This window comes from Hirundo rustica, chromosome 6 (assembly GCF_015227805.2).
Source record: "Hirundo rustica isolate bHirRus1 chromosome 6, bHirRus1.pri.v3, whole genome shotgun sequence".
Taxonomy (NCBI): Eukaryota; Metazoa; Chordata; class Aves; order Passeriformes; family Hirundinidae; genus Hirundo; species Hirundo rustica.
In genome coordinates this window covers 43,080,346-43,152,434 of record NC_053455.1, presented here as the reverse complement: position 1 = coordinate 43,152,434, position 72,089 = coordinate 43,080,346, and positions in this window count along the sequence as shown.

Here is a 72,089-nt window from a genome sequence, read left to right as displayed (position 1 = left end):
TTGTCTTCTTTAAAAACAGCTTTCATAGAGTTTTCTCATTTAAACAAGCATGCTTTTCATATAGAGAAAATTGCACTTAGTGAAAATTACTCACACTTTCTAAAGTGAGTATGTTGTACTGTTGTGCTTATTTTAAGTATGTTCTCATGCCAAGTTTAAAACTGACATCCTTAAATCAAATCCAATAGCCATCAGACAGTCAGTACAGGACACCCATAACAGCAGGAAAACAATTTGCTACATAGGTTGTGAACCAATATTACTACGTTCAAATATTATCATCTACTATGGCATTAAGGAAAATGGTTATAGAAGGTTCATGGAAAAGATTTGAATCTGATAGCTCCTGATAACAGATTTTTATTAAAAACATCTGTTGAATCTATTTAGTTATAAAAGTAAATCTATTAAACCCTAGTCCTCCATATTTATTTTATGTTGAACCTGCAGTTCTTAGAAAAAAGAAAAAAAAAGGAAAAAAAAAAAAATCACAGCTACTGGATAACAAATAAATGGTCCCTCTGCAGACATTCAATGTATATGCTCTTGAACATAGGATACAAGTTGTGCACACCCTTGTCATTCTCCTTACAAAAGTTTTTAATCAATATGCCAGTGTTGATCTCCATGCCAATAGCAAAAAAATTACAGAAAATTCACAAGAGAAAATTGTAGGTCACAACACTGGTTCTCATCTTATTGTCTCCAACTCATCACATAGCAGGAAATATTAAAGTCGATGGAGTCACAAAAACAGAGGAAGCTAAAAAGCAGACCTGTGATGAATAAAAATGTATTGTTCTGATTTTAAATAGGTCTTTTACTTAACTGTAAAGAAACATAACTTCTGATGGTGATAGTCTACTATGTGAGGGAGTAGATGTTTCCAGTTTTGTTAGCAGTGAGAAAACAGCAGGGATACAAGAGCAGGTTAGAACAGGTGCAGCTGGAGGTTAAATGCATTTTAGTGGATTCTGATAAACAATCCATAAGCTCAGCAGGAAGTAAAATTGGACATAGACACGGGCAATATATGCCCACTTGCAGGAAACTATATTTGCAAAACTAATTTTCCTGTAGAATTCTATTGCAAGAAATATCATACTGAATGTGGACAACATTATTTCAATTCCTGACTCTGATATTTTGTGGAGAAAGATACTCTGCCTGACTGATGAGGTTACAATCACCTTTTATGAGAAAAGAGGCATCACAGCTGAAGCAACTGCTAAAGCTCTGAGCAGATATTCCCTTTGCACATCTAACCAGCATATACAGTGTTAAAATATTAAAATGTACATACAAATTTGAAATATGAAAGAGAACTGAAACTGCTTTTCAGGAAGTTAGTGGGCACTATTCAGTTTGCTGAAGATACAGTGATTTGGTGGATTATAGAAAACAAAGTGAGACACTTGGGTTTAAAGAGAGCCCAGCCGGTGTGATTTTTAGGCTGGAGATCTTGAGGGTTATGCATAATTCAAAGACACAGTTCAAGGAATTCATAGGTTTCTAGAACTGTCCACAGTATCACCGAATATATGTTATTAAGTAATGTGTTATAGAATGTTTTTAAAGTATTTGTTACATTAAAAATAAACATCCTTAACAATGAAGACAGAAGAGTGGAACTCTGAATTAACATCAGCTTTTGCTTTACCAATAAAATAGCTTTAAGATTTTACTATCATTTTTGCTTCATCTAAGGGATTTTATTTCTATTGAAATTCAAACAAAATTACAGATCTGTATATATATATATTTCTGTAAAAAACAAACCAAACCAATTTGACTCCATTTGCAGTGTGACAAGTTATCAGGAAAAAGAAAAAGCCGAAAAGGAGAGAAAAAGGTTGCAGTGGATGAAGTGGAGACTGTATTTTGACATCCATAGACATTATTTCTGTTTGAAGTCCATCCTGCAATTCTCCCAACACAGAACACAACCTTGTGTTCAAACAAAACTTTGAGATGCCATGACCACACTGCTTATGAACTGCATTTATACACTGTTGAGTTGTGTGGCAACAGTGCATCATGTCCATGGAGGTTACAACCAGCGGCAGGGAAACAGATGAGACATGTCTTTGCTATAAGCATGAGAATCCATTTATTCCCCCCTATCCCGGGCCGGGGAGGAGGTAAGAGCAAAGAGAGTTGAAGACAAAGAGAGTGAGCAGGGCCAGGGTTGTGGGTTTTATTGGGTATTTTAGGGGAGGAGTTTTTTGGTTTAGGTCAAAGTGGGAAGATCAGATTTCAGCCTCCTCAAAACAGGACTCCATAACTCCTCACTTTATAAATTGGTTAAAAGATGTGTTGAATAACTTATAATAAGGGGATTCTTGGGAATATAACTTATTGGTTTGCAAAATTAAAACGAACATTATTAAGTTAAATTAACGAGTAACAGAAAAGCATTTGAGACTTAATTACAGAGAATAAAGTAACAAAATTGATGATACTGAATTAAATGAACACATTTTAACTTAATGGGTTAATAGTTCAACCTCCTTTGGCTTTTGCTCTTCCTGCCAGAAGGGGTGCAGTTCTTTCATCTCTTCTTTACGAAGGGCAGGGCTCTTACTGTTTGGTCTCGGCTTTGGTACTGGTGTTGTGGCTGTTATTATCATAGGTGATGATGACTGTGAAGCAAGGAACGGTGTGCTGCTGACAGTTCTCACTGTCAGCAGCACACGGCAGCGTCCGGCCTTCTTTTGAGGCTGCGCAGTTCCGCCACGCCGCCTCTGCTGCGCTGGCTGCAGGGCACAGCAGGGCCTGGCACTTTCTGACCAGCCCCGCTTCACCTCCCCTGGTGTGCTGGCCTGGGGCGGGGCAGCTGCAGGGCACAGCAAGGCCTGGCACTTTCTGACCAGCCCTGCTTCACCTCCCCTGGTGTGCAGGCCTGGGGCGGGGCAGCTGCAGGGCACAGCAAGGCCTGGCACTTTCTGACCAGCCCCGCTTCACCTCCCCTGGTGTGCTGGGCTGGGGCGGGGCAGCTGCAGGGCACAGCAAGGCCTGGCACTTTCTGACCAGCCCCGCTTCACCTCCCCTGGTGTGCTGGGCTGGGGCGGGGCAGCTGCAGGGCACAGCAAGGCCTGGCACTTTCTGACCAGCCCCGCTTCACCTCCCCTGTTCCCTGCAGCTCCCGAGGCCGGACAGCTGCAGGGCACAGCAGGGCCTGGCACTTTCTGGCCAACCCCGACTCGCCTCCCCTGGCGTGAGGGCCTGGGGAGGGGCAGCTGCAGCCGCGTGGCAGGAAGGGGGTGGGGGATGACCGGAAAAGAAGGACTTTGGTGGGAAAGAGGGGTTCTCAAAACCACGTGGTAAGCACCATTTTTTAGAAGGAGCACCCGGGACACCATGGCCACTGCCTTCCTGGGCAGGGAATGGGGGAATATGGAAAGACAGGGGTGAAGGAGGACCCAAGATGGTGGGAGGACGGTAGCACATCTGCGTCATTTCTGGATGGCTTCCGACCTTGTCCTGCCTTCAGGGAAAGGGGGAAGGGGTGGAGAGGGTCACAGGGTGACGGAGAGACAGTGGCAACTCTGTGCCATCCTGGCAGTTTTCACTCCTTGACGCACTCTTAGGAACAAAGGGTAAGGAAAGATATGGGCAGCTTCACAGAAACTGAGAAACATGATGAGACATAACTTTGAAGAGTTAAGATTTTAGCTAAGGGTTAGAAGCAATTTATATTGATCAAAATGTAAGTTAGATTAGTAAATGGTAGGTTAATGATTATTAGATGCCCAAGCTAGAGCTAACTGTTATGAGCTTGTTTATAGAAAAAGTGGAGTAAGTGAACTGTCATAAGAACAGATTGAAACCACTAAGAACAATGGCCAGCACCTGGACTTGGTATCAATCAATCACAAAGCAGGGGACCTTGGATCATGCCAGAGGGTCACAGAGACCTGATGAAGACTCTCCTGACTTCATCCTTTGAGACCACTGACCCAATTCGAGACCACCGACCCAATTCAAGAGAAGAACTGCACACGCATGAAGGACTAATAGCCTCATTTTAATAGAGAGCGGGGATGGGACGTGCTGGGGTTATGCATATGTATTGTATGTAAGATCTTGGAAAATAAATAGAGAGCAAAGAGCCTTGTTCGGGGCGGCCACTCCTTTCGGAGATGACTCCCGTGCTGCCTGCCAGTGAATAAACATACCACTTTCTAACTTTAATTAGTTAGAGGGTCTTTGTCCGTGACTATATCGGTTTTCAATGACTCAGTGAAGGTTCACAGGAGTGAGGACTACTGATCTGGGGCACTGACACTCTGCATGCAAATCATCCATAATCGTCCATAGGTAGCCACTAGGGCTTTATCATCCATAAGTTGCAGCAAACATGTCAGGAGAGTTGGTAAGTGTCCCCAGCATGGTCCTTTTTGCAGGCAGACTAGCTTCTTGTGGCTTTTAAAAACTCCTTCCCATGAAGAATGAAAAGATTTGTGATGGTAGATGTTAGTCCATCGCTTGGTCCCAGAGAACCGGTCTCCTTCTTGGGAGTTCCCCTTCCCGTAAGCTTTTTACCCCCATGTTTTTATGGGAGTCCCGCAGAGGTGACTTACGGGGTGCCGGTCCTGTTGTCCTCACTGGCTGCCTGCATTCATCCACCATTTGTTGCGTCATGTGGCAACAGTGCATCGTGTCCAGGGAGGTTACAACCACCGGCAGGGAAACAGACCAGAGAAGTCTTTGTTATAAGCACAAGAATCCATTCATTCCCTCCTACCCCACCCAGGGAGGGGGTGAGAGCGAAGAGGGGTGAAGACAGAGAGCGAGCAGAGGCAGGGTTGTGGGTTTTATCGGGTGTTTTTGGGGAGGAGTCTTAGGTTTAGGTCAAAGGGGGGAGATCAGATTTCAGCCTCCTCAAAACAGGACTCCACAATACACAAGAGGAAAGCTAACATCTGAATAGTTTAGGTTATGTATAGTGAAGCTGGTGCTTCACTATGTAACATGTTTGCTGTCATGAACTGCGTCTTTAGCTGCCCCTTGTCTTACTGTGTGTTATATTTTGTGATGAGTTAAAGAAATGTGTTAGCTTCCACCTGATTTTGTGAAAGACCAGACAAGGAGATAAAAACGCAGGATATTATATTTCACTGAGTCTGGCATCATAATCATCATCAACATCAAAGAAAGAAAAATATCCTGGATTTTTAGTAGGATAGTGACACTGACAGGGTTCTACCTATCACTCAATCTCTTCAATAAACTTGCCAAAAGCACAAAGAGAAGAAAAATACACACTAAGCATGTAAGCAATATTTAAAGTATGAACATACAGTAGCCGTAATGCAGGATCAGAAAGGTAGAGTTCTTGTCATTCGGTTCAAATGCCCAAAAGGTAAGTCAAGTTTCATCCGGATAAAACTGTAAACCAGAGGTGAAGTTTGGTGCACTTTTGATATACCCCTGTGAAAATAAGTTTTCTTTGCATGTTTAGATCTAAGTCCACATTCATCCTTTACTCTGGCTTTATAGCAATATTTTTGACTGTAGTAAATGCTATAAGGGAGACCACTTTGACTTCAGTTTTGGTTGGCACTACTATGGACTACAAATATAGACACAAAAACCTTAGAGTTCTTTCATGAACACGAATCACAATTATTTTCAATATCTGGTTATATTGCAATGACTTAATACTTAATTTAAAAAAAAAAAAATCTTAATCACCACTGTCCCAACTATTTATTGTCACTGGCCAAAACAAAATTTAAACTGATTTAAAACATTATTTTGAAATTTTAAATCTCAAAAACCATTGAGACTTTAAACTACACAAATTTTGTAATAAAGAAATTGTGCCTCTGAAACTGTTTAATATTAGTATGAAGGAGAAATTTGACAAGTTACTCATGCAAAATTCCTACTTGAATAAATATTCAATAATGCTAACAATAATGAGGTGAATCTTAATTTGAAAAATATTCATGTACTTTGCTTTTTTTTCCTTCATGAAATGATGAAATGACGAAAGTATAATTAATTTTTGGGAAGTGTTCTTTTTTTTTCATTTGAGATATTTTCCACACTCTTTGGAAGTTACTGGCACAAATAGTTTTGCTGCTCTCTATAAAAATTATTTCTTCTCACTTCACAAGACAGAACACAGTGCTATTGAGAAAACAGATTTTACAAGATCACAGATTGCTATTTTAGATATTCATATAAAGCTTCAGAAAAACAAGCGACTTGTTAGCAACACTACACCTCCCTTACCTTATTCTCTACTTTTTTTTTAATGAACATAAGAAGATTGCCTTGTGCAGGGAAAATTTAAGAAGAAAATTCCTAATTAAGCTGCTTCACCAAGTAGTAGCATTTTTTTTTTTTTTAATAGCATTGAATCATTAACTTCCATGTTTTTTCACTATTGTGTTAGTTAAATTGGCTAATTTTTTTTTTCCAATTACCTTGGTGGCAGTAAAGAGAAGAACCTGACTGACCTGAATCTAACTAAGGATTGTCATTTTTGGTAAGGTTAATGTAGAGCAGAATTGTCATTTATTTTGAAGAATATATATTGCTATCTGAATTCTCTAGTAATGTTATTTATGAATTGATTTTCATCAGTAAAATTTTATTAACTGATGTTGCCATAAAAGTCCATTATAGGAGATAGGAGGTTTTTCATAAAAATTTGCAACTGTTACTGTATTTTCTTCTCTGCTTTTTCTTTGCCAGCCCAAACCTGCCCCAGTAATGTCAGAGGACATTCAGAATTGTCTAAACTGAGACATGACAGTTGTTTTCACCATCATAAAGTGTTTCCATGATAGAATATACATCTGGCAGATATCTAAAGGGATCAAAATTCTAAAGTAAATGTTAAACAAAAGTAAATGTGAAATGCCAATACCAGTTTCTGACAGCACACTTAGGAAATCCTCTAGAAATTGTAGTGTCAAATTAATTTCAGTGCCTAAGCAAGTCTGGTATTTATATCACTAGAAACATCAGTTTTCTATAGGGTAGATATTGTCTTCTGTAAAACAGACTGGGAAAATAATCAACGTATTTCCTCCATGGAATTTGCAAAAGTGATGTCTTTGTTTCCTAGGTCCAATGTCAGTACATTTCCCATTGGGTTATAGTTTACAGGTTGAATTTCTGTAAACAAGCTTTGGTCAAGGGCTTGCTACAAATACTTACAAATATAAATACTTCAAAAAGTATTTGCTACAGAAGCTGCAATTTTTACCATCACTACCCCTGATCACGATCAGTTGAAAACCTACCACATCCTGTAAACTGAAAGAGGTGGAGCCATGTCTGTACCTGGATAGGAGACTTTGAGCTGCCACCTTCGCGTTACAGCATCTGAATATCACTGACTGAGAATATGACATTCTTTTCTTTGGCTTGTCAGTGAATGTTTGGCTAAAGGCCAAAATATATCTGGAATTGTAGATTTTTGTATGAGACATAAAGGATTTTTTAGAAGATTTTGCTCTGCTTTTCTTTACAGCATAGACATTTAATACTTATTCCTCTGGCTAAGTGCTGAGTAACATGTTTTTTCATCCTTTAGAATCTCTAGCAGAATTGACAGTAGTTAGTAATGTAGTAAAGGTGTTATGTCATTTGTGGTTCCAAACTCTTGACTAATTCCTGACTTCTTGCTGTAATAAAAGCTGCATTCTAAATTGAAATGGCTGATAAATACTAACCATTTGAGTTAGACCTAATATAGATCTTCACACAAAGTGTTTTGGGTAAATATCATAGCTGGTTATTATTCAATTTCATATATATATATATTAATAAATATTAAAAATACATTGTACTTATATTCATTAATATTTGCAATGAAGTACCAATGAAAAGAAGCTAAAGGAACAAGACACTTCAGAGATATAACAATGAGATACAACAAATACTACATAAGAAGGTAATAAGTTGTCATGGGTTAGTACAGTTTTGTTTCTACTTATGGAGAAATGTACAATGTATTTCTGGGTCAGGATGTAGGAATTGCTTTAGAAAGGACAGGCACCTATCAGAAGGTTAGTTAGAATATTGGCATCTAGTTTGACCACTAAAAATGTCAGTTGCGACTTTGGGGGTATCCATATAAAACCTTTGATTTCCTGCAGGTCACCCTCTTTTTCCCTTTGGCCAGTGAGAGAGAGAGGTAACATCGAGTTGGGCCTGCTGCTTCCCCCCTTCCTCTTTTTGGGGGAACTGATCTGAGGCCTGTCCGGATTCTGTTCGTTCCCGGGTTGGGGGGGAGAGGAGAGGTTGTTGCTTTACAACAACTACTTTCCCCAAACTTCCCCAGAGCAGGGAAAGATCTCTGCCGGGCCCCTGATAAGAGGTATGGGCACAATTGAGGCTGAGGCTGCCTTGATTTACACTGAGGGGTGGGCTGAAAAGGCATTTATAATCCTGCCTTTTTTTTTTTTTTTTTTTTTTTTTAAGATTCCGGACTGCCCGTGTCCTCTGATCTCTGATCTTTTGGCGTGAGTTCATCCCCCCCTCACCAGCTCAGCCTTGAAAATCTTAACCCCATGAGCTGCAGCAAGAGAGAAAAGACTCTGGGCAGATTTAACCTTTTCCTGGCAACATGAAGCTTCCAAAGCCTAACCCTTCCCTGAGAAAGAAAAGAAAGGGACAGAGTGAACATAAAGAAGAAACAGCATGAAGTGGAGCGAGAGTGAAAAGACTGTTGGGACAGGGGGTTGAGTAGTTTGTCATTCCATCCTTATTGAGCCATGGACATGAACTTTATATTTAGATTATTCCTTTATATCATGGGAAAGATATGCATTTGGGGAGATGATTGTTTAGAATTGTGCGTGGATTTGAGCAAAGGTGTTTGTGATAGACTAAGTGATATTGATCCCATAAGATGCTTGAACTGAGATAGAGATGAGAAGTCCTCTGTGCCAGTGAAAAAGTGAGAAGATATCTCTGTGCCTTGAGATGAAGAATCCTTTGCCTTTGGAGTTATTCATCTTTAAAAGCTGACACCCCAATATGCAAAAGTCTAAGACCCATGACCCATGAGCAGCTTGGGAAACTGCTAATGGGAAGGGTCACAAAGGCAGGTTTCTCCGTGCGGTTGTTTTTGTGACAGTTAAAAAGCCCACAAGAGAACTGTTCTAGGTTATCAGTGGGATCCGTGACTCTAAGATAGACTCCTCTCGTAAAGATTAATGAAAGACTATTTTTAAATGGTAAAACTGACTGAAAATTACAGGTTTTGTTTCTTTATGTTGTTTTATATTAAACTGAACAGTTTGTAAAGGGAGGGAAGAGTGTTTTTGGAGTTTCATTCCATTTTGTTTTAGTTTTTTTTCCCCCAACTTTCTTTTTCCATTCTTTTAGTGTGTTAATAAAACTGTTAGTTCATTTTTAAGCTTGAGCCTGCTTTGCTTTTCTCCTAATCTCTCCCCCATGGAAAAAGAATAAACACTAAGACCACAACACTAAATTTGGCAACTAGAATTTTGTGAATGTAAAACCACTATATAAGTTTAATTCAATTATATAGTTGCTTTATTTCCAGACTGTTGTTTTGTGACCTGCATGAAATGAAGGTCATGCTGTCATAGTTTGGTGCCAACACCCCCGGAGAATACCAGAATTCACAAACTGGGATCTACTTTCGGCAGGCCCAGATGATAAATTGGCTCTGCTTGTAAATAACTAGCCCATTTTCTGGACATCTATAGTAAATTCCTCAAGAACCAAGAAGGTTTTGTTTGAAACTGCAGTTTGCAGTGTTGAGTTAGTGAATAAATTATTGAATGCCTGAGCAAAATGTTGGACCTTGCATTGGCTCTAAATGTACAAAGGATTTTAAAATTTCACTACTGGATAAATTGGGCTTCATAATCTTTTCTCCTTGAACCTTCATAAGTCATTTAAACAATGACAATTGCAACTAAATACTTGATACCAAAGTTCTATCTGTAATACTGCTCAAAATCTCTGGTGTGATACATTTGACATTTTCCCATGGCTCTCATCAAGTATGAAACTTGTTCCAAACTTAAGCCCTTATGTGTCGTCTTTTTTTTTTTTTTTTTTTTTTTTTTTTTTTTTTTTTTTTTTTTTTTTTTTTTTGTCATTATTCCTCTTCTCAGCCCTTGGTGCCAGTGAGTAATTGGCAGGGTTTATTGGTCTTCTGCGCAAGTAGTTACAGGGTTTGCTTTCCCAAACTGCTTTATTCCTCTCTTGGCACAGGACAATGTGTACCCTTGGCCCTCCAAACAAAAGCATGGAACTGTACCAACAGCAGACGCCAAGGTGGCAGCAGCCCGTTTGGCATCAGCAGAGGCAGCATCAGGAGCCTCAGCAGGAGAAGAGAACACTTTCTGTGTTCTCACTGCATCACAAAGCCAACATGCTCTCGGCTTTCGTGTGCGAAGGAAGTTCTGCTGGTTTGATTAATTCTGTTTCAATTTCTTTCCATGGAAATTCTTATTTAAAGAAGGGAGAGAGAATGAAAGCTATTTTTTAATGTCTTTTTTAAAATGTATTTGAGTCCTGCTATGCAGGTTTCTATTGCAGAAGTACTTTGTAAATGGAACCCACACAGTTCTTTAAATAGATCAACCACAGTAAATGAAATTAATAAAGTAGAACAGTACTAAAACAGAAACTGGAGATGAAAATAACAGTGTAAAATACTTTGTGCTTTATTTTAATGAAAGAAAATATTACAGTGGTTTTTCCAAGCAACTTAAAACTTGCCAAGTGAAACAACTCATTGCACTTCCCTAGTGAGATTGTTATTTAATAGATCTCAGAAAATGCGTATTTGATATTCACTTTATGTTTTCACCCTCAATTTTGCCATAAGCAGTGCTTTTACCAGCTGATAATGTTCCTGTGTGGAGTGAACCATATAAAATTGTAAAGCCTTTGCCTCATTCTTTTTAGAAAAATTATTTCATTACAAGAAAATTCTGATGGAGCACTAGGTTGAATCAAATTCCTACTGTAATAAATTCATACAAGTCAGAAAAATAATGAAGTCTGTGATGACAGCATTGCATCGATTTGTATAAAACAGTCAGAATTTTTAAAAATCAGAAAGTATCATATAGTATGGTTATGCTGTGGATTACTCATGCAGTGATGTCTTTGGTCTTTCACCAAATCTAGATATTTTTACCTTCAGTGTTCTTCAAAACAATTTCCAGCATTTCTACTTCTGTATAATAAGTACAAGTTCATATGAGTTAAACAGTTTGAACCCAAGTGAGAAATTGCTGAAACACCTTCAAGTGTATTGTCTCCCAGTTCAATCTGAAATCAATCCTACCTATAATAATCACAAATCTATGGAAAATGCTGCTGGTCACCATGCAATTCAAACAGATAGAACTGCATGATATAGTAGGAATTAAGAATTTTTGATTGGGTTTCACTATTAATAAAACTAGAAATAAAAGTCTTCCACTGATTTTCTGCATGTGCATGTATTATTCTACAATGCGTCCACTATTAATAAAAAAGACATTCCCTATAATTTCTTTTCTAAGCAGAAAAAAATGGCTATGTAGAATGCCAGCAAATGAGAAAAATATGGAATTACGTACTTTTCACAAAGTAATTTCTCTTATGGGTTTGTTGTATTGTTCCTTCATTCTAGCACTGAAACAGGTTGAGTAATATCGCAGTGTCCCTCGCGCTCGGCAGGCGCTGACCACAGGCTAGCTCAGCCTCGCACTGCGGCTTACGCGAGTAAGGTCGGGGTTGCAGGCTGGGCAAGCAACCTCCTCCCTGTGGGGCCCTGGTTCCCCACGCCGACGACAGGACTAGTTGGAGGCACGACCATGGCGATGGATAAGGGATTGACTCTCTTGTGCAGGGTTAAAGATGGTTTATTGGAGGGGAGACCAGCAGGGAGCTCCGCCTCTGATGACTGCTGCCCAGAGAGAGCCCTGAACAGAGCTGCGCACGATCTTTTAACCGGGGCAGGATCCAGGGGTGGCGACAACGGGTCAGCCAATCAGGGGATATGGGGGTGTAACAACGGGTGTTAGCTCCTGAACATTGAACCGATAACAAGAGGGGGGAGGGGGACTTCCTGGGTACCAGCCTATCACTCAACGCCCTCCCTGGATCATTCCAGAAGCCAGGGAAGGGCCCCGAAGTGACAGACAGGGCGCCCAAGAGGAGAGAGAGGGGATTGACAGGGACAGGTTGGGGAGTGGAATGATGGACAGATAACTGGGGATTATATAACAAACATGTGGGGATGGAACCATTATCGAAACTGGGGGATACATTGGAAAAAACCAATACAAAACTCAGTATAAATTACATAGAACAGATAAAATAAAACATGCACCGCCACAGAGTAAGGTCCCATCTGAGAATTTATAAGAAAAAAGCTATATAAGCCATTTTAACAGAATCAAAGGTTACTGTAAGTGAGAATAAATGAATTCTGTCCCAGCATAAACACCAGCATTTCTGGAACATTACTTATGCTGTGTTAGGCTGTGAGGGAGGTCTCTTCTTCTCCTACAACACAAAAAGTAGTTGGCACCTGTGTCTTGCAATATATCTGTAAATAACAAATTGCAGCAATTATATTAATGTTCTAAAATGAAATGCAGCCATGGGTATGATTTATAGCAGAACACACCGCTTTGGTTTCTACAACTGATAAGCAGAGAAACATCAATTATTAAACTGTGTCGCAGCTTTACGGAGAGGCAAATAATCTGGATTTTTTTGCACAAAACAAGAAAGCAATGGCTAATTTTTTATGATGATATTTACCTAACAAAATTGTACATTTAAAGGTCAGCTTAGTAATGGAAATAAGATTTCAAGGGAAAGGTGTTCCTTTGCCTTTGTTGCACCTGCACACAGACAGTAGAGTATTGAGTTTTGAGTGAAATCTTACCATTACCATTTCTTCAAATATGAGTTTAAAAAAAATAAAAAACAAACCAAACCAAAAGAATTCTTTAACATACATTCTAGAGAAAAAAATAATTAAAAATCAACAATTTTGGGAGGGTGAATTTGCAAAGATTATAAAACCAGTAAAGAATCAGATCATATATAAGTCCTAAGCATCTTTTAATATTGAGTTTGTGAATCATAGTAAATCAAGATTGACTCCTGGTACTTTTTTTTTTTTTTTTTTTTTTTTTTTTTTTTTTTTTTTTTTGTCAGGACAGATGTTTTGTCTTTAGCTCAGTTCCTATGGTTACAAAATTCTTCAGTACCTTCTGAAGAAACCAATATCAACTGTGGAAGTCTCAAAAATAAAGTACTTGACTGAAAAGAAATAGCATAGAAACATGCTTAGGGGCATATCTAGAGCTACAATTTTAGGAGAATAATTTCTCAGTGTTGCCAAAATTAACATGAAACCTCTAGGTACAGTAAGTACCTAGTACTTACTTGGAGAGGGTGGAGTAAATTCTAAGTAAATTCAAAAGGGAATAAAATATAAGGGAGGATAAAAAATAAAGAGGGAATAAAATCAGTGATTCTATATATGCTGCTTCACTTTTGTCCTGTATTTCATTCTATAAGAATGCAGAGTGTTATCTTATGAAAGCAATGAGAGATACTGGATCTAAGATGATATGGGTCAACCAGGAAAATTCTCCATTTTTACAGAGCTGGTAGTAGTCTGGTCTGTTCTTTCATATTGAACCCTGGGAAAGAACTTGTCTTGCCTTACTTCTTGAAGATTTCTTTGCAATTGTTCACTGTCTGTGAGCAATAGGATTTCACACAGTTTTCTCTGGGCTTTTCCCTTCAACATTTTATCTTTGTAAGCACCTCCAGCGCTGATGTCTCTTCTTGGAATTACCCTTGCTGCCGAATTTCCCCTGCTTAGAAAGGTTTTTTTCCTTTCTTTTATCTAATCTCAGCATGTTTTTCTTTAGCATAGGGTCATTTCACCCATTGTATGACATCTTTAGTCAGCCTTTAATAAGAACAGAACTCTTTATTCTATATTACCATCTCTCAAGATTTCCTTCAGTGCTATCATGGCTTTCCCTCATTTCTTTGTTTTCTCTAAGCACAAGATGTTCAGTTCTTTTTGCTTTATGGAGAGCCTGAAGTTCCAAAGGAAGGAGAAAACAAGGAAATTCATATCCGAGACACTCAGAACTATTTCAGCACTTTCACAGAGACTGCAAACAGTCTTGCTACTTAATGATGACAGCCCCAGTTCTCTTTCTGATGGCCCTTTGCTGCTTCCAGAATTTGCATCAAACATTTGCAAATCTTCAAAACAGGTTTAAAATATTTACAAGGCTTTGAGTGTTTTACATTTACTGTCACCTTGTAACATTATTGATCTTGAATGTGGGTGCTTGCCTTGATTTAGCAATGCTTCAAATATTTAATGTCTATGGTTTGCTTTGAGTATAACAAAATGAAAGAAAGCGTCATAAAGGAATAAAGAGTAAATTAACATGTTTCTAAAGGAAAATAACTTAGCTCATAGCATGTAATAAAATCTCACATAGTGCTGACTGAACAAGCCTTTAGAAAGATTTCTTGGGGAGATAAGTTTAGGAACACAGAATGAAGGAGGGTTATGTTAAGAACGCAGAAAATCTCTTCCAATAAGCAATAGACAAGAGATGTAAAATATAAAGGATGCTAAAGGGTCTTGTTGTAGTTGTGTTTTCATTAAATCAGAGTTTTTAAAAATCACAGTGATAGGCTTCCCTTATTGATATTATTACTACTGCTTGTCTATATTTATATAGTAAGGATAAGATTATTGCCCATGAAATATCTACCAGACAGACATACAAGTCAGCTCTGCAATACTCTCTGCACATGAGGCACACCAGGTACTAAATCTGGAACCAGTTTGTGCACTAAGCCCTTTACACCTTGCAGAAGAGGGTAGATAAGCTGTGAAAAACACCTTTATCAAAGTATGCCTCTACTCTAAATCCTAGAGATTAAGGTAACCTGCTGCTTCTAATTTCATTGGGAATATAGGAACAAAACCTTTCATTTTGGCATCTATATGGATTTTAAAATTGAGCATCCCTACTTTATTTGGAACCTGAAGCCATTTTTGCTACACCAGAGCAATTGAGCTTAAATACCTAGACCATTCCTCCTTTCTGCTTTCATGTTGTGTAGAATTGAGGAAAACGTTATCACTGCAAACAAGGAACTACTTAGACCTTGGATACCACCATAATTTAATTTGTGTTACTATAACGTCCATCAGTTGCATGATTTTTCACTCTAGTTTTTATATATGGGACATAGGATGCAGAAATTCAAGTTCCTAGTGCTTGAATCACTGGTTTATTATCCAGGTGTTTAAAGTGATTGCAGCTGTGATGTTTTTATTTTCTTCTAAATTTGGAAGTTTATGTTTGAGTTTATACCCTTCATGACAAACAAAAAATCGTAAATGTCACAAAATTTTTTGTGAGATATCTCTTCCCCAATTTGATTTGTCAATCTATCTTAAGGTGCACTTGATTGTCTTAGAAAAAGAATAGAATATTTTGTATGTGCTAGAAAATTGGCTAAAATTATGCAGACAGGAAATACTATTTTTTTTTTCTGTTAGCTTGTATTGAATCTCATTATTCCTCTCATTCTTCTAGTGTCTATAAATGGAGAGCCATGGAAACTAGAGGTAGAATTTTACAATTTTTATTATAATGCTTTTAGCATATGCTTAAAAGTACAAAACCATAATAAGACTGTTTTAAGAACACAGGCAGATTAAAGCAGTTCTAACTGTCTTTGGAATGTTATAACTTTAGAATGTTATAACTTCCTGATTTGAAAATCAAGCAGAAGGAAAAAAAGAGCATAAATAAATAAGAAAATAAATGGCACTAAGGTTAATACAGCCAGGATCCCCAAAACAGTGTTTTGCTATTCAGTCTATCAATATACAAATCAAGGCTAGCAGAAAGTTGTTGGATTCATATTTTCAAGTGTTCCTAGACAAGCAGTTTTGAACAAGCAGGTTTGATGAAACTTTTCTACAACAGGTTTATTAATTCCTGAGTGATATTATATCAATTCAAACTTATCCATCATCAAAGTAGAGAGAACTGATACTTCTTTTATCCTCTGGAAGGGTGTGCATGAATCAGTAATTACAAAACATTCCTCAGCTCCTCCATTTACTTTCATCTTGTGAAGAGATTTATAGCCATCCTTGAGGCACCACCTGCTTCCCATTTATCAAAGGGATGCCAGGGGCTGGAAGTTCTGCTGGATGACTAAGGGCAAGGCAGGGTTTGATGAGCTAGCAGCACCTTTGGACTCAGGGAGCAGGAGGAGGAGAAACAAGTGCTAGTTTGTACACTGGATCCTCCCAAACATTCCACCTACTCCTTATTTTGACACAGGTTTCTTGTCCTTCTCAGCTTAGCTGGTTGTCCAGACCTAAGGCAAAGAGACTGTGCTGCTTCAAAGAACAGTAGCTAAATTTCGTTCGAGTGTCCTTCCCTTTGTTCACTTGTCACACCTCAATAAACAACAAGTAAATCTTATTGCATGTAGAGGATTGTGAGTCATGGAATTTAAATTTAGAGAACCATTTTGCATTTCATATCTCTATTTTCTGAGACTATATCAAATTCATGCATCTTTCCATTCCATTTCAACTTTAAATGTGACAAACTTCCATGTCTTTGTCTTCTGTTGAATGTCTCCTCAAAGTCAAAAACAAATGTTTAAGTACTTTGGATTTATTTTGAATTTCATTTGTTGTTGATGTTTCTTTCTTGCCATTTCTTCTCAAATATGAGTAAAAGATTGAGCATCTTGGGTAACATATTAAGTGATTAATCTACAGTTATCTGTCATTTATATTTCTCCAGACTATTGAAAAGATTGGTCTTCATTATCTTAATAGCACCTGGATTTAGCTCTGTTCTCGGCTGCAGTGAAGACGGTAACATTGGACCCAATTACTTAAAAATTATGAAAAAAGGATTCATACTTGCAGAACGTTGCAATTGCTAATGGTTTACTTTTGATGCTAATAGTACAGATAAAAGATTTACAAACTGACATTTGTATTTAGATACAAAGAGAATCCCACTTGGCTTAATATACTTGAGATTATGTGAAGGGGTTTTTTTTAATTTATATACAGTAAGTTGCACAAAATAATGTTTTGAATATTTTTTTTCCAAATTTCCCTGTTTGCATTCTTTAGTTACTGTTCAGCTACCAGAGTTGAGCATCCCATAATCCTTCATATATTCCCAAAGAGGAATTTAATGAACTGCTTATTCTGTTGGTTAAAATGTATCTTTTGAAGTTAATCTATGTCACTATTTTATTTCATTAATGGGAAAAAAAAATTGAAATTATAATGTAAACGTTAACTTGATAATACAGTTTACAAAATAGTATTTTCAATTTCTTATAGTAACTTTCACATATGAAATCTGCATTGTGTTATTCCAGTCATGGTATGAAAAGAACTCTTCTCTGCACTGTGGAACTATTATCTGTTACTTCAACTGAAACAGAATAATTTTCAAAACATGATTACTGAATATTTTCTGCAAGTGGCCTACAGTGAAAATTACTGAGAGAAATTATCTGGCAAGATAGAAAAATAGATAGCTTGTTTCATAGATGACAAATAATCATGAGCAGCAGAATAAGTAAAAATAATTACACTTTTACACTTTTAAAGTGTATTTAAACATTTTAAAAGTATTACACTTTTCAATATTAGTCCAGTTCTAAAGGAACTAGCGTTTTTTTTTTTTTTTTCTTTCTTTCTTTTTTCTTTTTTTTTTTTCTTTTTTTCTTCTTTCTTCTTTTTAACACATTGTGAATCATGACATGCAATAGGATCATAAAATAAGCTTCTCCAAAGGTAGTCAATTTGGAATAGTAAAGTTTTGCAAGATTAATTTCTTTGTAAATTATTGTTACTCCATTGAAGCCTGAACTAATATAAAGATTCTTTTCATTCAAAAGGTTTCTTACTGGTTTTCCTCCTTATGAGTAACCATATAATTAACTGTAACACAGGTCTTATTTATGTATTTTAAATGACTCTTAGCTGTGACAGGAAACTTAACAATTGGGAAGATTAATTTTGTTTCCTGTGTTCTGGTCATGCACAATTCATTAAAGGCACGTATCACCCTTCTAGAGCCTTCCTCATGCCAGGAGTTTTCTCTTGTTGTATTGATGACTTCCAACCTGTTTCACATACATTTAGGGTTTGGGTTTTTTATCTGGTATACTTTCTTCTTGGAAATAAAAAGACAAATGAGATAATTATGTATAATTTTCCTTTTATTGTTATCCATATTACATTAAAGTACATCCCTGGGCAATACAAGTACTTAAGTCATGTGGATAATATTGCAATGAACTTTCCTGGGTGAAGCATAGATATAATATAATTTTCATTACGGTTAATGAAAATATTGCAGACTAATGGTTTGGTCAGTGAAATCTGAGACACAGGATTCCCGCTTCGAGTGAAAAACAGTCAAAGCATAAATCTGCAGACAAGTGATTTGGTACACTTAAGTTTTTTGCTTTTCTTGTAATAAGTGGAAAAGACCATTATTTTGTCTCCTGTTGTACCTAACAATTACCAATTTTATATGGAGCTGTTTCTATGAGCTGAATGAAGTAACTGTGGGGAAGTTATATGTGATGATTTTCTTTGGCTGTGTCTTTGGCAACAGTAGTATCAGTAATCTGTTTATTTGGTGTGTACTAATATTTCTTTCCCTTGTTTAACTTAGAGGTTAGTGTTTTCAGTTTAGACACATAAAAAGGTTTTGCCTCTCCTTCTGGAAGTATTAATTATTCAGATGTGCATCCCAAGCAAGAACTGCACATAAAATGAAATGTGACTGAAATCCTGAAATATTGTTTGCTCCTTAATATTTAACACAATAAAATAAAAATATTTAAGGAAAAAAGACCAAAAGAAGAAGTGAAAAGAGATTTGAAGCGTAGATATAGAGTACTATCATATTTTTGTGTAGGTTTTGTTCCAGACTAAATTACCAATTATGCGATCCAGAATCTGAATTTGTGTAAACTCTTGGCTGTAAAGTATTTTGAAGCACTGTGTTCACCATAAAAATAGAATTTTGAAGCAAAGGTGAAACTATTCATAGAGTTAAGCAGAATTTTTCAAATTTCAGCCTAAACAAAAGACATGATAGATGTAAAAGCAAGCTATAAAAAATTAACTTGTTACAAAATTTGTTATTTTCTACCCTTTTGTTTCAGGTCATTTCTCTGAAAAGAGAAATGAATGAGCAATTATATCACAAATTATAAAGACAAGTAGAATGCAGTAATCCTTATTCAGTAGACTTTGAATGATCAATAAAAATGTCTGAAGACTCAAAGAATATTTGATATCCCTAGAGAAGTTTGCAAATAATCCTTCTACAGAGTCGGTATTCTCCAATACAAAAATGTATATAGTGCCTAAAATATTCATTATGTTCCAGAAGTAAGCTAGGAAATGTAATCATATGCAGTGACAAGATGCTCACACTGAATAAATGTGCTTTTGGATCAACCCTCCTCTTTCTCAGCATCAGTGGAATTTGGCTATTCATACTTGTACAGCTGCTCTATTTGCCTTCTTGTGTCAAAGTTGCAACCACACACCATCAGTAGGACACCACAATAATCACAAGTAATAGATGGCTAGGCCAGATCCATACAATGCAGAAATATTTCTCTTTTTAAATGACAAGCTCATTATTACATGTGTATGTGATAACAGTGTATGTCCAGTTTTGGATGAATGTGATCGCTCAGCTGATAGACTTTGTTCATATTTCTATATGTCTAAAGACAACCTGGCCTATGCTGGTATTTTTGGGTAGTTACATAATTCTAAACTAAATCAAATTTTGTGGCCCCTACAAAATATTGCCTTTCACCAATAACGAGGTCCTTTTTCTTCCCAACGCCTGTGAGGGTGCAGATTTCTAAAATAAACCTAAGGACTTCACTAGCCCAGCTGAGCCATGGGTCTGTCCTGGTGTGGGAAGCTGGCCTCAGCTGGATGCCAGGTGCTCCATCACTCCCCCTCCTCAGCTGGACAGGAGAGAGAAAATAAGAAGGAAAACAGCCTGCAGGTTGAGATAAGGCCGTTTTCTATAGCAAAAACAAAAGATTGTGTTAAATGTTAGTTCATTCTTTGTCTTTACTTAGAGCTGAATACTGAGTCTTTTCAGTACACTGTTGCCTAAATATTTCTAGGTATTTTTTATCAAGTCAAATATTATATTCAGTCCAAAACAAAATGTGTAAGTTTTTTATTCATGCAGGAGGAAAACAAGCCAAAATGTGATTAATGTTTTATAATTTAATATTGGTTATGTTTGAGGTTTACAATGAATATCTAGTCACATACGTTTGATTTCATTGGTGCTCTTACTAATTATTTTTTCATAAGGATCCTTCACAAACAGTTTCAATAACTTTGTCACGGGCAAGTACATTTCTACAAATTTCTCTCTGCCAAAGAAAAGAACCTTGGCCCTATAATTTAAAATTAAATTAGTTAAGAGCTAATTAATTTTTTTCATAGATAAGAGCTACTCATTTTTTTTAATAACATTTATAAAGACTAGTTACAAAAAAGGACACATTCTACTGCTATAGAATCTTTCCAGGGAATTTGGGACTGGGGAGTGTTGTAATGCATTAATTTGGTTTATATTGTGTTTCATCGGATTTGTAATGTTCCCGTTTAACTGTATCACGAGGTTTGTCCCTGCTTGGCAGTGCCCATCCTCGCACACTGAAATGCAACCCAACTCTGTTCCACTCCCACTTTATCCCTGATTGGATAGTGGCTTGTCCCTGCCTCTGGGCATGTCCCCCCTGGGAAAAAGCCCCGGCACGGGTGGGGCCTCAGGAGAGCTGGGTCTGGCATGGACGGGAAAGGAGCTAAAACAAGCTCCTGGGCAAATAAAGCAATATATTCCCTCCCGGACAAAGAGCAGGCTCTTTCCTTTTGCCATTGGTAGTCTGGTCTCATAAAGAAACTCAACAGGGGAGTAATAGAACCTGTAAGGAAACATTAGAGATCTTTCTGCACAAGCTACCTGTTAAAATCCTCTCCTAGATTTTCCAGTAGGAGGAAGTTGTTGGTGATCATCCAGGCTTTTGATCACATTAAAAAAATTCTTCTATGGATGGCAAGCTGGAGATGTATACCACAATGCTACATAAATTGTAAGGAGTGTAAAATGAGATTTTTTTCTATATTCCCTTTGAACTATTGATTGTAATTAATGCATTTAAGAGAGTGTAAAACCTGTTTTTGCTACTGCCCATTATTTCAAGGATCGTACACTATTTGGCATAGCAAAGCAGATATTCACCTTCTTCTGACAGAGGCACTTTGTCTTTCTGATTATTCACATATGTCAGACTTCATCTGAAAATACATTATCATATGCATATAAATGAGCCTGAGAAAAGCTTAGGAAAGGAATGCAGAGAATTCTATGATGAAGCAGAGAATTTGGGGAAAAATATTCAGAGACAAAATTAATAGAAATTTACTGGTTTTTGTAAATTTCCCCTCTCTAATGGTTCTTACCATCCTCATGACAATAGCAACATTTTTTTAATTAGGAATTTGTCTGGCTCTAATTTTGCCCTTTCATAGAGAAAAGCTGGTGTGTTTGTATCATTTCAGTTTTGGTGATAAGAACCCCTATTGTGTGGATTTTTTTCCCTTTGTTTTTCATCTTGCTGCCTTCTGGGAAATATATTAATACATGAAGCACTGGGATTAAGGCAGCTGAATTCAGTCTTTTGACTTTCTGCCAGCCTTTAAGTCCTAGAGCCCACAGAACTGCAGGCTGTTGTATGAGAATAAAGCCACTGTTCAGGATGATGAATGTCCCTGCACTGCTGCCCCAAGGAACTGACCTTTGCACGGGTGAAACCCGGTTCAGTGCAAAATGCCTAACTCATCTTTCATTAAAATGACCCCTCATGGCCACAGCATAGACAAGATATTGAATGGTTAAGTGAATCACAAAATGATCCTTTTATGAATAAGTGTAAGCTCTCCATGTTTTTTGCAAATAGGAGCTCTGTAGGAACTGAGGCAGAGGAAATGTGTATGTGTACAAGGAGGAGAACAATTCATAATGTATGGTTATTTTTCCTTTCTCTCTCACCTGTTAAATTGCTCAGCTGTAATATTAGCAATTACATGAATCATGCTGCTTGATTTTAACCTTCTCAGTTGTTATATAACAATAGCTTAGGAGATTTATAAATCACTTTCATTATGGCTTTGAAACTGTTCAATTATTCAATTTTTTAAGAACGAACTATTTTCTAAGTCTTTTTTCTATTTCTTCCAGCGAACTATCCCAGCAAATCTATCTGTCATACTCTGGCACTTCTACATCTTAACAATAATGCAATTAGAGATCTTTATTTTATTTATTTATTTATTTTAAAAATCTTTGGAATGTTTATACCTCATTCCTTAAGCATTCATTCTATGGAGTTCATCATAAGCAAACTCTGCATAAGCAGTGTCTGCATTCACCATTTGCAGAAGTTATTTGTTTCTTCTGTCAATTCTGGGAAAATTTCTATCATCTAAAGTCAATGAGGGGGAGAAAAATATTAACATTTGTATAACAATGAAAAAATAATGGTTAAAGAGTTTGTCTATTTGTATTTAGGAGAATAAGAAATAAATAGCAAAGTCTTTCAAACTGAATTTTTAAACTAGAGTTGGGCTGACTGAAGATTCCAAAAGAATAAATAAACACCTATATCAAAAAGCATAAAATCTTAAGGAACTGAAAAAGCATAGCCTCAGAAGACTGCTGAGAGAGATCATGCTGCTTTTTGGGACTTATATTGAAATTCTGGTAGCTTTTTAATCTTTTTTTTTTTTCTGATAATAATCTGTAAGGTTTGCTCTTTTTTCCTTTCTACAGAAGAGTTAATAACATTTTTTTTCAGTAATTTTCACTGTCATGCCCACTTGTGTTCCAAACTGGAAGTTTTCTTTCTAAGATGGCTGCAACAACTCTGACAGATATGTTTAATCAATTGAAATTAATTTAGATTTAATGGGAACAGTGTACTTGATATAGGGAAGAAGATTCTTGCGGGTTTTTTTTTGTTTGTTTGTTTTTTTCCGGATTGGTTTAGTTTGGTTGGTTGTTTTTTTGGGAGGAAATCCTTGGTATTCCATTCTTTCTCTCCTTTACTGTATCCACAACTATTCCACCTTCTTTTTCCTTTACCAAAAGGCCCACCTCATTCCTTGTTGATCATTAATTAACGCTAGGGTGAGCTCAAGGAAAGAGAGAGACATTGAAGGAAGAAGACAGATAGCTGTGCTGCTTTGTGGCTCAGAATTATGAGTTCAGTGCCTAAACTGCTGCTCTGAACTGTCCCGAGGCTTTGATTAAGTACATGTGCTATTCACTTACTTGATTTTCTGTAATACCTTTTTGAAAAATTCTGCCTTTTTTTCAGAAGAAAAAAAAAAAAAATTCTTCTGACAAAACATTTTTCTTTGTCTTCTTTATATAAAACCACTTGACTGCAGATATGTGTCAGGGTTTGTGCCAGAGAGATCCATCACAGGGCAAGGGCAAAGACAAGGGCAAGGGCAGGCTGAGGGTCTCGTGGGGAAGGAAGGTCTGTGCTGACAGAGGCTCCAGCAGAGCTGCCTTCTCAGGAGCACAAGCTGCACTCTCACAGCTGCATACAGCCCGCTGCCAGACCTTCAGGAGAGCAAGGATACCTGGCAGTCATTGGAATCTTGGAAGGAATTTAGGTCTCTAGATCTCTTCTATCTTAGATATGTTTGAAACTCATTTCCAATAGTTTTAGCTGAATGCCAGGCATGAAGAGAGCCAGAACCTCCTCTGAGCAGGTAAGTTCTAGCTCTGCCATCTTATCATGCCTTCCAGATCTACAAACTACACTTGTTTTGAAACCCTAGTCCTTCACTGCCCCTTTTGTTTTCTCCCAAATTGAAGAATTATTCCCTCTATGATGAAAGAAGCAGCAACAGACAGAAAATTTTGTTTTCAATTTGACATTGGTACTGACACTGTGTCCTCACACTGCAAATAATAGTACTTGATAAACTGCTAAATTAGTCATGAAAAATAAAGGTCTCTCCAGGAACTTCAGTTCCTATCAATTGGTTATAGTCACATTTATTCACACTAGTCTATGTGAAATAGACAGTTACAATCATTATCCAAAACACAGGAAGCATATTGACTTTTAAAATGAGTATTTAATAATTTAGCAGTAGTCTAAAAATGAATTTAACACTCAAGAAAAGTGTTGACAGCCTTAGAAATTGATTTGTGTCTTTATCTACAGAGGCCACATCACTAACTGAAGTACAAGCTTCCATCATAATTCTCTAAAAATAAGGCAGCTGAATTATTTAGTCTGCTCCCTTACTGGTCTTTAATTAGAAAATTATACAGGAATAAAGATTATGCAGCTTAAAACTTCATGAAAAGAGAAAGCAGAGATGGAAGGGAAGAAGGAAAGATAACTGAGAACACTTTCTTATTTATTAGATTCCATAATTGTTTATGATGAATTTTGTGGGTTTATGGATATGCATGAGTTAATGAAATAGCTTAATGAAAGACACAGGATAAAATAATTTAAACAATCCTACTTTTTTATTTTATTTTAATAGAACATTATTCTTGCCCCTTAACATTTTTCCTTACTGATACAGACAGTTGAAGTGGCTCGCTCTCTCCCGGAGCCTCGGCTCCATTTTTTGCCTCAGCTAGCTTGAGAGAGAAACCATGCCCGACAGAATTTTCCCTTCAGGGTACCAAAAGATCCCCGGGGCTACAAACCTTTTTTTTTAGAGATTAATGCACTACAACAGACACTATTCCATCCATATTGTTTACTTGCTTCTCAAGTTATCTATATTATTATATATTTTTCAGAAATATCCAGATCTGGATATTTTGACTCTGGAGACAGCATACCCGTATATGTTTTCCCCTGTGTTGTAGTGCATTAATTTGGTTTATATTGTATTTCATTTTTATATTGGGTTTTGTAATGGATTCTTCTGTACCACCCTGTTCCCTTGGAAAATGTATCATGAGGTTTGTCCCTGCTCCTTCTCCCCGCTCGTCCTCCCATGCTGGAATGTAATCCAACTCTGTTCCACTCCCACCTTATCCCTGATTGGGTAGTGGCTTGTCCCTGCCTCTAGCCCCTTCCCCCTGGATAAAAGCCGCGGAACCCGGTGGAAGTCTCTCTAGCTCTTGGGATGGGGAAAGGGATGGGAACCGGACTGGGCTCCTGACCCTGCGGGGGCAGGAGCAGGAGCAGAGACTGAATAAAGCCTTGATTCCCCCCAGACCAAGAGCAGACTCTTTCCTTTTGCCATCGACAGGGACATGCTCTCTCTAAAGAAAAAGGTTTGTAGCCCCTGGGATCTTTCGGGACCCTGAAAGGAAAATTCCTGCTGGCGTGGATTCTCTCTCAAGCTAGCTGAGGCAGAAACGGAGCACGGGCTCCGAGGGGGAGAGAGAGAGAGAGACACGTCACCCCTGAGTTTCACACTAACAAGTTGTTGGTTTATTTTTCAATATAAACCATAGCATTACATTAATTCATGTAATAGGTAGGAACGCTTTGCTCTTTACTTTTAAAACCAGTGATTTTCAGTGGAACAATACAGTTGGTAGCAATGTAGAATTAAGCAGAAGCCCAGTTCCAGAACTTACATGCCAAAGAATTACCCGATGATTGCGCTGACCATAAAAGGCTGCTGTGATAGGACGAAGTTTAAAATTTGTAAGAATGAATCAGACCTTCAGAGACTTCCCCCCCCCCCCAAAAAAAAATTCAAAAAACTATCAGACAGTAATAGTTTTTATTCACTTCCAATCCAAGAGTATATATTAAAAAAAAAAAAAAAAAAAAAAAAAAAGAGGAAAAAGAAAACACCTATAGTAAATTCACTTAATGGTGAAATATAAATACACACACACACAAAAAAAAAATTATTTAGAGATCTTGCTTCACAATTTGAAATCCTATTAAAATCTACAGTTATCCAAACAGCTATTTAGGTAATTATTTCAACCTATGTAATTATTACATTAAAAAAGGATTTATTCAAAAAATTCCTCAAGCAATTTAATTTTATTAGTGTAACATAATAAAGTAATCAGAGATGATAACAACAGCAGTGAATTTTTCACTTAGAGCAAATAAAATGGACTTTTTAACAGTATATAAAAATACATAGTAAGCACTTATGATTATGAAAAATGAATTATAATTAAGGGTCATATAAGAAGAAACATATGCTTCCAAAACACATTTATGTTACACTTCTCTAAGCCTGTGGTGGTGGTTTGAAAAATCACAGCAGTACTTCTGTGAGATATGTTGCAGAACATGGGAAAGTTAAGATGAGTTCTGGAGTTTTGAAGGATGAGAAGTGGTAGGCTATAAATTAGGAGCAGGAGTCCATTTGTATGTTTTTGTGTGGAGATTATGCAAGTTTACATATAAAATATTCACAATTTACTGTAGGAAAAAAATGCTCATTCTTATTACTTTTTAATTTTATTATTTAATTTTAATTTAATTGTGTTTTTTCAAAATTAGTTCCTCTAGCTCTTCTGTGAAATTTTTGTTTCTGCCCCTTATGGAGAGCAATGGAGAGCACATGACTTGGGAGCATATGGACTCATCAGACGTTACAGAGAAAAATATTCCAATCCACACATTGTAGCTGCCCAGCAAAGTAAATTAGTAAGAGCTGAATACTATAAAGAGCTTTGCTTTGTGCAGAAGAGTTTAGGTCTTGAAAACCACTTTATGTGTTTTGCATATATGTAAAATCTTTATATGTATATGTATACATACAGTACATATTTACAACCTATGTAAACCGTAAATGCAAGTGCCAATATGTCCACAGAAAAACTACTTGATAGAAAAGCTATTTTCTTGTAGTGGTGAATGCGAATAATAATAATAATAATATGTTTTACAATAAAGCTGTTGATGAAGTAGTGTATTAAGAGGTTCTAACTCTACCAACTTTCTCTTGATCTCAATTTTTACTCTAATACTGATTCCTCCAGTGTCACAGTGAATAGAAACTGAATATATCCAGAGACTGCCTTTTTTTCTATTCATATCAAAAGCTGATGATTTCTATTTGAAGTAAAATTGCAGATGAGCCTCTGCCAGCTTAGTTTTCAAACTTAACTTTTCACTGCTGAAGTACTGTGCAAATTTATGTTAAAATTTGTTAATGTTCCCAAAAGTAAATTTTTCACTTTCGGGAAGCACAATGTTCTTCATCTGGGGACCGACTGATTGATATCTCCTGATGCTTTATTCACGAGCTGGAAAAGACAACACTTTTCCCTCCAAAGAATCCTTGTTTTCACTTTTAAAAGTAGTCATTAACTTATAAAAAGAGCTGTCATTGATGATGACAAGATGTCCTACAACTACTGGCAAAGTATTTGTAGGGTATCTTTTAGAAGAATGTCACAAATATTCAAGACAAAGTAAGACCTGAAACAGGAGATAAATAGTAAGAGACAGTTTCAATCAAAGCAGACTCTCAGTGAGTGATGAGCTCACTTTCAGGCACAAATCCTCATATTTAAGAAACTCCCTTTTATTGCAACAAACAGTGGTAGCTTGTCTGTCCAGTCCATTTGAGGAAATGGATTTACAGGGAACCTAGGTTCCAGCTGATTATGAGGGTAGCAGATAGCACAGGCTATATGAAAGCTTCCTAATCCCACATTTGTAGGGAGTAGGAAGCTTTCATATGGCCTGTGTTATCTGTCCTTGAGAAGTGATGACTGTTCCAGGACAAGCTAGATTATCTCTATAAAAGTTAATTTGGGACAGTTCTCCTTTTGGAGATTCATATCAACACAATTTGAGGAGTGGGAGACAACAGAGAATACAATAAGCTGTTTTTTGAGGGAAAAACAAAGAAAACATAAAAACAATGCTGATTAAAAAAACCCCAGTCTCCTATAACGCATATTGGGAATGATCCACAAGAAAACAAGAAACTGATTTTTTTAATTGATTCCATGTATATATATCTGTACTTTCATGCACATTGCCTGTTGCAGTCTATATGAAACCAGCTTGGTTTTAAGGGCTGCTTTTGCATTGCATTCCCTATAGAAGCCCTGAAGATAAAACCTTGGTGGGATCTTAAACCTGACTTGCTAATATATTTTTTTAAGTGGGCAAAGGTTGACTAGTTCTGCAGAGGGGTAAAGATTGAACTTGCAAATAAACAAAGAAGGAAATGACATGGCCAGACTGCTTGGAGAATTGCATCATTGTTCCCATGGTTTCTGATTTTGTATCATGAAAAGGCAGGGGAACTTCTAAGTATGAAATAATAATCTGTTGCAACATGGTTTATGGAGTGACTTATGGTTTGACTTATCTGAGGAAAAGAAATATAAGATAGTGTTGTGAACTCAATGATGAGCTCCTGGTGACAGGGATGTAGCTTTTTTAGATTTCTTGTGCTTTGTAATGCTACAATAAAAAACAAATCAATAATACCAATAGAATCATGTGCTATTTTACAAGTTTTCATAGTCCCATATATGTAAAAAATAGGATGGCATCATTTTCTTGTCTCCCTCTTGGTGACTAGTATGTAAAGTATTCTGTACTGATATATTACAAACTGTCTGCACGAATAGTGAAACCATATTTTCAATGGTTTCTGAGGCAACATCACTAATTTTTAAAGATAAACTTTGTGATTTATTATCTACTCTGTCTATTTTGTATGTTCAGTGCACTTCCACACCTTTAACTCATTTCTTGAAAATCTATACAAGCTCCATCTTAAAATGAGCTATAACCAGTCTGCCACCCAGAAAGCCATGCTGTAAACATCCTCTTTTTTTATTATTATTTTTTTTAATGTGCTACAAAGGAACAACAAAAATAATAATAGCATTACTGTGCCAGATAAGGTGAAAAGAAATATTAAATTTAACATATTGTATTAAAAAAAAAGAGAGCAATATTTTGCTGTTAATCTAAGAAAAATTAGTTTCAAAATAGAATTATTTTGTTTTTATAAATAACTTTAAAGTGAAAGAAATCTAACTAGGTTTATCAAAGATTGAAAACACCATTTTTAGAATATATTTTCTAAATTATATCCTTAATATTTTACTGCATCTTGAACACAAACATGTTGAAAATCCATTCACTTTTTTAGAGAGGGAGACTTGGATTTGTCTCTGTTTCAGCCAGAAACTAGGCAGTTTTAAAATAAATCAATGTAATTTGCAATTTTGAAGACCTATGGTCTTTATGTAGACATTTATACTGAAAAACCCAAACCAAATCAAACCACACACACACACACACACACACACACAAAAAAACCCCCAAACCAACCCAACCAACCAACCAACAAAAAAAAAATCAAAAAAAACCCCAAACAACAAAAAACAAAACCAAAGCCCAAACAAAACAAACAAAAAAACCCCTAAACCAACCAACCAACCAACCAAAGACTATAAATGCAATGGTAAAAGAAAGAGAATGTGTTTTGGGGTTTTTGTTTGTTTGTTTGTTTGTTTTTTGTTTGTTTGTTTTTCCTTCCCTAGTTAAGAGTGAAGATGTGAAATTATAGGAATTCCTAGAACAGCTTGACAAAACTGCCTCTAGCACATAACACCTATAGAATAAAATCCTGGGTAATTTCATAAGAAGGTACAGCAGAATTAAGGAACATAAAAAAGAATGGAAGGGATGAAAGGAAAGCAGACTAGTTTTCCTCTTCCAAAAAAGACATAAAATAGGGGATATATGATAGAAATCCTTACAGTGAATTATATGATGAAGGTTTTATTTTTATATTGTAAGAAATGGGAGTTACTTAGTAGTATCATATGTATTTTTTTTAAAACATCCATTGTTTTCTTTGTTTCTATCCCAGAAACTCATTGCTATGGGCTCTTTGGAGGCCCAAAGTAGAAAGAGATGCAAAAAAGGTTTAGACAAGGCTATAAAAGACACAAATCAGTACAAAGCAGAACAATATGGATGCATCTTAGTCAAAGAATTTCTAACCAGGGATTAATGGAAGAATACACCCCAGTAAATAAAATACTTCATGAGTTTTGGGTTTTTTCATCTAATCAGCCATTTTGCCTTCATTAGTATAAAACTCCAGAATAAGAGACTATTCTATAATGAAATTTTATCTGACCAAGAGTATTAGTTCTAAATTTCATGTGCTTTCTACTATATTTTCTTGAGTCATGATCATTCCTCTTGACTATGTGGGAAATTCCCTGAAAATAAAACCACTGCTTATGAGAATAACAGTCATCTATGTCCATGATTCATTCAAATATTTTATTTTAAACTAATAGTGTGTGCTTCAAATATCTAAAGATTCATTTACTCAGTGAGAACTGAAATTCCTGGGCGCGGTACAGATAGTACCTAATCATGGATTGGGTGTTTCTTTTCATTCCCTTCTCAAACCCCTAGCTGGGAATCAGTCTGTTCAGAAGATCTCTTGTTGCCAATCACATCAGAGAGAAAGATTTCTTTCAATCACTGGTTTCTTACTGGAGATGCTTGCAGAGATTCTAAGAGATCTGTGGGGTATAAAGTAAACCCATATTGACAGCAAAGAAAACCAAGAGTCTTTCCTAATGAAAAAACAAATTAAACAAAAAAAACCAAAACAAACAAAAACAAACAAAAACAAAACAAACAAACAAAACAAAACAAAACAAAAACCACCACAAAACAAGCAAAAATTTTGCCAGACAATTTACTGTACAAAGAATTTGAAATGTCTTTTTCTTTGAACAGTCCTTGTTTGTAACTTCTGCACCACTGAGGACATCCAGTAATGAGTAAGAAAAAACTGAGAGGACTTTGTTTGTAGGGTTTCCTGGTGTTTCAACATTTCTTTGTAAACAGCTAGGCTATTCCTTGCATATATCCACTGGAAAAAGCTGTATCTTATACCTTCTACTGTTTTCACCTTTTGAGAGAAAAGGAATTTGCATATACCCCTTTTGGAGATGAATTTTGCCTGTATGTTTTCTTCCTCATCTTTTAATTTTCTCCATCTGAAAATCTTACCTACTAAAACTGCCGTTATGACTGACAGCAGAGACATACTCCTGTTGGTCTTAAGTGCTGAAGGTTGTGATTTCTTTTGCACACCAAACGGTAAAGCAAAAATGAGTAAAATGTGGCCAGGCCATCAGATGTTTATTGTTGCTCAGGTTTGAGGGAAGCATGCTTCCTCCAGAAGTACAGCAGAACAAATACACGGAAGTCTGCTTCTGTATTTGTATGTGAATTTTAAACTATGCTAATTTTAAACATAACAGTTGTGCCAGGCAGATTCTATTTACATTATTCCTGTAGTTAGCAAGACATTGATATTTGCTGGCAATGAGTGTTTCCAGAAGAAAACCTGTTATTGTGGTGCCTCATTCCCATGCATCAGTCATATGTTATTATGGTTTGGAAATATCAGTTAAATACAAGAACTAAAATTATAACAAATTACAGATATTTTTCATTACTTGAAGCTAGAAATTTTCAGAAAAGAACTATAAAACAAAGCATGGTGAAAGGAGCTAATGCATAACAGTCAGAACTCATGAGCTTGAGTGGCTTACAATGTGGTTCTTCATGACCGTAAGCTAAGAGCTTTCTGTCACATGAAAGAGAAATGGAGGCACTGATTCTCTAGGTCTGGTCCTTTCTAGTCCTAACAACAGGCTAAATTAAAAGAAATCTGTAAAATTTATGCTACGATAAAGTGATGAATAGGTAGTGCTTAATCTTTATAATCAAGGCCTGGATTTGATTGCATTTAGCTCCCTGTGTTTGTCAGAGACATTCTTCTTGTGGTCTTTCATTGCACAAAGACTATTTTTGCCAAGTCCCTGCTACTCTTATAAAAACATAAGAAATGTATTAGTTCATCAGTGCAGATTGGGCTATATGCAAATGTGGCGTGATTGGATACAAATGGGAAAGTGCCAAAGTTCTAAAGGAAGAATTACAAGGATCACATAACAAGAGGAAACTATCTGAAAGCTACAAATAAATTCACCATGGCACCAAATTTTAGTTGCATCCCTAAGAATTGCTGAGAATTTAAATCTGTGGAGTGAGACACATTTAAAATTTAATTATGATCTCAGGTTGAATGACTCTGGGCACTGAAATCAACATTCATAGCTCTCATTTTTGTATCTGCATCACAGGCCCTTTATGGAAACATAGAATGTGTTTTGCAAGCCTACGTTTTATCTTAAACTGTGCAAATATGGAGTTCTTCATAAAAAAGTGAAACTTCATATCCTTTTTTTTGCTACTACAGTTGTGGATATACCTTCTTCTCTAGTGTAGTGGTCTAACTTTTATTCATGTGCAGAAGGACATCTTAACATTTTCTCAACACATTGTTAACTGCATGTTTAGCTTGGATTAACCACAGATTTCACATTTTAAAAAAATTTTTCGTTCTCTTATTTGTATTTCAACTGTTGTTCAGATTCAATCAACAACTAGGTTTTGATCCAGAAATAAGAACGTTATTGAAGGTTTTTACCCTGGACTGCAACTCAGAATATTCTGCGATTTTGTGGTTCTGTGATTGCATTTCTGAATGGTCTTTAAAAAGCTGGGCACAGAATCACTAAAGCTTCATGAGAACCATACTGAAATACTCCTCACCATAAGGGTTGAAAAAATTCTGCGAGTTATAAGAATTATTCAGATAGATCAGAAGCTGGGAAGACAGTCTCTGGAACAGTGTCAGGAGGGCTTTCTCAAAGGCTAGGTCACTTAAAGCTGATTAGCTATGGAGTAGATGGAGAGTACAAAAAAACATTAGGATGTCGGAAAAAAAGTCAGCAGGGAAGAACCATGGAGAATAACCAGAAGAATATTATGACACAAAGGTAGGAAGAATGATGCAGAGATGAAATATGTAGGTAGAAGTATTGTATACAGATGTGAAAAAATGTACCATGGTGAATTATTCATGGGAAGAAAAAGTACTGCACAGCTTATCAGCCTTTGATATGGGGAAAATGATCCGTTTTCAGATCCCTGGATTATGGACTGCTCCAGGAGGTGAGACTGCATTTGGGCATATGTGTTAATTATTTTTCTTGTTAGAAAATGTTTACATTGTGTCATGTGACCAATGTTCTCCACAATAGTTATTTTTAGTACATGATATGTGCAAGGGACAGCTTTTAGAACTACAAAATATATTGCTCATTTACTGTTTGTTGTTAAAATGCATTATTGTCTCAGTTTCCTTTTAGTATTTCAATAACCTACAATAATTTCCACAAGGCACTGAAAAACAGTTCAATTAATTATCAGGAAAATGGTTAGTTTAGCTACAATGTAATCTTTTTAATATGAATTTCTAATATGATTAAAGGAAATGGGAAGGGTAGAGCTAAAAACTAAAAACTAAAAAAAAACCCTAAAAAAAAAAAAAAAAAAGCATACATTTTCTGAAAATTTAATGCAAGTGCATTTATTGAGAGGAAATGATGGTGCGCAAAACACCCTCCAGTTAGACTATGCAATAAACTGAGAGAAAATATTATGCCTAACTTCACTTTTGAAAATTTACTCTCATGATGAGCATAATGGAGACTTTCAATAGCCAAGAGTAATTTTTGTTTATGCATATTTTGTGCATTTCTATGAAACTGCTTTTATTTATTTATGAATATTCTATGTTTTGTGGCAATATTGTTAAAATACAACCTAATAAAACTTTTTCTTAGCACTTATTCCAGTCTTTGGAAATAACCTGGCTATATTTTATGGAGTTGGATGGTATTAAATTAATTTTAGTCCAATGGATATGTCATTTTATAAATGTAGCTTATGTAATTTTCCTTTCTTGCCACATAGTGACTGAATATCCTGTAATACCACTAAACTGTCCTGCATCACACAACAGAAAATTAATTGTTTAGCAACTTTATACTTATTTGTACTTTAACTACCCAACTGTGAAGTGACTCACAAAATTATTTCAATTAATTTCCTCCTGTCTGACATAGAAATCTCAGTAGGCAGACAAAGGTTGTAAGGTTAATCCACTTTCATATGTGAATGGCAAGCTTCCTTTTATTCTCAGTGATACAGTTAAAAAGAAAAGTCACACTATATTTAATTGTTGTAGTTGGAATATATTTATCAAATTGCTTGTAACCAAAATAACTTCCTTCAAACACTGTGAGAGCACCTTGACAAAGGCCTCCTTTGATTTATAATAAACACATTTGTTTTCTACAACTACATTTAAGAAAATAAGTAAAATTATCACAATATTGAGTAAATTCCCCTTGGTGCTATCTTCTTGTTGGGGGAGGACAGTCACTGTCTTACTTCTGACTGTTTCTGAGGTGTGGTTTCATAAGGCATTTAGGAAAATATATGCAGGAAAAAATAATTAACTAAGGTTTCTTAAACCACTGCTGTGCTGAGCTCAGCTTTCTGCAGTTGCTTGCACTGACTCTACAGATTCTTTATGGCATCAGATGCCATTTAAAACGTGGTTAGAATTAAGAACCATTGCAGGGATGGTTTCCATGTTCCTTAGAAATTGTCTGTAATCACCAAAGAATAGAATTTCTCTTTTTAGCTGGAATTAATTAACTCATACTGCCATAAAAAAAAAAAAAAAAAAAAAAAAAAGCCAGTAGTACAATTCACCTTTGGAGAAGGTATGTTCCTTTGGGGAATATACAGTGTATGAAATCCTACAGTTTCTCACAGAATTTTGGTAAAATCTCCAAGAGACATTGTTCATGAACCCAGAGGAAAATGCAATTAAAGGCTGAAATTCCTATAAAACAAAGCATTTAATGGGATGATGAGATACTTGATGCCTTCTTTAAGGCATTAATAATAATAACTTGGGATAGTCTTTGATTGGTCTGGAGCAGACTTGGTTACGAAAGATAGACATTAATTATTCATCCATCAGTCCTGGATTTATTTATTCACTAATATAGACACATTACAAGCTAGCAGTTTCAAGACCTTTTTTGTTTATTATTATCACTTAAGTAAACTTTTTCATTTTTTTTCCTTAGTTTATCCCGTGTTTCCAAAATCCAGGCAATAGGGCCTAAAGGCTATGGTAGTGCTTCTCTAGTTGTTTGGAGCAGCACTTCAGTCAGCCTGACATAGTCAGAAGTCCTGGAAAACATCACAAATAGAAAGGCAGATGTCGCATGAAGTGCCCTGTCCAGAGGTATTTTTCTCATTATAATGTCCACCATATCAAGTAGAAAATCTACAGTAATATTAGCATGACCTCTGAGATAAATAAGGTAGGCTTTTAAGAGAAGCATGGTGTGGCCAAAGGCATAATTATGGAGTGCACTGAAGTGCCCTTTCTGATGACATCTGTTTGCTGATACATTTTGCTGTATCGTCCAAGTGGGCAATATTGTCAATATAATTATTGTTTAGGCAAAGAAGAAACTATTTCCATGCTAATCTAAGAATTATTTCATACTTTATTTTGTGGAGGCTGACTGCACTGGCCCTCAATTACCCTTAGATGGTTTATTGATATTCTGTGTTTCAAGCCTGCAATTAGTAACTGTATCTGCTGAAAAGCATAAACTAATTCACATCATTGGGTAAGCAAGAGCTCAGTGAATTTGCTAAAAAAACACTGATATTGTGACCTCCATCTTGGAAGAAAATATGTAATATGGAAAGGTTATCACAGCTTAAAAAAAATTAGATTCAATTTAAGTGGATTGAGAAGTCTCACTTGAGACTTGAAAAGTCTCAATCCACTTAAATGGATTGAGCTTGCAGAGGCTCACTCTGCAGAGAAGGACTGGTGGGTGTTCGTTGATGAGCTCAACATGATCTGGTGATGTCTTCTTACAGCCCCAAAAGCCAACCACATCCCGGGCTGCATCCAAAAAAATGTGGGCAGCAGGTCAAGGAAGGTGACTCTACTGCTCAACTCAGCTCTTGTGAGACCTCACCTGGAGAGCTGTGTCCACCTCTGAGGCCCCCAACTTCAGAAAAACATGGACCTGTTAAAAAGAGTCCGGGGGAGGGTCACAAGTATGATCCAAGGGCTAGAGCATATCTTCTGTACAGACGGGTTGAGAGAGTCGGGGTGGTTCAGCCGGGAAAGGTTGATGGAAGGCTCCATCAGACCCTAGAGCAGATTTCCAGAATCTAAACAGGGCCTAAAAGGAATCTGGAGAGGTACTCTTTTTACAAGCATGTAAAGTGATAGGACCAGGGGAATGGCTTTAAACTGAAAGTAGGTTTATATTAGATATTAGGAAGAATTTGTTTTTACTGTGAGGATGGTGAGACTCTGGCAGAGGTTGCCCAGAGAAGCTGGGGATTTCCTCTCCTTGGGGGTGTGCAAGGCTAGTGTTCAAGGTTTTGATCAACTTGCTTTAGTGGAATGAAGGGGGTTGGAACTACATGATTTTTGAGGTCCCTTCCAACCCCAAACATTCTATAAATTCTATGATTCTAAGTTAGCTGTAAAAATGACCTGGTATGTCCGAGGCACAGCCCCCCCTTCCACAGAAAATTTTTTATCAAATTTTCCTGTCTTAACCAAAAGCAGGACTTACTCTAAAAGACAGGACAACAAAAAAACATTTTGCAGAAGGACATGAACAGAAGTGGTAAAAGAAGTCTTTGGGTATCTCATCCATTTCCTCATTTTTTGTCACTCTTTCCTGCCTGCCCTTTCCAATAGAAGATGGAGAGTTTTCTTAGTCCTCCTTTTGTTGCTAACGTATTTATAGAAACCTTTCTTTGCTGTCTTTTAGGGCAGTAGCCAGCTTAAGTTCTAGTATTATTAAAATACAACTTATGTTCTGCTGTCTATAGCTCATTTGAGTCTTGTGTGGAATTTTAAAGTTTTCATAGTTTGATAAGTCATGATTTTTCTCATATTTGATGGTCTTGCACTTTCATTAAAATTGAATATTTTGAAAGAAGGCAGAACTGAAACATAAATTAACAAAAAATGTCTCTGAATAAAATCAAAGTATTCTCTCTCTCTCTCTCTCTCTCTCTTTTTTTTTTTTTTTTTTTTTTTTAATACTACATGTGGTTAACCTTGAAATATTTGTGTTTATTTTACCTTAAGTACTAACAGAATTTTTATGATCGGTAAAACTGAGAAAGCTCAGGCACACCTACCTTAGCAAATATGCCTTTTAGAGTCAGTTAGCATCTATCATCCAGTTTGTAGGTGGGTGTGCCTCTTTCATTTGTGGCTGTGTTTTCTGAGCAAGGAAAGAAATTTTCTATCAATGTAAGTAGACCAGTAAATAATAGTAGGCATATTTTTTTTATAACTAGGAAACAAGGAAACATTTGCAGCATTTAATCATAAGGTGTGAAATTCTTTGCTACAAGGATTTGGTAATTGACATTCATATATTTCTCATAAAATTTTAATACTGTTGGTTAATTTCAGGTCTTGTATAAAATGTGTTTTATGCATGATCAGATAAAGATAATCAAATTTTGTGCTTCTGGATATAGGCAGACCAGTGTAAGAGCTGAAAAATGTACAAACCTCTCTCTCATGACAGATACCTTAGTGTCTATCACGCTACTGGTGTCCCACTTAATTTTGATAAAATTAAGGGTGAGGGAGAAATGGATGGATGGGTATTTCCCTCTTTCTCTGTTAGATATTGACCTAAGATTGTGGAGGAACGATTTCAGGTACTAAATTAGTTGTCAAGATGTTGTGGCATATATTGTGTTAGCACACTGGCTGGGGGAAAAAAAAAAAAAAAAAAAAAAAAAAAAAAAAAAGAGAGAGAAGGTATTAATAAAATGACAAGTTTGATTAAGCAAACGCTTAATACAGTACAAATAAAACAAAACAAAAAAGCATCGTTTCTGACATTTGATTCTATTTAAAATATTTTAACTTCTTAAAAGTCATATTGCCTTACATCTATATTATCTTCCCTTATGTACAGGAAAAATGAGTGTCTGTCTTTTGCAATAATGGTAAGAAATCTGCCTTCTCCTCAAATTATCATAATCTAGCAGTAGTTGATGGAATGTTATCAGCAAAAGAGAATTTAATGATCTCAATTCATCTGTGTTTTCTGTTCAAATTAATGCAGTGTTGGAGGAAGTAACCAACTTAAAAAGTACCAACTCAAATCCCAGCCTGTTGTTTCTCCCTTTGAGCCCAAAGGTGTTATATGTTACTCCTCCGCTTCTTGCAGCTTCAGTGATGTGAAGAAATGTATTTTCATATAGAGAACACAGGATCCCAATTATGTCAGTCAGCTGAGGTAGTATAAAGACTTGAGTCAGTTGCAAATAACAGATAATAACATTAAAGTCAGTCTGTCTCATTACTCCAAGAATATATGATGTGTTCCCATTCCTATATTTACATTTATTCCTATACAATGTTCCCTGAGATCTCTCAATGGCATCCTCCTTTGACAAGATAAAACCTGAATGGTAAGAGTATCCTGAAGTATCTTTTTTCATGGTACTGTAAAACTCTCCTACTGGGGAAAAAAAAAGAAAAAAAAGAAAAGAAAGAAAAAAAAGAAAAAAAAGAAAAAAAAAGGGCTCCAGTTTCTGTAGGTCTTACTGCTCTAATTAGAAGGCAGAGCTCCAAGACTTCTTATGCTATTGCAATTAAGGTGCTGAACTGCTGAACTTATATTGAGGAAATTCAATTCCAGCTTTTCAAAGCAGTCTTTCTAACCTTGCCCTCAGACCACGTCTAATTTTTTACATTTGTATGATAGAGAATGATTGCTATTCTTCAGTTTCACATGATTCAAACTGTCATGTACTCATGCTGTTTAGACAACACCATCTGAAGCTATAAAACATCATATCTGTTAAAAGGATAATTTAAATGTTGTAGGGAAGTTGAAACACCCTTGGGTGGTGGGAGGGTGGCTCCTAAACTGAAAGCAATGTTGCCTGTTGTTTGTAATCCCAACCCCCCACAGTTCTGGGCATGTTGAGCTGTCTTCAGAATTAAGCATTTATTACCTTGTTTTACCTCTTCCATTTAACAGCCAACGTATCTGACCACAGCCAAATGCTTTCCAAAATCCATAGTAAATTAGAGCTTTTTTTCACTTTGGCATATGACACTCCAGGAGTTGAAACATCACTGTAGCTACACAGAGTTTATTCATGAGGGGGGTGAAGAAAATTAAGATTTTTTTAAAATATATTTTTATTGTTATTGAAATAGATGATAGATGCAGTAAAAAGTTCATAAGACAGTGCTGTGTAAGTATTTAGTTTGAAAGTACTTTTCTTTTATCAATGCTTGAACAAGTTTTCCTTAAATACACAGAGATATATAAAGGCTCTACCAAGATTGCTCAGGATCTCAGTGTCTCTGCTAAAGCAGCATTTCAGGAGAGATGGTAGCCACAGCAAGTCAATGGCTAAATGCCAGTTTGAAAATTTTATTTTGAAAATACACTTCACAGTTCATTTCACAACCATGGACACACATGCCTCTTGCCTCTAGAGGCAAAAAATTTCTAGGCTAAGAAAATGGGAACTATTCTTGTAAAGACAGATGGAAACTTTTTTTTTTTTTTAAATCTTATTTTTCAATAATTATTACTCTTATTTGTGCAAAAATCTCAACAGATAAATTTTAGAAAACCTTTATTCCATACAGGTCTACATTACATAATATGTAAACTGCAATCACTGTAACTCCCTTTATCTGGAGTATCTTTTTTTCTCTTGACACTTTCTTTCCTTTTTGTTCTTTGTTCTGCTTTCTTCTTTTTTTCTTTTTTCTTTCTTAGCTGAATATGCCTATTCTTCATAATGCTGTCTATACACATGGTTTTAAAAAACAGGTCAAATGCTGCCAAAAGTGTAAACTCTTACCAAGGACTTACTGTAAGGCATATGCTACAGGTATTTCAAATCTTAATGTTCATACAGCTAAAATTGATGTTAAATTGCACGTTTTGTAAGAATGCTCTTTGGTATATCTGTGTTATTCTGAAAATACCAAGAGATTCATCATAGCCAGTAAAACCCAGATACATTTAAATTTTATCTTAAAATTGTGCTAGCTCCGGGTTTCAAAGGCACAGCTGTATTTCTACAGCAGTCAATGAATGAGTGAAGTGAGGAGAAAGAACCAGGATCTTTGTGTCTGTCACTAGAATTTCCTGTAGATGGAGAAGGAAATTGACCACTGACTTTACTTGTCTGTGCTTCAATAAATAAATAAATAAACAAACAAACAAATAAATAAATAAATGCAGGAAAATAAAATGGCCAGAAAGAAAGAATAAAAGTGAGCAGCTTACTCAAGAGTGAAGTTGAAGCTATTTTTTTTCTGCTCTCTCTAACCTTGGTTCAGTATTGTAGAAGCATTTCAGCTTTTACAGCCCGTGCCCAGGCTGCCATCCCCAGCTCAGTTCAGTGCTTCCATCTGCTAGCAGTCCAAGGGTTTTCCACATCTCCGTACATGGTACTTTTCAGCTGAGTTTTGGTACAGCTCAGCTTGCTTTTATTCTCCTTTGTGCACTGTCTGAGGAGGAAAAGGAGTTAGTTTAATTTATTTATTTATTTAGATAAAAAGGCAGTAGAATTAAAAATGAGCCAAAAGAAACCCTGAAGCTTTGACTCCTATTATTAAGTGGAAATCAGCTGTACCCTGGTCTCTACCTAGTCCCTTTATTAAGATCAAATGAGTGTCTGAATCCAAGTCCTTCTGAACTTCACTCTTGTGAGGTTAGACCCCTCTCTAGTAAAAGCAGCTTTTTTGCTGTTGTTGTTCGCTCTTTTAATACAGAGGGGAAAAAATAATCTCCTTGAATAGAAAAGATCATGCTTGACAGATTTTTTTTATTTTTTTTTTTTAATGGTACAGAATAGGCTGCTGTGACTACTAAAGAAATCCAGTTTCATGTACTGTAAGTACAACCAGGAGAGATCCTGAAATAGGATATGCCCAATAGGGCAGTCCCACTGCACTGAACTTCGGTTGTGCCACAATGTGTATTGTCAAAACTCTTAGTGGCTCCTTTTGAAAATATAGTAAGCCCTGCAGGGGCTTCATCACTCTCATTCCTTTACGAAAAAATCCAACACCTCCACCTCCCCCAAAAAAACCCCACAAAACCCCCAAAAAACCCCGAACCCCTCCTTCCTTCTGCCACAACAGAATACTTTAGGGAAAGAAGATGCCTCTGTTATTTTCATGCACTGCAGAGTTTATTAACAAAAGAACCAATTCCTACCACCATGGCACCTTTAAAATCTTAATAAATTACAGCAATAATTTTCCGTTAGCCATGCTACTGATCCCATTTGGATTTAAAGTTATGGCTCGTTATGTCTAGCATCTGCTTTATGCACACTGTTTTCTCATTATGAATAAATCAATAAATCAATTAGGGGCAGTGAGCTTTGCAAAAGCTTGCAGTAGAAAAATTGAAGATTTTGTTAGTTAACCCATGATGCATCAAGTAACTTTTTTCCTACTACAGGCCTATCCAGAAAAGGTAGAATACTGATAGTGTCAGGATATGAAAAATAAGATACCCCACACAACAAGGGAAGAGTTTGGCATCCCTCTGAATTAGACTTTCAGGCTACCTGGAAGCTTAAAGTAAATATGCTTAGGGGTAGGGGTCCTGGGGTAGTTAACTCTGTTCTAAGTCCATGCTGCTTTCACCATTTGAATGGATAAGAAAGTATGGGAAGAACTTTCCCCATCCTTACAGAGGACTGATTTGTTGCTCAAATTCTCAGGATTATTCTGCCTTCTGTAGTTGCCTATGTGATGGGAGGATACTGTAGTAATAATTTTTGTGCATGTCACATTTCTGGAGATGCAAAATTCACCCAGGATTACAGTTTGTGGGTTGTTTTTCCCTCTTTACCTCCTACCTCACAGAGAGCATTTGGGTTTTTTTCCCTAAAACCCATTAACAATATCAAAGAAACACATAGTTTCAGGGGCATTTTTAATGTTCATAAAAAGAAACTTTGTTTGAAATCCACATACAAAAATACCACAAATAGTCCACTAAAGCCCTTATAGGTGAAAATAAACAGTCCCCTGATAGTTTTCTGTACTTTCTCTGTCACTTCTTCCCTCTGCTCAGGTGACACTGTGTTTCCTTGGAATCAAGATCAAAACAACTTCTGACCTCGGGTGGTTCTTGTGTTGTGAATTATGGAAACAACTCCAGATGCCTTGGAGACTTCCACATTGCCTGGAATGTCAGCTGTAAATTTCGCAGAATAGCACAAACTTGAGAGTCAAGGAAGGAAAAGCACTTCTGGGAAGAAGGGAGCCTGTGAATTTGTAAATTGTCTAGAATGAACTAATACATTTAACAACTCATGATAGCTTATCCTAGAGCTAATTTTTTTCTGGGCTTTTCTTTACATAAAATATAATTTTTTTTGCTGTTCTTCACGGAAGGAGTAAGAAAGTGAGTTGTTTTATTTCCTTCTGTTCTTCCTATTCTATTTTTCATGTATAAACCAGAAAATAGTACTTTTGATGTTTGTTTTGGGTTGTCTAGAATTTTTGCTCTTCGTACTTTTTTCCTTAAGTTAATAGTTGCTTCTCAACTCCTAATCTAATAAATTGCATGCGTCTACCTTAGAAAAGAAAAAATAGCTCAGAAACTAACAAGCAAACCACCAAACCAAAATAAACAACAACAACAAATCCAATCCCAAATCTCAAAATATTATTTCATTTGGAAATAATTTCTCTTTATAATATTGCTTAGGTGGTGATGCACTGGAACACAATGCCTGGAGACATTGTAGATGCCCCATCCTTGCAAGTGTTGAAGGCCAAGTTGGATGTGGCTGTGAGCAACCTGGTCTACTGGAGAGTGTCCCTTCTCATGGCAGAGGAGATGGAACTAGATGGTCTTTTAGGTCCCTTCCAACCTAAACTCTTTTATGATTATCTACAAGAATTTGCCATAACTTTTTTAAAACAAACCCAAAAGTAAATAATTGAAGGCAAAGGAAAATTTACCCATGAAATTTGAGTTTGCTAGAATTTTGATATTTTTATCAATGACAATCTGCTACTTTAAAATATGGTAATATTTTGCATGTTCTTTCAATGTCAACCTCTGTCTTCCACAAAATATGACAAGTTTCTCCAGTACATCTTTGTTAAAAACTTCATTTATTGTCATAAATATTTTCTGTAAGTATGAAAGGCTTCATCTGTAATACTGCTTAATTTTGATGTTTATTTAGCTTTCTGTCTTTTAGTGTTAACTTTTTTTCAGGACTTACTTCCACCACAAAATAAAAATTGAGCAGAACTGGATATTTTTCCATTCTGATCCTTCTGTTCATACATCATAAGAATTTGGCTCCAGTTCCTCAGAGTGTCTTTGTGGGGAAAAAAAAAAACAAACAAACCCACAACAAAAACAAAAAACAAAAAAAAACCACAACACAAACACCTCTACACATTTTTTGAAGAATTTGTACACTATTTAAAAAATATTTTTTTAATGGTAATTAAGGCACAGTGTCCTCCAGGCTTTGAAGATTTGCTGAAGTGCTCAGGCCTGGACTAAAAGGTTAATTTGTAGATTTCTTCAATTAATCAAGAACAAAATCTCTTGCAGGCAAGCCTCTAAAGATAAGTGATTTGTTTCTAAAACAAGTTATACGCCATGGTCTTTTGTACTTGAAATGCGCTCCTGAAATTAAAGTTGTACTAATTCAAATAAATAAAGAACCAGAAGTGATGTAAGACAAGTTTCACATTAGAATATTCTTTGGAAATAGGTGGCTAATGTGTGGGCCCAAAATTTAGCTGTTTTGGGATGTTATTGCTCACAGCACTTGGATGGCTGTGTCCAAGTATTCCTGCTGAGATTTGTCTGAAATATGTCAGATAGAATTGGGCTAATATTCAAATACATTTACTGCCAGTACTAGTTCAAATTTTAAGCAGTATAAAGCCTAGCAATTCTTTAGTCCAGTATGTTTGCTTTTCATTGCAACTCAAATACTTGTAACTTCTTAGACAATAAAAGAAAAAAATAATTATAAACTTGAAATATTTTTTACATATTTTTGAAAACAAACAAACAAAACCAAGGCCAAAACCAAGCCCATAACTACTGACTTTTAATTGAGTGATGCGCAGTTGTACACCTGAAAGGTCAATTTTTGTGCAATTTTTTTCTAAAAATTGAGAAACTCCTGCAAGTCTCTGCGATTCAATGTTTTGTTTTTGGAGGATAAAAAAATGTATTGTCTGTGAATCTGTACTAGCAAATCTATTTCTTTTTATGCCTTCATGTTAAGACCTTCCTTTCATTCTGGAGGTATCAGACCCCTTTCTAGATCTTAGTTGCCATGGTGCAGAGGAGCCCTGCAGCAGCTGACCATGAGATTTCCAAAACCAGTTCCTAGGGTACATAAATATAAATAAATATGTACATGTACATGTACATGTACATGTATATGTATATGTATACACACACACATGATATTTTTGGGGAAGACAGACAAAGGTGCCAGGTCTACAGAGAGAAACAGGAGACTGAGATGTAAGAAGTGAAACTATTTCAAGGCTCTCAGTGACATGGCAAAATCAAAGTAATCAATTTTTTAACCCTTTTATCTCTTTGGTCAGCATTCAGATGCTTCCAAAAGAGAGATCCAACTCAGTTAACTCCTGAATATTGCTGTTTAGAGAAAGGTAACAAAGAATTTGTTCAAGAATGTTCAAGTGAACATTTTGGTATGTGAATTTTGCCCTGCTCTCAATATATTGTAGCTAAAACTACAGATAAATGAACACAGTCTTTTGAAAATAACAAATCCAGTCATCTAATCTTAATATAACTGTTTCCTTTTCTTGAAATGTATCATCTTGGGAAAGAAGAGCTTATTAAGCAGGTGAGCGTAAATTAAAAAACAAAGCAAAAAAACTCTCAGGCTCCCTCTTGAACCTTATCTCACTTTTAAAAATTGAGAGTATTCGGTTTTCTGAAAGACAATGTATGGTAAGAAAAGTACCATATCACCTATTTTCTAGTTTCGTTTTTCATCAAATACTTGAGAAATTGAACAAACAATCCATGATATGTCCAAAAAAAATGCCAATGAGTTTATTTCAAATCAATTTGCACAAGAAATATTGCATTAATTAATTTGAGAAAATGTGTACGAATTTGGACACTAAGAAATGGAGTGCTATTAAATTCATTGCATTAAAGTAATCTTTCATACAAAGATAATTTTACATTTTAATTTTTCTGGGTCACAGTTAGATGAGGAAATCTGTTGCAAAATCTTCCTGTTATTTTTTAAAATTGTTATTTATCTTCATGGATTGCTTTTATTCACTCTCTTGTGCCTGTAAGCATGTGACAGGCATACTTTTATCTGATTGTGGATATAAAATCAAAGAAATTATATATCCCCCTGAGCAGTCCTAAGTAGCATGAGAAAAATACTATGCTTAAAATAGTTAATAATAATAATAATAATAACATTCCTGGGGTTTTTGACCAATATATCTGATATGGGTTATGACTTTCTTCACTTCTGTAGTCTGAGTGATAGCCATGAAATATTAATCAGCAGCTCTGGGTACTTGTACTGATGAATAATAATCATCTTTCCCTTAGGAGATGCTCATTCATTTCTTCATGCTGTCTTTATGCTCACATGAGTCAGTGTTTGTTTAGAAAAGAAAGGCATTACAGGAACCAACACTTCCAGTTGTTGGAACTCACACATTCCAGATTAGTGCATGCACTTTTCGCAATAATGGCAATTAGGTATTGGAATATCTACAATGAGAGATAGTGGATTCAGCACCTTTTCAGGTCTTTTCAAGCCTGGATACTTTTCTAAAAGTTTCAGTATCAGGGACAGCTAAGTGAAAACTTACTGGTTTGCGTAGTAGGAGAGTCATTGGAAGGTGGTTCAGGAATTTCTTCCAGCTTTTTTTGGCAGAAAGGGTGCCTTGTGCTATATCACATGAAGTTCTCACTGCCCCTTTTCATAGCCTAAATGGAATCGTTGGTAAAACCCTGGCAGCACTCTAGCATTCCTGAAGCTGAAGTCACCTTATTCCTGGATAGCAATTCTTAAAGATTTGTGTTATTGCTACTTAAAATCCTACTTCTATTCCAAATTCTCTTTTGTTCCCTACATCTCAGGAGGAATTAGAAATTCTCAAGGAAAATGACTCTACAAACTTGCTGACCTTGTAGTCAGTAAAATTTTAATAAATAATATGACCAGAAATTAATTTCTTCCCAGGATTTGTATATATTATTTATTTCTAAATAATGAAGCCAAGAGTTTGTAAGAGACAAAACATTTGAAGCATCAATATTTGATATTAAACAGGATGCAGACTAGTAAGTTCTGACCCTTTTTCAACAGCAACGCCCATATGCCTCTTGGTTGCACCTGGAATTTCAATATCCATCAACACCTGAGGATCTGGTAATTTTGGCTGAAACTGAATGAAAACAAGACCATTATAATATTATACATATAACTATATCCATATTTTTATTAAGTAAATGCATTTTTAGGTAATATTCTTATATTTCTAAGGGGGTTTTTTCCTTGTTTGTTTTCTCTTTTCTTTTTGTAAAGTGTCTTGAAGCATAATCTAAATTCAAGATGTTCAATATCTACTTCTTTCCCTTTTCAAGATTATCATTACAATAATACGTCACTTTTTGGAATTGCTCGGCTCCAGCCAGCCAAGAAATGTAGGTTCTTCTCTCCATTGTTCTTATTGCTTGGATTCTTAAAACTATCTACATAGAATTCTCAAAAATCAGGATCCTTCTTGGATCTATCTCTAAGGTAATTCCAAATCTTTAAAATCCTCCTAATCCATTTCTCCATTTCTTCAGGCATCTTCAACATGTCAAGTTATTTATAGTACATCTCCTGACAGGAGCTCAGAAGCAGTTGTCTGTCATCAGCCATTGGGAGGCTCTCGAGAAGCTGCAGAGATTGGACTTGTAATAACTCCTCTGTTTTGGTGACAGCAAATTTGGCTCTAACATTGAGCAGCCCGGCCAAACTGTGATTGCTCCCATGGCTGTGCAGTCACCTCCTCCTGAGGGATGGGGACAGTGGCTGCACAAACACTCCAGCAGTGACATGAAAGGGGGCAGAAGCAGTCACAGCGCTGCACACAGCAGGAACAGGCCAGGCAGACACCTGCAGACTGCCACCTTCGAAAGAGAACTTCACCCTCAAAACAAAAGGTTTCAGAAGTGTCAGTGCTGCCCTGTGAATTACAGAATTCCCCTCTTCTGCTCTCTGTGAAATCAGAAAATCATGTTTTGTTCTGGCCTTGCCTCAGCCCAGCCAAAGGAATTTCTCTTTTAAATCAAAGTAATAAGGTGTCAGTAATTGACTGCAGAAATAATGAAATGAAATTAATTGGTTCTATTGAAAACATTGTAGTGATTAAGAAGAAACTAATTGATTTAAACATTTTAGGAAAGAGGGGGAGAGGGGAGGGGAGGGGAGGGGAGGGGAGGGGAGGGGAGGGGAGGGGAGGGGAGGGGAGGGGATGATCAAACAAACAGTGGTGCTCCAGAACAGCTTTATAAATGAAATGAAGTGTGCTGAAACTTTGGGTTGTTGACAGATGTTGATAGATGTTAGAGATCTGGGAGCTCATCTGAAATTTATCTAGACTATGCAAACAACCACATCCAAACCAGCAGAAATGCTGTGTTAAAACTTCCATTAATTTTCAAAATGTCAGAGGAGCTAAAGCTTAAATGTTTTTGCATTCAGCTGGCACCATTAAGGTGCTTCTTTATTTAGCAAAAACATCCAAACACAAAAACAAACAAGCTAAAACTCAGCAGATTTTTTAAACCCGAACAAAATTTGTCTATATCATAATTGTTGTTCCCCCATTTCATACACTTACGTTATTTACTTTCTGTAAAACTCAAGGTTTACCTTGAGTTTTACAAAATTGCACTATTTTAAGTCAATAAGTCCCTGAACTTCAGAACTGTTTTCAAAAGGTAAAAAAAACATTGAAAACAACAAGAAAAATGAATATGAACTGGGCTTTGTAGAGCTCTCTTGAAATGAGTATTTCATTATAGCCTTTTCAAACAAACTGAAAAAAAAAAAAATCACACAGTACCATTTAGACATTTGTTACATTATATGAAAATTATTTCTGTGGAAATCAGTCTTCTGTCACATATAAATTAAACTTAAATTTTTCTTATCATTTACCCTGCAGCACCTCAGTACTTGGAAAGAAAACTGACCTGGTGAACTCCGAGATTCCTTATCAGGAGAGAAAGTCTTACTATGGTACAGGAGGCCTAGTGTTCCCTTTTTAAATCAAAATCAGAGAATTACTTATTGTCTGTCTTCTTCCTAGAGACGAAAAGAAATTAAGACATACATAAAGGTGATCTTAAACAAAATAATGGAATATTTTGAACTTATCAAGCCTAAGGCTCAGTAACAGTGTCTATGTACATCACATCTGCTAAGCTGAAACTGTTGCCATGCACTTTTTAAAATTTTGTCAAGCAGAGGCCAAATTAGTATATGAAAACAGGCAGAGCTATCACATATTTTTTTGGTTTGTTTATTATAAATACTTTACTACCATTTTTCACTCCATTCTAATTTCAGGGAAAATTAATATTTATTAATATTGGAAATTAGTCTGACCTATAATAGATTTAAGTGTTGGATTATTTTTTTTTTAACAGCATCAACACAAGAAAAGTAAAGCATATTGCAAAGATACAGTGTGGCCTTGCTTTCACTTGCCTTAATTCCTAGTGAGCTTGCACAAAGTGCATCAGTGGCACAGAGCTAAGGGTTTTGTAATAAACAGGTTCACACTGAATGTAAACTAAAGCATTGTGATGCACATGAGGTGGGCAAGCATAAAGATGTAACACTAAATTTCCATCAAAAATGACCATGAAAATAAATAGAAAATTATACACTTGTGGAAAGGACAATTTACTTTTCATATATCTATAAACAGGCTCTGTTCATTCCAGTGATAATTCCTAGAGAAAGATACTGCTGAAATTGAATCTGTAACTTGTTAGAATTTTATATTTTAATTATACTAATGATAAATCCTTGTATATCAGTTTTACTACCCAGTGATTGAGAAAATGGAACTCAATGCCTTGTTGAAATAGTCAGCTGGAGAAAAATGTGCTTTTCCCTTCCCTTCCCTTCCCTTCCCTTCCCTTCCCTTCCCTTCCCTTCCCTTCCCTTCCCTTCCCTTCCCTTCCCTTCCCTTCCCTTCCCTTCCCTTCCCTTCCCTTCCCTTCCTTCCCTTCCCTTCCCTTCCCTTCCCTTCCCTTCCCTTCCCTTCCCTTCCCTTCCCTTCCCTTCCCTTCCCTTCCCTTCCCTTCCCTTCCCTTCCCTTCCCTTCCCTTCCCTTCCCTTCCCTCCCCTCCCCTCCCCTCCCCTCCCCTCCCCTCCCCTCCCCTCCCCTCCCCTCCCCTCCCCTCCCCTCCCCTCCCCTCCCCTCCCCTCCCTGTTTGTTTGATCATCTTCAGTAAAGAATGAACAGCCTGTCAGCTCACAAGGGAGCATTGTTTAATGATGAAGCTTAGAAAAGTATCTAAAGCAAACACTTATAAGTTATTGTCAGCTATAAACCCAAATTAGAATTGTTTGTTTGTTTGTTTTGATTAATGAATCAGGTTTTTCAGACTAGGTATAGAGAATTATATGGTCAGATGAAATCACAGATCTAGGAGAGGGAAATATTACAAGCAAGAGGTATGTCCAGGGAAAACAGAGACATTCCAAGGCAGTATATGCAGTATTGTAAGAGGTCAAAGACAAAAACATAGGGAAATAAAGATTTTAAGGCAAGAGAAAGCATTTTTGGGCAGAGTAAGAAAGGATGAAGAAAAGAACAAAATAAATGAGAGTTGTTTCAGTATGGAGATAGGTAGCTAATACTCAGAAAAAGTGTCTCTAGTATTTTTCTATGAGCTCTGCAATCTATGGGATATTACTATTTATGGAAATTCATTAAAAAGTAATCAAATGGGACACCGCTTATGGATGTTAAAAGCCAATAGTTTAGTTGCCTTAAAATTTTGTGGAAAGTTCCTTTAATACTTTGGACTCTGTATGAACTATCAACTATCATCTGTTGACATTTAGAAACAAAATATTCTGTGTCAATTCTGGATTTGATGGTAAAAGACTAGAAAACTTCGTTATCTTAAGAAAAGGTAGATTTGACATTATTGATAATCCTCTTGTTTGTATCAATAATAGAGACTCTTACTGTAGAATAAACAAACAGGAGATGGCTCATCTAGAAAAGACAGAGCTCTTCAAATACAAACATTTATTTTATTAGAAAAGGACAGAAAAATATCACCAATTACCATATGACATTTGTTTGAGTGAAGGGTGTGTGTGTATCCTTGCACCTGTTTCATCTTCACTGTCAGATGAAAGGAGGTTTTAGTGTCATGCCAATGGACATGTAATACAGTTAAAAATATTATTTTGTTTAATCAGTTGTGTATATAAACGTTTCAAGACATAACAACCTTTTAAAAGAAAATAAAACAGTCTGGACCTCTGAGCTATTTTGTAACTCGATCCTTTTCTTCTATCTAAGGATGTTTCTGGGATTTAAATCCCACAGTTTATTTAGCCAAATATCTTTGCTGAATGGTGACTCATTTCTCAATGTATGCCACTCTTTCAGAAATTGCAGCAGGGCTATCACCTTGATTTGGCACTCAAAACATTTAGCATTAAGGTTAAGGAAACAATTCTCTAACTTTACAAATTCTGGGGCAAGGAACTGTTTTCCAGGGTACATCTGAACAAGATATTCACTGCTGTGAATCAGTTCTCCAATATTATATGACATTTACTGTGCTCATTGAATCAGCTCTTCATCAGGAGAAAAAGCAATCTAACTAAAGACAAGGACACAAAAAGCACCTCTTAGAAATTAAAACCAGTAAAAATCATATCCTTATCTGGTTAACTTGAAGGCCAATGGAGCTGTGGGAATTGATGAGCATAAACAAGTTGCTGTTGCTGGAGAACTGGCTACTGAAGTTTCAAAGATAGACAACATTTTGGAGCAAAAACCAGAGGCACACAGATGCATCTTCTTCATTTTGTTTAAATAATTTAAAGTGCTATGCTACCTAAAAGGGATGACCTATCTTACAGAAGTAGCTGGGAAACTACTTAGTGCTAGGCAGAAAGACCAAGAAGCAGCTGTGTCTTTAATTTTAATATGTTAAATTGTTTAAATAATGTGTTAAAGTGTTTGGGGGGGTTAAGTGTTGTCTTTTCTAATGTGAACAGTTGCAAGCATTCAAATTGCTCTGACACAGAGAAAGTGCAAGCAAAAAATTTCTTGATAAATTTCAACTGATATAGGCAACTGCTAAAATTTTTGGTAGCAGGAACTCACAAAAGGGTCTGTTGGTTTGTCCACTATGAGAATTATCCTTCCTTCCCACTTCTCAAACATTGGGGGTAATGTCCAGTGTTCTGGCCTTCATAAGATGAGCAAAATGTTTCAGTGGTATCAACACTGGCTCGGCTATATTGGTCATGTTAACACTGTTCACTGCAGAATCAGAGGCTCATAGCTTCTGTCTGACAGCTGGAAGGGCTTTGCCAACACTGGGGGAAAGGATAAAACGGCACAGCAAGACTGAATGGATTTCTATTTCATTTTAGCCACACTGAAGACATATTAACTACATATTACACACACATCTCTCCTGAGCAAATTTTTTGGAAGAGACTACTCCAATTTCACCTGTGGTGACTTTTCAATGTAACAATACTGTTTGCTGTTGGCGAGACAGCCTTATCATTATTAACAATTTTGGGAGCCTTGCTAAGATGACATTTTCAGCATGCAAAGCTAAGGAGCAGCGGTCAGAAAGCAACTAGCAGAAAAAGAAAGCTACTTTGACTACCAGTGATGGTATTTACAGAGTGGGAGAACCTGCATGGTAACTTGGTTATACAAGTTGACATATACCTGCACTTTAAATGGCCTTTATTTCAGATTATTGAATGCAAAAGCACAGGGTTGGTGATTCATATAATGAATAAATTCTAGAAGTACCAAATGTTGCTCTCCTGTCTTAGGTGCAGGATAAAATTAGTTGGTATTCTAAATTCAGCTAGTAGTGGAAAATACAATATTAAATGACTAGCAACTAGGCTGGCAGTCTAGAGGTGAAAAACCTGAATGATTAATGACAGATGAAGTGTCCTTAAACTTACTGAGTTTATTTTCAAGGTAGACTTAAAGGAAGTTTGGAGAGAAATGGTAGACTTGTCCTTTTCTAGTTCTTCCCCATGGAGAGAAACTTTTCAGTCTGGCACTTGTACAAACAACATGTAAAAATCTTTCAAAGCTGCAGTCCTGAGACATTCCTAACTTTTTGACATTGATAAAAGAAACACTTTCTTAATTATTTATCTGTATGTCAGAAATATGCAGAAAAGTACAGAATTATCATTTCCCATAGAGAATGTTTTATTCCAGTGATCAAAAAAAAAGAAGATAAATAAGAGTTTTTCCATCTCCTGGCACTGCAGTTAGAACATAGACAAAGAGAACACCTACTATGCCTTTGCAATAATTTTCATACATTTGATGTTCGTCATCAGTGACAGGATGCTGCTGCCTCCTTGTCCAGGGACTTTGGGACAAAACATTTTTCTTTCATTATGATTTCCATTTCTCTTTCTTCCAACATCAGATATTAATTGGATATTACGAAATCCAGCTTAACTTCACAATGCAAAATATCACTGAGAACTTGAAATGTTTTAAAAGGGACAAATGTGATTTTTTTCCAAGTGCTAGTGTTCAGCCTCTGGTGCTCTGAGCATAAAACTGCTTTTGAAACCCTCCTCTCTCTCTCTCTCTCTCTCTCTCTGCCTTCTTATTCTTATTTTTGCAAGCACACAATATATTCTTCTCTGGCTAATCTACTTAAAGTGCTATCAAATTTATTCCACTTACTGCAGCTATTTCTGCCTATTATTTGTAACATCAGAGATATATGACCAGTTTTCAATATATGGAAATCATCTTTATTAATTTTAAATAAGTCCTTAGCAATCCCTTTTGGATTTTTCTCCCCTTCAAGCTTTAATGAAAAGGAAAGGAACAGAAAGATATTGCCATCACCCTGCTCACAGAAAACTTAAGCTGCAGAGCTGGGTGCAGACTAAGGTGGGCTTTCCAGGCAGCTGAATGCATTTGTCAGGGCCCCAGGGACATTATCAGTCCCTGCAAAATCTACCCTGCCCCTTCTAATGACAGAACTGCACGTGCTTCCCCAGCTCGAAGTTGTCACATCTCAGAAAACAGCAGACATCTGTGATGAGCTGGCTGAGGGAAAGCTGTGAGGAGTCTTCCTGGGGGCTGCTGACCAGTCCCTCTCCTCCAGAGCAACATTTACTTATCCCTGGGTGTCGTGGCAGATTTGTGTGCCTGGCTGCATCTCTTGCACCTTACACTGAATCACAGAATTATAGAATGGCTTTGTTAGAAGAAACATTAGGGATCATCTGGTTCTCTCCCCTTTGCCACAAGCAGGAACAGCTTCCCCCTGACCAGGTTGCTCAAAGCCTGCACCAAAAGAGGCACAGGCATGACCTCAACACTCTTTTCAACTCTCTGACAAGAGGTTGTAGCCACATGGAGGTCAGCCTCTTCTTCCAAGCAGCCAGCAAGAGAATGAGAGAATATAGTCTCAAGCTGCACCAGGAGAGATTTAGGCTGGACATTAGGAGGAATTTCTTCACAGGAAGTGTGATTGGATATTGTAATGGACTGCACAAAGAAATGGTGAAATCACTGGAATTACCATCTTTAGAGGTGTTTAAGAGCAGACTGGGAACTCAGTGCCATGATCTAGTTGACAAGGTGGTGCTTGGTCACAGGTTAGACTTGAAGATCTCAGAGGTCTTTTCCAACCTAATTGGTTCTGTGATTCTGTGAAAGCCTTTTCCATGTCCTGGATAACCAGATGTCCTGTTTCCCTCTGTAGAGGGCCCACATTTTCCTTACCCTTTCTTTTATTACCAGTGTACCTATAGAAGTTTTTGTGTTGCCTTTGACATCCTCGGCCTGATTTAATTCTGTATTGTCCGGATACAGAAGCCATTCCACCACGTCTCTGTGATGTCAATAAGATCACAGCCCTGTAGGCACATGTATCTCTAACTCCTTCAATTCTCCTTGCTATGAACATTTATTTGCTCACAGGCATTTAAGTTGGATCCCAATGAAGCTGACTTACTGGCTGGAGTGACTGGAATTCCTTTGTTCTGCTCTTTAGATGATCTCCTGCTGACCTGTAATCCCTTTCCAGGCTCTGGTCATCACTTGCTGGCCCTGGAACCAAATTAATAGCAGAGGCATTCATTGAGGTTCCCCTCCCCTGCCAGCTGATCCTGGGACCATCGTGGGGCTGAACCAAACCCAAGGGTATCTGCCTGCCTCTGGCCTCAGCACTCTGCTCCAGAAATTTGTTTCTGTTTGGCTGTTCCTGGCAGCAACGACCCCCACAGCTGAAGCCACAAAAGATGGCAAACAAATAGCAATAGAGATGCTAGATATGTAGAATTCCCTTTGGCAGACAAAGTCCTCAGGGACCAGTTGTAAAACATCTTTGTCTCTGTTCTTGTTGTCGGGACCTCTGGCCCTAGGTTTGAATATCATTAGGAGGCTTGGGTTTGTGTTTTTGTTTGTTTTATTTTTTATTTATTTCCCCTACAAAAGCTCTATGAGGTTCTGAAATATAAATATTTGGTGTTCACACTAATATAAATAACAGCATGCATACATTTTATACTTCAATTGGGTAATTGCTATTCTTTGCTTATCTAGTGATAATAAAAGAGCAATTTTTTTTCAAATTCAGTGATAAGAGGGAGCTGACTAATCCAGTGGCAAAAAATAAGTAGAATGGTATTTACTGTTACCAGAGGCTACTTCTGAGAGACTGACTGTAGTTCTTTTTTCCCTTATTTCTCTTTTTGCAATGTAATGAAGAACTACTGAAATGAGAGGGCCACCGTTTCAAGGTCACTGTAAGAAGAGTAAACTTAATACTAACTTTGAATGTATATTGCATGCATTTGAGCTGGTAGGGATAACAACCACTCCAGTCTCAGCTGACAATTCGCTTGACAACACCAACCACAGGTTTGCTTCACTTCTGTGTAGTATTCTTATGGCTCTTCTGATTTTGATAGAATAACTAGATATGGTGGGCCACACCTTGAGCTGATACGAGTACTTGAACTAGCTACTGTTTGAAGTAACCTTTTATCATGGGTTGGCACAGTTTTGTTTTCTGGTTATAGAGAAATGTGAGATGTTTTTCCCTGCCCTGACCGTGCGGTGGTTTGGGGAGGGAGGACAGGGACCTATCAAAAAGCTGGCCAGGATATTGGCAGCTAAGTTGACCAATGGTAAATGTCAGTGCAACTTTGGAGGGGACATTTAAAACTGATCTGCTGCTGGTCGGCCCCTCTCTTGCTTTGGAATCAGCCATGAGGTGCCATCGTGGGCAGCCGGGCCAGGCCCGGGTCGGGCCCTGCTGCCCCTCTGTGCGGCCGGGCCGGGCTCAGCCGGGCCTCTGAGGGCCGCTGCCCGCACAGGGACAGCCTGGGCCGGCTGAACCCTTTCCCCTGCTGCCGGCAGGGAAGAGAGGCGGCTGCAGTTCGGCAGTGCTGGCCACGGCAGCAGATGTGTGACATTGGGAGCACTGGACTATTTTGTCTTATGGCAAACGTCTTCATAAAAAGATCTTCGAGAGACTCTTCTCCTAAAAAGTAATGAGTAATTATGTCTAAATAGTGAAACTGACTGAAAATCCCAAGTTGGGTCTTTCTATGTTGTTCAATATGAAAATTAATAGTTTGTAAGAGGAAAGAAGCGTGTTTTAAAGTGTCATTCTGTTTTAGTTTAAGTTGTAATTTTCTCAACTTTCTTTTTTTTTCTTTCATTCTTTTAGTGTATGTTTGTGCTAGCTTGAAGGCAAAACCAGCGAGAGACTCCAAGTCAGAAAAAACAATTTAATAGGAGGAAAAAAAAAAAAAGGTAAAATAAAATAAAATAAAACATGTAATAGTACAAAAGATCACTGACAGAGTCAGAATACAACCTGAAACCATGGTGGTAGCAGTCCAGATGAAGTGGTCTTGTCGAAGCAGTGATCCTGCAGAAAGGTCTGGTAGCTCTTGTCCTCTGGGAATCCAGTGGGTAAAGCTGCCTTTGCTGTCCCAAATCCCAGATTATATCCAGGTAGGAATGCTTGGCTCCTCCCCTGGGGCGGAGCATCTCACAATGGGCTGATAGCATTTTATCAGTCTTGCAATGGGTCCTTGATTGCCCATTAAACAGAGATAGCTCCTGGAGGGAGTTACCTATGAGTCATGCAGCAGGGCATTGATGGGCCATTAACAGAAGATAGTCTGGAGGCAGGGACAAGGGAAACACTGCCCAACCTAGTTTCAACATTTCATGTAGATGGTGATAGAATACATACTTTGGGCACATCTTACATTGTAACCTAGGACAATGTTAATAAAGCTATTTTTGTTCATTTTTAAGCTTAAGCCTGCTTTGTTTTTTTCTCCTAATCTCTCCTTCCCACAAAAAAAGAATAAATACTAAAACCCCTACACCTTTAATCGCTGACACCACCTGGTGGTTTAAAGATCTAATCTGTGCACTTCCAGCTTTCTACGAAAAGGCCAGGGATTATATGGTTTAAGAGACTGAAGAAAGCCATTTTCAGCCTTCATTTTTGAAAAATATCCAGCTCTGAAGACCAGAGTAATGAGCTAAACCTCCATTTAGGGTCAAATTTTAAAGCTTTCCGAAGCCTTTAATGACAGACCCATCATCATATGAAATTCTTTTTTAGTGTTTTGTGTTTAATTAGAGTTAAACTTGATTCAAGTAATCTTCTGGAAAAAAAAGAAAATAACTCAAAAATCATTATAGCTGTGTCAAAAAGAGTGCAAAAGAGTAATGTCTCTGTGGATGAAGAAAAATATTCTGAAATACCCTTCATTATGTACACCACAAAAATACCACAATTATTGTTATCAAAGCTCAGTGAACACAAGTTTATAAAAGACTTGAATACCTCTTGCAAAGCTCAGAAAAGTTGCTTTTAAAGAATTCTTGACTAAAGTTTTCTGGAGATAAAAAAAAAAATCTGTCTAAAACTCTCTGTTTTGCACCTGTTTTGAATTCTGATTTTACTTATTCATTTCCTTGTTTGTTCAGGTTTTTTTGTTTGCTTGTTTGTTTTGTTTTTTGTTTCTAAATCTTAAAAAGAAGGTGCATTAAAATTTTACATTTATAGAATCAATCTACTGAAGTGAGATTCTAGCCCTAAACTTGTTATGTCCTTATCATTTCTCAGAAAGCATTTTTTTAATATCAAATCATTATCTTAGGTGTAGAAACTTCTTTTGCTTAACTGATGCTTGATAATATGTGGCAATAAGTTTGATTTGGGAGCTTTAAAAAACCTAAAATCACCTTTTAATCTTAAGCTAATTTACACACATGAAACACCTCCTCCAGAAAGAACCTTGATAAAGATAGAGGTCACCAAACCTTTGTAGTCTGCTTGTGCTACAACTGAAAAATACTGATAAAACATTCAGATTGGCTTTATTCCTCAGAATTAGACATTCACATTGTTATGGATAAATCAGTAGCCATTTTAATATAAAGTAATTTTGTTTTGCCATTTTAAAAATAATAACAGTCTGAAATAGCCACAATAAAAGAGACAACCTCGATCCGGGGTTATCCAAGTTGGGTGAACGTAGAGACGGTCACAAATGAACCAGTCCTCTCCCGTTCACAATTGCATAGATCCAGTGGTCAGGTTTTATACAGTTTTTTTCTCCTCTAGGGCAGTTTTATTGTTAGTTCGTATCTTCAACACATATTCATGTGTTTTCTTTCTCTGGCCGCTTGGTCCGGAATGCTCCTTCCCGGCAGAGTTGGACACCTGAATGAGGTTCCAAGAAATCGGTATTGGGATGCTGATTCTGGGTCTTCCTCTTCTAGATTGATATCATGTGTTAATCACCAGAGGAGGCAGGTGGCTCTTCCTTGTTGGATGGGACATCTTCTGCTCGGCCATTCCTTTTGGTTGCTAATCTGGGCTTTGCCCTGCTATTATCTGGAGTCTCTATGATAGCAAATCAGTCTTGGCAAACAGGAGGGTTTCCACAGTTTGGTGGAAACCCTCTGCTTGTAATACAGTTTATAGTTTATAACATATAGAACACAAATTTATCTCAAAATATCTATCACAACATTGAATTAGATATTATACATGTGTTTGTGCAAAAGTATTTTGCACACACTTGTGTGCTCAGATGCATGTATATACATATTCAATACACTTCTGTTAGTAAAGACAAAACCATTTGTTTCTGAAATGGAGAAGCAGGAGTGTAACCCACAATCCACCTGCACAGGCTATGTTTTGATTCTCATAATTGCAGTTCTACAACAGCTTGAAATAATGAATGTCAAAAAGGTCATTAAAAAACTACCAAGTCTAAGTTTAAATATTTTTCTAATATTCTAAATTTTTCTATTTCTTATTTTTTTCTAATAATACTAATATTTATATATTTTTTTCTAAGTGGGAAATAAGTTGAATTTAATTACTGAACACACATCTCATTTGAAATATTTCTTGCTAAATTTTAATTATTTTTTGAAATCAGAGACAAAACAACAACTCATAAACAAAATGTTGGGGGTTAGGTTTGTTCCTTTTTTTTCCCCTATAGAGAATTTTCCCCCATAAGTTGCTAAGAGACTAAGTACTTGTGCTTAAGGGGTGCTTGACCAGCAGAAAAGATGAGACCGGGGAGGGGGAAGATCACACAAGTTTTGGGTCAGGAAAAGGACAGGGCTGGGGAAGCTGGGGCTTCTTCTTGCTCTGAGCATCAGAGAGGACGGCCAGGCTGCTGCTTGCTGCAGGAGGAGTCCACTGTCAACAAAAAGTCCAGTCCTGGAGATCCACCACCATCTGCTTGTGTGCCCGGGAATTCTGAGCTCCTTTGCCTGCCCTGCAGGAGCTGTGTCAGCCCTGCTCGGGAGTCATGGCTTTTCCAGCATTGCTCTTTGTGCTACGCTGTAGCCCCACACCCCCCTGCCGGCCAGGACACCCCCCTGCCTGTCGGGGATCCCCACTGTTCCAGCCACCAGCCCGGGAGTTTGCCACCATTCCAGCTTGGTGCTCTCGGGGTCCCAAGGGATCAGACTGCCCCGGGCTTCGTGAAACAAAGCCCCTCGAGGTTCCTGGTTCTGTTTATTATTAATGCTGTAGTTGTTGTTGTTTGTTTCCCTCGTTATACTTACTAATAAAGGACTGTTATTCCTTTCCCCATGGCTCTGTCTGAAAAGCCCTTTTAATTTTCTAAATTATAATAACTTGGAGGGAGGGGATTGGAATTCCCCATTCCTAGAGAGGCCCCGCCCCTCCCTAGCAGATACCTGTCTTTCAAACCAAGATACATAAATACAATTAAACTATCTGGCAGAAGTATCAGATGTATACAACTTATTATCAGTACAACCTGAATGAATAGAAAAATATCACATGATTTAAGTTAGTTTTACACAGGATATTAAAAAATATTATTTTGTATTTTTTTGTATTAGATGCAGTCAACTAATTTAATGAAAAAGATCCAAAAGTGGGAGGGGAGAGAGAGGGGAGAACATTTACGTTTTTTCCAAACTAATATCTCAGCCTTTCTACAACCAGTTGTTCCAAGTTGTGAATATCAGATTTTATTCACTTGGTTATAACCATGCATCTGTCAGTGATAAATAGGAAACATGAACTTTATAAACTTCAGTGAAGAAAGCTCATTACCTCCATCAGATAAGTATTATATTCAATGAAGTTTATCCACTTCTGGTAAAATTCAAATTTAATGATTTACATTAGAGATTAATTTTTCATACAGTTTCAAAAACTGTTAAATTGCGTGAAGTTTTAATAGAAGGCCCTTTGATGAATCTATACTTCCTACAACACATGTAACAAGTTTTTGTGGTGGGTTGACCTTCAGTGGGTGCCACATGCCCACCAAGCCACTCTATTATTTCCCTCTCGGCAGGGGAAGGGAGAAGAAAATGAGATTAATATGGACTCACAGGTTAAGACAAAGGTCATACATCATTTTTATACTATGTATATATGTAAAATGTATTCCGAGTTAGATGAGAGCTCTGGTTATGTTTAGTGTTTGTATTTTCAACCAGTACTTGAAGACTGTGAAGTTAAACTGCCACCAGTTCCTTGATCTTCTAATGAGAAAAAATTACCATAAAATTTATCTGAGCTTGGAAATTTTCAGTTTCATGAATTCTGGAGCTAACAACAGTTTTCTCTGCATTTTCTATTCTTTCCATGTTTAAGTATGTGATTCATGCAGATTATTCAGTCTAAGAGTCTTCAAATAAGAGTTTGTGAAAGTCTTAAGTTAATATCAAACACTTTTGATAAGCAAGAGCTTGTGGAAATATTGACACAGATGGATAGTTTTTTTATCAACTGTATTTTCAGTCCTTTAAAAATAAAAATCTGTTGGGAAGAATGCTCTTCCTAAATTCTTGCAAAAATGTGGAAGTAGGAAAAAAACCCACAGGTTTTTTATTAAATGTGACTTTTCTGCAGATCATGTAGCATGTTAACACAAATAATGAAAATTAAATACAGAGAAACTGTGCAAATATAGTGAGGACTCCCTAATCAGACATAATGAAATTAATATTTCATGTATGGTTTGGCAGAAGCTATCTTTTGACCTTTATAACACAGTAAAACTCTTATCTACTCTTTAAAGTACTTTTTTTGAAGAAGTGGCTTGGCTTTTGATGGTGAAAGGACTGTTAGCTGGGTTTCTTTTTTCCCTTTCCTCTACTGGAACAGGAGACAAAAGTATCAATTTTGTACTTCTATTGAAAAATGTGTATATTACACATTTTTTGAAAAATGTGTATACTACACATTTTTTGGATGTAAGATGGTAGAAATGCAATAGATCTCAGAGCTCCCTTGCATATGTATTTTCAAGTTTACTTTGAGACAGAATCTAATTCACAGGATCAAATGTTTAAATTGCTGCTGTTGCATTCACTTACTGTCAGCATTTATAAAGGTGCACAGGACATATAAAAGGTTGTTATTCAGCTTTTGTTCTACATAACTTTTTTGTTCACATTGTATAATGTTGTAAAAATGGAAAAACCTGTAAAAATAAACAACAGAAAGAAAATATTAAAAAAAAATCCTAAATTATATAAATAAGCTATTTTATTCCTCTAATCTAGAATCAAACATGGGGCCATACTTATGAGGCACCAGTTTTTCTAAATAAATTAGATGTTTGCATTTTTTTAGTAGAGAATTTTGAAAGAAGAGTGTGAAAGCTATAGGAATATAAAGGTGATACAGAACAACCTTCTCAGAATCATGATTGCAATCCCTGGAGTAAACAAGAGGAAAAGAATTGCCAAATTACTCTTGCTCAATAAAAATGGTTTTGAGAAAGATATTTTAGAGAAGGAGGAAAAGTAAACTCAACTGTTCAAAATAAAATTAAAAAAAAAAAAAAAAAATGGTGCTTTCTATCACTAGTGGCTATGAAATGACTAATCATCCCTAAAATTGATAGCATAGCATTTTGCTTAATAATGCCATCTCTTGTTTGCATACATTTATGCAAAAGCAACCCTCTTTTGATACAGCATTAAAGTAACATCAGGTGTTATGAAGATATAGTTTAAAAAAATAACATAATTGAAACCAGTGTTGACTCAGTCAACCCCTCAATTAATGCATACGTCAATTAAGACACTCATTAAAGGGAAGACAGACACAGGAGGGAAGGAAGGAAGGAAGGAAGGAAGGAAGGAAGGAAGGAAGGAAGGAAGGAAGGAAGGAAGGAAGGAAGGAAGGAAGGAAGGAAGGAAGGAAGGAAGGAAGGAAGGAAGGAAGGAAGGAAGGAAGGAAGGAAGGAAGGAAGGAAGGAAGGAAGGAAGGAAGGAAGGAAGGAAGGAAGGAAGGAAGGAAGGAAGGAAGGAAGGATAAATGCTATCTATAAATGAAAAGGAATCATCTGACATGGTTTAAAAGGCACTTGAACAATGTTCTTAGTTATGTGACTAGTATTTACACAACCATGAAGCAGTCAGGCAGCTGAACTGTAGGTCCCTTACAACTGAAATATTCTAATCTCTATTATTTGCTTCAAATCAATTTGGTGTGACAGTTCCATTCTGTATCTTACCCTGTCATATATACTATTATTTATACAGATTCTGATTTTTCAAGGAGCACTATCAGTTACAGTGTTACCTTTTTGCCATTTTGTTTTCTTTACTTCTGTGGAAAGCATACCATTCTGCATTTAATCATATAGATCTCTTCTTGCACATAGACTTCCTCTGTACCAACAGAGCAAAAATGAAATCTTAATTTGCTTTTTTTTCAACAGAGCTATCTCAGAAGGAGAATGCTAGAGACAGAAGCTGGTCTATATAAAGTTCCATTCCAAAATAATTTTCAGATAACCCTCAAAAACCTCAACAAGTGTAATTTCCATTAAATCACTGAAAGACAATTCCATAGCCTGTTAAAAGTCACTACAAGAAATTAAGGAATTTCTGTGCTTTGTAGATTATCTTCCAAAATTGTATATGTGCAAATCAAAAGACAGTCTTCTCTAACGATTATCAGAGTGTTTTCTTTAGTTTCTCTATCAGAAGCCAAAATAGAGATATTAATTTTAACCACCAATTAATATGCTAACCATTTGTCAGGAAGACCTAATGACCTAATCATTGGACCATGATTCTTTAATTTATCACCTCATTCCCTGCAGCTGTTCACTGCAGTCGTGCAGGCTGCTGGCAAGGCACACACACACTGCTGCCAGGGGCCAGCTCTCTGCAGTGGAGGGCCCTGGAGCCTGGGCACCACGGAGTGCGCAGGCAGAGGACACAGTCCTACAGGCATTGCCCCAGCACTCTTGAGATCTTATTTCCTTACATTTACACAGTGATTTGCGATTTCACATTTCACATTTTCGAGGAACCCACTTAGTGAGACACTTTGGCTCAATTTTAAAGACTTAGAGTCAAAACAAAACCCAGGTGTCCCCTGTCATATCTGAATCCAAGTCATGTTCTAGATTATATTTCCAAAGCTCCAATACCTCTTTCTGCTCTATTTTAGAGTTTATCCTGATGAGGGAAAAACTGTTCAAGGACAGAAAATTGGTGTTGCTGTTGATTTTACTGAAGTGATCTATAAAACTTAATTGGTTGTGGACATTACTGGACTGACAAAACACTCTACAGTATTCATTGAATGGAGATATTGGACACTTCAGTAATGTCCAAATTATTAAGAAAATAATTATTAAGTAAATAATTATTAAGCAAACATATACCATCAAAGATAAAAAAAAACCCCAAAATTTAAAATTGCTTTATGATTATTGTTTTGCAGTTAAAAAATTAACAAATGAAAGAAATGGATGTCAAGAGCTATTAAACACAAAGCTGAAGACAAAGTTTGACATAAGATGCTGAATTCCAAATTGTTGGAAGTCTTACAGTATAAATTTCTCAGTTCTGATACAATTTTTTTTCCTAAGCATTTCCAACTGTCTATTTTCAGAAACATGATGCTAGGCTAAAGGGATTATGATAGCTGTTCCTTACATTCCTTGGCAAAATAAATCAGTCTTAAAGAAAAAAATTTAAGCATGTCCAAAATGCAGCCTTCCCCATCATTTATTATGCAATTGATACAATAAATGAAAGCTACTGCTTAGTTTGAATCTGCAGAAGAATGTAAGTAAACATGGGTTTTTTTAATTAATTCACCCTGAGATTTAATCAGCATATTGGATTTTTTAAAAAGTCTTTGTCAAGCACACAAACAGGGAAAAAGAAAGAGAAAAAAAAAAAAAAAAAAAAAAAAAAAAAAAAAAAAAAAAAGGATATTTTGTATTTTGTCCTTATCATTCCTATTTTTTAAAATAGTATGAATGCTAAATTGCACAGTTGCCACCTTCTGGTGTACTCAATAGTCATATTTTACAAGTGAAAACATTTCAGAGCAGGCTCAACCTCCTTCCATGTGATGGTGGTGGTAAGTGGTGATGGTGTGTGTTTATATTCTTCCCTGTATATTCAACCTTGCGTCTTTGACAAATGTGAGCATCCCAGAGGGCACACAGTTCTTGCAGACCTGCTATGATTTTCCACATATTCTGGAGCAATAATACTCTAAATGTTATGTGAAGCACTTACCAAGATTCAGAACTGAATAATATAGGGGAGGTTATGGAATAGGAGTTGAAAGGTATAGATTTTTGGGCACCTCTAAATGACAGTATTTACATGAACATCCTGTGGCACAGGTAGAAAGTGTTTATTAAGTCCTGAATATTGCTGTAAACTGAAGTAGGTTTGCTCCTCATCCCAAGCAAACAATTCGCCTATTGTTATACAGCATTCTGTTTCTTTGCCATTTTTTTCAAATGTCCTTTAAAATTTGCATGCATTTTCTTACTGACCTCTAGGTACTATTCATTTTTTGAATTAGCACACTTCAGAGATTGAATTGGAAAAAACCAAGCCCACATGAAATAAAACACTTGGTTATGCCCCCAGTGTTCAAGTCATATTTAGACATAATTGCAGAACAGATGATATAATCTATATATTGGATAAATGTGTCTTAAAAAACATTAATTCAAAGAATTTAAACTGAGAAAAATAATTTATCACTTTCACTCTATCATGTGTTTAGTGAAAGACTACCGTGAGAACACTTAAATAAAGTCAGGAAATGCCACCTGAATTTACTGCTGGTGATGATGCTTTATGAATAAATCTCCACTATTCAACTGTATAAGCTTTAGCAAGTCCAAATTATTTTCTTAAATAATTCAACTCTCCTGACAAAGCATTGTATTGACATTTTAATTTTTTTAGTGTATCTTCTAAGATTTATTCCATGCTTATTAAGACTGCAGCTCTTATGTTACCGTGTTTATCTTTCACTATACTATTAGCATGTCATTTCATAAGCAGATAGAATTTTTTTATTTTTTTCCCTTTGGTTTTATAATTTGAAAATTTGTGTTTCAAAAACCCTGCTAGAATACCTTTATTCTTTTCCTCTAACTGTTTTTCTTTTCAGAATGCAAACTAAAATCTACACTTTCCCCTTTTAAAAATGTAAAAACATAATTTTAATTCCCGTAAACAAGACTGAATTTACACTCTGAAATGTAAACATCACAAGATCTTTCAACAAATGCTGGTTAAGAACAGCTGAATAGTGTCTTTCTGAACACCATTTCCTTTCACTAGTCAAGTACTTAAAAGTAAACAATCAAAAATAACAGTTTCAAAATATTTGTTAATTATTTGGTTAACTTATTCCTGGAGTAATTTATTGTTTAACTACTGCTATTCTTCTCTTCTTCTGTGTTCTTTGATTCCAAACAGGCATGAACCATGGGATTTGTCTTGTCTAGTTACAAAGGTCTTGGAGATTGTCTCAATCTATGCTAGTTGTATCAGCTCTCGTTATTGAGAGAACCAGACATTGTAGGCCAACAATTAGTCTAAGCTGTCTCAGATGCTCATCTTCAATGAGATGCATCACTCCCTAAAGGTGTTTATTTCTCATCACTGACTGAAAAACAAGACTAGATAACTAGTTTAGATTACAACTTTTACTTGTCTGATGTTTACTGAGGCAGATCCAACACACAGTGCCCCGAAGCATTCTGGTTTATGAGGCACTGGAGTATTACTTCTTAGAATACCAGATTTCCAACAAAAATAGTCTGCATTTCCTGAGACAGAACAACCTCCCCCTGCATTTCTTAAACTTGATTTTTAGAAAACAAACAAACAAAAACAAAAACAAAACAACCAAACAAAACCCACAAACAATCAAAAACCATAAACAAACAAACAAAAACCATAAAATTACTTATTAACAGCTTGGCACAGAAGTGAATTTTGCCCAAGAGTTTGGATTTAGTATTCTTAAGCCATATTGTAGAGAAATAAGTTACGTAAATAGAAAAAAATTGCAAATATTATAAGAATACTGCCATATATTATAAGAATATTGCCATATTTTCTTGATGATATTCCCCTTTGGGTCAGGGTTACGAAAATACTGAATAGATCAAAACTGCCTTACTGATTTATTATTTGCTACCAACTCACACTTAATCTCAGCTTTCAGTCACCTACAAATCACCTTGTATATACAGCTTTTAAAGTTCACACCTCATCTTTTTTCTGAAAGATCTGGGATATAATAGACATCCATGGAAATAGACATTAACCAAAAATTCATTATTTTTTGTTAGTGTTACAAGGTTTAAATATTTCTTCCATAAGTCCTTATAGTCTTATATTATCTCAATATCCTCATGGACAATATTGGAGTGCTCATCCAGTGCTGGCATGAGGCAATTTCAGAAAGGCTTACAAGAATCTCTGGCAGAATATAGACTTCAGGATGTATACAGGAAATGATGGAGACTGACAGAACACACAGAATTCGTGCAAAGGGATGCTGAACTTGAATTTCAAGTGTTGTAAAAAAACAGCAACAACAACAACAACTAACCAACCAAACAAACAAATAAAAATACTACAGAGAAAGGTCAAATGAAAACAAAACAAACCCCAACCTCTTGACTGGTTGTTTTGGAGTTTGTGGGTTTTGGTTTTTGTTGGGTTTTGTGTGTGTGTGGTTTGGTTTGGTTTTTTTGTTTGTTTGTTTGTTTGTTTGTTTTTAAATGAGATTCATATTAACCTATGTTTACATTATTGTAACTTTTCAGGTATCAACCACCACCTTCTATCGAGAATAAACTTAACCATACACATGCTGGCTCATTTGACAGAATTATTTTGTTATTCCAGAATCCAAGTCAAATCACCTTTAAGAGAGACTGATACAGCATTATTAGTAATTTTAGATATTAATGTAAGTAAAATCATGACCTTAAATTTATCATCTTAGGGTGTAGAAGACTAGTCCACATCAATGTTTGTCATTTGACTCATAACAGTGTTAATCTTTGCTCCCTTTGCAGAAATACCAAACAATGAGCTAAGGAAAGTAAGTGTCCCCCAGAGCAGAGCAGGGGATTGTAGCCTCCAGGGAGGTTTCATTAAATGCGGAGCTGCTGCAGAGGCACAGCCAGGGCCTGACAGGACTGCATCTGCCCCCACTCCCATAAGAGGTGGCTCTGGGGAACCTGGTGTGGCAGCTTTGATGCAAGGAGGATGGGGAGGATGCCTCCCTGAAGGTGGGATGTTGCTTTATATGACTGCAGAGGCTCGAAGCACACACAGCCAGCAACAGGGCACTCCTGCCTGACCCTCAAGGCAGAATGGTGGGCACCTGAGGCAACTGCGAGAAGTGTCTAGGCCACCATCCATCCTATTTGAGATGGAGTCCAGTGAAGTTCTCACTGACTGGAGCAGGGGAAATACAACCCCCATTTTAAAAAGAGAAATAAAGAGCACCTGGAGCCAGACATCCTCACCTTAGTACCTGTCAAAATCATGGAAACTATGCTAAGGCACATGGCAGACAAGGTGATTTGTGATAGTCAACAAGGCTTCACGAAGGGAAAATCATCCCTGACACATTTGGTGGTCTTCTATAACAAGGTTACAATAATACTGAGTGAGGCTTGAAGAAGGATTGACATCGGCTACTGGGGTTCATGCAGAGCATTTGATACTGTCCCACACGATATCCTTGCCTCTAACCTGGAGAGACATGGCTCTGATAGATGAACCTCTCAGTAGATAAAGAACTGCCTGGAAGGTTGCATACCAAGAGCAGGGTCAATATCTCGGTGTCCAGGTGGAGATGAGTGATGAGTGGCACTCCTTAGGGATCAGCCCTGGGACGGGTCTTTGTCATTGACATGGACAGTGGGACTGACTGCATCCCCAGCAAGTCTGCTGATACCAAGCTGTGTGGTGTGGCTGACATGCTGGAAGGAAGAAATGCCATCCAGAGGGACCAAGAGAGTCTTGAGAGCTGGGGCCATGTGAACCTCTTGAAGTAATTAGAAGTCTAAGTAATACTCTTGTGTCATTTTCTACATTGGCATTTCTGTTCTCTGATAGGACCGAAATTAATAACCTATGGGATGTTTTGTTTTCATCAAGTCGTCACCATTCTCTGAAAAGAAAATAAGCCAAAATTACCTAAATAAAGGTATCACAAGCTTCTATGAACTTCTGAAATGTTTAATATTCACCAATTATTATCAAGGTTATTGATTTTATTGCTAGTAAAAAGGCATAGCACTTTGATATAATGATGGGAAACTTGATGTATGCAGTATTAGAAGATTAAAAATAATGTTCTTGTGCATGAACTGTACTCTTATTGCATACTTCAATTAATTGAAGGGTAGTAATAGCACTCAGAATAGTTCATTTGTTAACAAGCTACTAAATAAGTCATCAACTCTGATGACCATTCCGTGTAATATCTCAGTGTAATAAAACATATTGTTACTTTGATTTGGTTAATTATAAGAAATCAAATTTGCATTCCAAGTCTCTGAAGTAATTCCTATTTTTTTAGGTACAGAAGGATACATGTTACTCTTATGTTTTCCTCAGAACCTTCCAAACAGCAGTTTATCAGGACTAACCTTTAAGTTATATGATGAAATAGATTGCACGCATTGTCTTTTCAAAAGCAATATGAACAGGTAATATTCTCTGCTGTGCAACTGTAAAACAAAAAAACAGGTCAGCATCTGTTCAACTGCTTTAATAATTACATTTGAAACACTTGTTTAAGTTTAAAAATACATATCAGTACAACATACTAAATCAAATTGTACAAGTTCTGTTTTCACCAAAAGCAATGAGGTGACTCATCTATAGTCCCGCTGATGAAAAATGTGAAAATTCATCATAACACACAGAGATTATAAAATACAGTCCAGAAGATCACCTTTTAAGCACTATTTTTCTATTTCTATCCTCTACAGGGAAATAACTTGAGCATTATCGAACACAATTCTGACAGCTCAGTTTTGGTGTCCCAGGGGAAAAATCATTTTGCGACTGAATGTAATAGATTTATTTTAGGCCTGTCATATTATATTTGGGGTGTAGCCTGTCAAGTAGGTGAAACCAACATCTGGATCAATGTTTACCTGCAGTCATCAGGTAGAATATATCTCATGTTTGCACAGGGAGATTGCTGGTTTTAAGCATTGAGCATTTTAAGCATGGAGATGACAGCACATCTATACATGCATATGTGTACATAATACCACATACCTATGTATATGATGCCACATAACATGTACTTAAGACACTCTGTGATGGTGCAGGTTCTTATGCATACTTGTAGAGTATTTAAAAGTCTATTTGCACAGTACTGAGGTGAATACGTTCCAACATTATTGCAGAATTGTATTAAAAGTCAGCAAACCAGCAAACACTGCTTAAGATCCACCTCAGCCTTTCTGTACAGCTGCACCCTGGAGAGATGCTCTCCATTGTGGTGGAAAGTGGACAAAATTTCCACCACTTCCTTTGCATGAAGCTCCCAAGGAGTTTTTATCTAGCTCCCATCAGGAAGCACACATGTACTGTCTGGATACACAACCTTGAAAAGCACAAATATAGCTGCTTACTATTTAAAATTGAGTTAGAGGAGAAGGAAAAGATGGCCATACTTAAATGCTGTGCTTTTCTAAGGATTCTAGGTCCAGTCTGTCACTCCAGTTAATTTACCATTTATATGTTGATTAACTCACTGATTAACAAGTTGCTAAAATCCTAAAATTTTGAGCTTAGGCTCCTCCCTTCAAGGGAACTTAACCCTGAAAAGGGGCCACTTGAACCCTCTCTTCCTAGTCACAGTGGAACACCTTCAAGCTAAAGCTAGTTTCAATAGGTACATTTCAGTCTTTCTGTTGAAGAAGCCAGCTAGTCAGATTTGGCTATCTTTTTCCAAAAACAAAATTCTGGATAAGCATGAATGAAGTACAAAATCAGAATAAGGTGTTCCAGACTGTTACCCTGGTTTTTCTGAGTTTCTTTATTAGCCTTTTGATTTTCATAAATGGAGTCAGATCTTTTAGTTACTGTAGAATATTAGAGCAGTTTTTCTACCTTTCCCACAGAAGTAATATAAACAAATCCTTTGTTTTTCATTCTCTGTCTTTTGTTTGCATATTTCTAACCTGAAAACAATTGTAACCGACAATTCGTCTGGCCACTGAGGCTGAGGGGTGGAAACCCCAAAAAGCCAATCTTCTGCTAGACCCACAAATGTATAAAAAGTAAAAGAATAAACAAAGGGGCTCTCTTCTCTCCGCTCTTTCAGCTGGGAGCTGGATCAGAAGAACCTCTGCGAAAATCTCTTGTCTGCGTGTGATTTCTTTGTGTGTCTCGGTGACACAGATAACCATATAAAGGGAAATTTCTGTGAAGTATTATCCAGGAATAGCAGAGGAGAAAAAAAAAGCTCTGAATAAAACTACCACATATAGAACTGAAATTTCATTAAGCATTTGAAGATGCCTATGATGTAGATCCCCATTATAATTGCACAAACTTTAAACATACCTGCATTCAGTCAGTCAACACCCCTGCGAACTACCACTATCCTAAGTTGATAAACAAGGAAATTGAAGCTCAGAGAGGACAAATGTTTTGTCCAAACCTACATAGCTCTGCCAGGGAGACTCAGATCTTGAGTTAGGCTGTTTACCATCTCTTAAATTTTCCTAATAAAGAACAAAATTACTGGTGAAATGTTAAACATTCTGAAGAGTGACTGTAAAAGCATTTTTCCTAATGATTAATTTTTCCTTACTGTGAGGGGCATGGGTCAATCTCAGTTATGGTAGTGCTGGTATCCCTACATCTTCCAAAACAGTTCTTTTTCCTTCCAGAACCTGACTACTCCTTGTCAAACTGACTTTTTTCCACTTACTAGTGAAACTCTATCAAATTTCCTCAGAATTTTATATGTATATTTATTGTCGAAGAGCAGTAATCTTCAGAATGACAGAAATCACATTGTTTCAGTATGTGGAAAAAGGGAGACAGTCCTCTCATAGCCCTTGTCATTTCTGATAGATAATAACACAAAGTATAACATGCTGAAAGAGACGATTGCACTCTTGGCCTTTGTATCTCCTGCTGTCATCCTAAATTCCTCTGAGACCACCACAGACATGGCATTTTGTATGGCTGACAATACAGGAACAGAAATATTCTGGATATTGGTAGTCAGATATGGAGACTTTAATTTTATTGCATTATTAATTACAGATAAAGTTCATAGTGATTAAAATATATTATTACTTGTAGACTGCTCTTTCATAATGAAATTGGTGTCTATCCATTTCTTAATAGAAAAATATTAATCTCATTTGAAAAAAAAAAGTCATTACAATTGGCATTAAAAAGCCCTTTTCAGAGCTGGCATCACCATGGTAGAAAGATATAACAAATACATTTGTTCCTGAAAAGAGGAAAAAATTAAGGTGCTTTAACATGTCCTTAGGATGCCTGGCATTGGTAATGCACCCTCACCAAAATGAAAGGAAGAATGAAAAGAATACAAAGATCCACCATGCATGCCATCTAAATATGCTTTTCATAGACACAGACTCAATTCTCCTCTTTTGAAGTGTAATCAATTTCTTGTTAATAGCATGCAAATACAGTAAATACAGCTGCTAATGTGTTATTCTGTAGTCATTTGTTGCATCTGATTAGGGAGAGAAATGCAAAAGGTTAATTTTCTAATTGCATACTCCTCCTAGGTAAATTATGCATGTTATCACACCCATTG